Source organism: Colossoma macropomum, unplaced genomic scaffold (assembly GCF_904425465.1).
Source record: "Colossoma macropomum unplaced genomic scaffold, Colossoma_macropomum, whole genome shotgun sequence".
Lineage (NCBI taxonomy): Eukaryota > Metazoa > Chordata > Actinopteri > Characiformes > Serrasalmidae > Colossoma > Colossoma macropomum.
In genome coordinates, this window is record NW_023495319.1 from 165,571 (window position 1) to 236,577 (window position 71,007).

The 71,007-nt window shown below is 39.1% G+C and overlaps 2 protein-coding genes and 2 long non-coding RNA genes across 10 annotated transcripts; 3 read left to right on the forward strand and 1 right to left on the reverse strand.

Moving 5' to 3' along the window:
* The first annotated feature begins 2,096 nt into the window (after positions 1-2,096).
* On the forward strand, positions 2,097-10,272 carry LOC118801763 (golgin subfamily A member 6-like protein 22). Of its 3 annotated transcripts, none has more exons than XM_036562125.1 (3): positions 2,097-2,256; positions 8,334-8,466; positions 9,003-10,272. In XM_036562125.1, the coding sequence occupies exon 3, from the start codon at positions 9,077-9,079 to the stop codon at positions 9,857-9,859; it is 783 nt and encodes a 260-aa protein (XP_036418018.1). In that variant the 5' UTR covers positions 2,097-2,256; positions 8,334-8,466; positions 9,003-9,076; the 3' UTR covers positions 9,860-10,272. The 3 variants fall into 3 exon arrangements, with proteins under 3 accessions (XP_036418018.1, XP_036418020.1, XP_036418021.1); XM_036562127.1 differs by having other exon boundaries at positions 8,334-8,391; XM_036562128.1 differs by lacking the exons at positions 2,097-2,256; positions 8,334-8,466 and adding an exon at positions 8,665-8,885.
* Positions 10,273-15,253: 4,981 nt separating this feature from the next.
* Positions 15,254-34,861, reverse strand: LOC118801767 (calpain-1 catalytic subunit-like). 2 transcript variants are annotated; one of them, XM_036562130.1, is made up of 14 exons: positions 34,746-34,861; positions 29,686-29,925; positions 27,506-27,575; positions 27,300-27,418; positions 26,215-26,348; positions 24,978-25,152; positions 24,711-24,785; positions 23,875-23,963; positions 21,288-21,362; positions 19,990-20,147; positions 19,245-19,408; positions 17,412-17,423; positions 16,979-17,210; positions 15,254-15,679 (listed from the first exon to the last, which is right to left on the reverse strand). In XM_036562130.1, exons 2-13 carry the CDS (start codon positions 29,902-29,904, stop codon positions 17,013-17,015), a joined length of 1,488 nt encoding a protein of 495 aa, XP_036418023.1. In that variant the 5' UTR covers positions 29,905-29,925; positions 34,746-34,861; the 3' UTR covers positions 15,254-15,679; positions 16,979-17,012. The 2 variants fall into 2 exon arrangements, with proteins under 2 accessions (XP_036418023.1, XP_036418024.1); XM_036562131.1 differs by having other exon boundaries at positions 29,686-29,922; positions 34,746-34,858.
* An 8,939-nt stretch (positions 34,862-43,800) lies between these two features.
* On the forward strand, positions 43,801-49,692 carry LOC118801764. The gene is made up of 4 exons (XR_005006572.1): positions 43,801-43,983; positions 46,981-47,399; positions 47,675-47,761; positions 48,784-49,692. It is a non-coding gene; the product is annotated as an uncharacterized LOC118801764 (long non-coding RNA).
* A 6,176-nt stretch (positions 49,693-55,868) lies between these two features.
* Positions 55,869-64,321, forward strand: LOC118801768. 4 transcript variants are annotated; one of them, XR_005006574.1, is made up of 5 exons: positions 55,869-56,181; positions 60,648-60,842; positions 61,483-61,990; positions 62,116-62,199; positions 63,480-64,321. It is a non-coding gene; the product is annotated as an uncharacterized LOC118801768 (long non-coding RNA). The 4 variants fall into 4 exon arrangements; XR_005006575.1 differs by having other exon boundaries at positions 55,870-56,094; positions 61,487-61,990; XR_005006576.1 differs by having other exon boundaries at positions 55,870-56,094; positions 60,648-60,779.
* Positions 64,322-71,007: the final 6,686 nt, after the last annotated feature.

Consider the following 71,007-nt stretch of genomic DNA (forward strand, 5'->3'; position numbering starts at 1 on the left):
GATTCTGTAAAGAACCATTTTCTTTAGTAAAGACCCCTCAACACTCTGTAGCAGTAATGCAGACCAATCAGCACTCAGTAGCTTAAATGTTAACCAATCAGCACTCAGTGACAGTAATGCTACCTAATCAACACAGAGTAGCAGTAATGCTAACCAATCAGTCCTCAGTAGCAGTAATGCTAACCAATCAGCACTCAGTAGCAGTAATGCTAACCAATCAGCACTCAGTAGCAGTAATACTAACCATTCAGCACTCAGTAGCAGTAATGCTAACCAATCAGCACTTAGTAGCATAAATGCTAAGCAATCAGCACTCAGTAGCTGTAATGCTAACCAATCAGCACGCAGTAGTGGTAATGCTAACCAGTCAACGTTCAGTAGCAGTAATGCCAACCAATCAGTGCTCAGTATCAGTAATGTTAACCAACCAGCACTCAGCCTTCTTTTCTCCTGACTTTGCACCTCCTGGTTTTTGTTATTATCTTCTTCAGATGTTCTTGATTGGCTAAATCAGATGCTTCAGTGTTAGTGAAGGAGTGAAGGTGGTGATTATGTGCGGGTTGAACCTAACCTCTGCAGTTAGGTAGATCTCCAGGAGGTTGAACCTAACTGCAGTTAAGTAGATCTCCAGGAGGTTGAACCTAACCTCTGCAGTTAGGTAGATCTCCAGGAGGTTGAACCCAACCTCTGCAGTTAGGTAGATCTCCAGGAAGTTGAACCTAACTGCAGTTATGTAGATCTCCAGGAGGTTGAACCTAACTGCAGTTAATTAGATCTCCAGGAGGTTGAACCTAACCTCTGCAGTTAATTAGATCTCCAGGAGGTTGAACCTAACCTATGCAGTTAATTAGATCTCCAGGAGGTTGAAACTAACCTCTGCAGTTAAGTAGATCTCCAGGAGGTTGAACCTAACCTCTGCAGTTAAGTAGATCTCCAGGAGGTTGAACCTAACTGCAGTTATGTAGATCTCCAGGAGGTTGAACCTAACCTCTGCAGTGAGGTAGATCTCCAGGAGGTTGAACCTAACCTCTGCAGTTAAGTAGATCTCCAGGAGGTTGAACCTAACCTCTGCAGTTAATTAGATCTCCAGGAGGTTGAACCTAACCTCTGCAGTGAGGTAGATCTCCAGGAGGTTGAACTTAACCTCTGCAGTTAAGTAGATCTCCAGGAGGTTGAACCTAACCTCTGCAGTTAAGTAGAGCTCCAGGAAGTTGAACCTAACCTCTGTAGTGAAGTAGATCTCCAGGAGGTTGAACCTAACCTCTGCAGTGAGGTAGATCTCCAGGAGGTTGAACCTAACCTCTGCAGTGAGGTAGATCTCCAGGAGGTTGAACTTAACCTCTGCAGTGAGGTAGATCTCCAGGAGGTTGAACTTAACCTCTGCAGTTAAGTAGATCTCCAGAAAGTTGAACCTAATGTCTGCAGTTAAGTAGATCTCCAGGAGGTTGAAACTAACCTCTGCAGTTAAGTAGAGCTCCAGGAAGTTGAACCTAACTGCAGTTAGGTAGATCTCTAGGATGAAGGCTGGTGTGCTCTGGACTATAAGTTTTGTTTTGGTATTTAGGTGGCCATTGAGTCCATGTGAAGGATAGTTTTAGTGTAGAGCTAAAGGACTGTTTTGGACAGTTATCATGCTTTAAAACATCTTGCAACTTGACAAAGTTTATGATGCACAAGGTTCCTGGAGCAGAATATCAGAAAAACATCACATTTCCATCAGCATTACTGAATGGAAAACATGAATTGAAAATTATGTTTCCATGTCTGCTTCTGTACTCATGTGGAGGTCTAAAGGGAGGAACTTCTACTTTAACTCAAGTAGATGATTTGTGTACTTCGTCCACCACTGTAACTCTGAATGGCTTCACTAGAGGTGGGTAGTTCAGGTCCAGAGAGTAAAATTCCTTCAACTGCCTGACTTCTCTGGTTAGCTTAAACCAGCAGCAGAAATGTGCAGTTGTAAAATAAAATCCTGGAGAAGATTTTTTACTGTCTGGGCCTGAATGACCCACCTTTGCACTTCACTCACGTCTAGTCAGAGCAGGAAGGAGGGATTTCCGAGTAAACGAAACTGAACTTGCTTCTGAATCGAGGAAATATCTTCCAAGGCATCCAAGTGTGCTGCAGTCGTCCTATAAAAGGCAGCATTGTTTAGAGTTGTATTTGTAGTTGTATTTGAAAGTGTCAGTGTCTTTTTTCAGCAAGTTTCATCTTGAAGCACTGGATCGAGCCACAAGGGAGGAGGAGAACAGAAAGGTAAAAATGAAGGACTGCATGTGCTGTACTCACAACAAGGCATGACACAGTGGGGGCTGATAGCGTGTGGAGGTGGGGATGAGAAATCTTTAACTTTCAGGTACTGCTTCTTAGACTGTAAGACCACAGATACCTATCTCAGCTTCACTGCAAGGTAACATTTCTGAAAGTGCTTATGGCCAAAACAAAAACATTTCTATACATCTTCTGCTCCTGCAACACTGCTGAAGAGGGAAACTGTACAAAATCACTTGCAAGTGTGATACATTTGAAAGCTTCAGTCAATCAATCAATCAATCGGTCCCACTTTATATTAAGTGTCTCTAATAACCGTATCGTTACAAATGAATACCATGTGCAACACTGTAACTACTGATGATTTAGTAATGTTACAGATGGATTACAGAAGTACAGCCTATGTAATTACACAAGTGTATCTTCTACACAGGAACTGACTAGTGTAGTGTTAAAGTTACACTTTAAAATAAGTGGACGGTTCCTGTGTAGTTATTATGTAGGTACTGTGTAATAACGGAGTGGTAATATAGACATTGCTTTGGAGGTAATGCAACACATTTAATTAATGTCATAAATGTTAAGTTTTAATATAAGGGGTCATCTGCTGTTCTGTCACATTACAGAATGGTTTAAAGCTGAAACTGGTTACAGTGCCACAGCACTAGCAACATAAACACTCGCTAAATGTTAGGAAAGCTGGCAGATACAGTGTAAGTAATGCCTCAATGTCCGTTATTAGATGCTTCCTTTTACTGCTGGGAAAAAAAATGCTGTTCCAGTCTGATTACAAATGTAATTACATTTATGTTATTACCCTTGTGTAATTATATGAGGCAAAAATGAAGTTGATACACATGTAATTACATAAGGTGCAGTTCTGTAATCCATCTGTAACAGTGACAAAATTAGTAGTTACATTGTTGTTGCATATGTTGTTCACATGTAACTACACAGTTATTAGAGACACTTAATATAAAGTGGGACCAATCAATCAACCCTTACTTTGACTTGGAAGTACATTGAGCAAGTTAAACAGGGATTGAAGAAAGTTAAAATAACATTTGTTAACTAAAACAAATCAAAATCTCATTTATATTATCAAGAAAATTAAAAATATCAGCTCAAATAAGAAAACAGGCATAAAATAGCAAAACAAATATGTAGTGAAAACAAGTTAAAAGTAAATAAAACAATCAAATAACATAATAAGCAATAAGAAAAGTAAATCTCTTAGGATTACAATATTTAATAAAACACTGAATTAAATGGAACTGGAAAAGAGTCAACACCAAATAAAAGGCTTGCATTAAAAGAGTAAAAATAAAATAAAATAAAATAAAATAGAGCAGAAAGGAACGAACATCAAATAAAAGTGTCAGGCTGAGTGGAGCTGGTCAGAGATTAAAAGTTTAATATGGACAGTGACACCAGTGGGCGGAGCTTTACAGGGTCCTGTAGTGAACTCCAGTTCACTCATGCTCTGTGGCTAATAACAGAAAACTGACAGGTAATCCAGTCATTTGAGTGGGTCTCATAAATACACTCTTCAAAATGAGGGTTCTTTAAGAGCTCTTTGGTAAAGAAAGTGGTTCTATATTGAACCATGAACACTCCAAGAACCCTTTCCATGATTAAAGGGTTCTTTTCACCGTGAAAGCTCCTTCAGATTGATGGAGAATGTGCTGTAGATGATTCTATATAGAACCTTTTTGAAAATGGGTTCGGCTATTGTTACGATGCCAAGCTTGTTACAGTAGAAGAACCCGTTTTTGGTACTATATAGAACCCTTTTCAAAAAGTTTCTATATAGAATGATCTATAGCACATTCTCCAAACATTCTGCCGCTATTCTGAAGAACCCTTCACAATGCAAAGAACCCTTTATTCATGCAGCAGCTACTTTGGGTGTTCATGGTTCGATATAGAACCAATTTCTTTACTAAATAACGTTTGAAGAACCCTCATTTTTAAGAATGTACCATTTGATATAATATGGCATGTGGCTGGGGAGGGCCCTGTAGATAAAAACAAACCAATGTTTCCCACCGCACGACTAGAGAGGACCAAAAAGCTTAAAACTTAATTTTAAATCAAAACTTAAATTTAAAATCTGATTGAGTGCGTTTACACTCAATAATCTGATCATAATCAGATTTCTACAGTTATCTGATTATTCAAATGTTCACGTAAACAGCACACTCCGATTTCTTAGATCGGAGTAAAGTCTAGAAATCTGATTAAGAAATCTGATAAAGAGGCTGGATTTTAGCTCAGTAATCAGATTTCTCAGTGCTGTAAACTCTTACTCTGATTTCTTTCGCATTTCTCAGTCTGAGCATGTGTGAAAACAGATGGTGGGACCGGAAATAAGTGAGCAGACATGAAATGAAGGATTTAAATATTCTTCATCTTGTAGATGATGTACGTTCATATTTTCAGGTAAAGTGGTGCGATGTTTTTAAAAAAAAAGTTGTGGCATGAAGTTCGAGTTTTATGTTACGTTTACATCTCGTCTTCTTCTGTGAGTTTATTGGCTGGTTGTAAGCAGAAATCTGATTACTGTCTGACTCATGTTGACCTGGAGTTTCCCCATTATCTGATTACTCAAGTGCATGTTATTAAGTTATCGGATTATTATGGTCATGTAAACACACTCAATGTTTACTCCCCATTGCGTGATATTTCTCTGTGCTGCCCTGTCAACCACATCAGGTTATCCTGGATTACCCAGGAGTGTGATCCTACTAATTAAGAATCAGTGGAGTAACTACTGGGGCCCATTCTGCAGGGGGGCTGCAGCAACAGGACTCCCTATTATCTTTATTTGGCCCCTCATGTCTTTTCTTTATATTTACATACCTCACCAGTTGGCTTCTATCCACACTACAGACAGCCCTGATATCTATTTTTCTCACTTATTCATAATGCATCTCATCCATGGAACAGGCCCTTCACAACCTCCAGCATAACATATTCACTATTCAGTGTTTTAAAATAATAAATAATCGAATTTAGGTTTGCATTTAGGTTAATGTTAGATGCTAGTGGGTGAAGTTGCATTCACTGAGAGCATTCTTTCTTTGAGAGGTAGAAATAACGAGTAAACAGATATCCATGGGATGCGTGAAACTATTGTAAAATATAACCACCATTCCTCTCAGAGTTGGAGTTTACTTGGGAGGGCCACATGCCAAAAACAAATGGGTAAGGTTAAGTATATCTGGATCATTACAATAATCCAGATATATTTATCTTCAAAGTCAGAACTGAAACACATTTGGGACTTCAGACTAAATCCTTTTGCTTTGAGTGACTCTAAACATTAATTATGTTTATTTTATCAAAACTAATGACTGAACATTCCTTTTTGTCACTACCAAAAAATCATTACTCTACCTAAACTTTACCAAATGTGTCAGTAGTGACTGTTTTTGTGACCATTTTAGCTAATTTAGAGCTCAAAAACTCAGCAAACACAGCTCTGAACAGCTGTTCACACAGAAAATCATCATATTCTACATTAAAACACTAAAAAGTGCTGAACTGCAGAAAATATGACGATTCTTAATGTTCCACACTGATTTTCAGACTTTGGGACTCATTTACTTCAAAACAATGGGATCTAACTGCTCACCATGTGGCCATGAGGGACAGGGATGCAGCCTCACTTCCTGCTCTAAAATGCAGGGGTGTGGCTAAAATAAGCCCCGCCTACATACTTAAACTCTTTATGTTTCTGTAGTGATGAAAATGTGGGACAGCAATTTTTTGAACAAGTTTTTTTTTTGTTTAAAAATTAAAATTGAGATAAATCAAAATATTTAAAAAAATGTAAGTATTATTTTGACAGTGTAAATTTAGAGGTTATGGTTTAGGACAGACACCTCCCAATAGCAGCACTGCTGTGTCTGATCCACTCAGACCAGCACAACACACACTAACACACCACCACCACGTCAGTGTCACTGCAGTGCTGAGAATGATCCACCACCCAAATAGTACCTGCTCTCTGAGGGTCCATGGGGGTCCTGACCACTGAAGAACAGTGCTTCAGGCAATACTGAATGATGCAACAAAAAAAAAATCTGTTGATGTCATGGACGTTTAGCTTACTATTAATAGACCCAAGTGGCTATATATGGAAACAAAAAAGTAATTCAGGCTGCCTTGAGCCCTAAATATTACAGTGCCATAACAGTAATTGTGCACTGAAATGAGCAGAAGTGTTTTCTGTAGAGGATGTGACCAGGGGCACTCAAACTGTTAAATACAACTGTGTGGGGACCTCCAGGTAACACTTTCTATGGGTCACGTTGTAAGCATCTATAAACACATTCATAACATGTTATAATGCATTCATAAGCATCACAAACATGGCTATAAATATTTATAAAAGTGCATTACACGTTATAGCCATTTATTATGCATTATGAATTGTTAACATAATGCATTATAAGTACTGTTCATAACAAATTATAAGAGCTCAGTATTTGTCCGCTCTAAGTAAAGTGAAGCGTACTGTACTAAAGCCTCCTCCAGTGTTCAGAGTGAGGCTTCCAGTTGAAGTATTTACTGAAGGATTTACTGAAACACTAAAACATTCACAGTAAAGCTCATTACAGGCTTCAAATGTCAGAGTTTAAACTAGAGCTGCATCAGTGTTTTACCCAATGTGGGAAAGGTAATGTACACCACCGTTAGCTTGGCGCTAACTTAACACTGCATATCAAAGAGAACGCTAGCAGAGATTAGCATTACTGTACTGTAGTATAGTGATGATACAGAGTGAAGGGTTCTAGTGCTTGACATTAGAACCAGTGAGGGAACAAATTACAGTGACAGTACTCTACTATCTCACCTCTCCCTCTCCAGGCCTTCACTCCACAGTGACTTCACACTCATTGTGATGTCAGAGGGGGTCAGGGGAGGGGCTGATGGGTACCTAGTTTACTGTGATGTAGTGTTGTGTTTAAAGTGAGACGCTGGATAAGAAAAGCTCACTGTAGCAGTGATTCTAGGCTGGACAGCCAGTTTGGAGCGTCTGAATATTCAGGACTGAAGCCCTGAAGATGCAGCTCTAATAATGATGAAATAAAATACTGGAAATCTCAGGGTGTAAATAAACTTTGAATTTGTCTTTACTTTATGCTCTCCAAGCTGGGACTGACTTCTTTGGCACTGATAATGTATAATAAATGTGGCTATAAAGTGTAATTCAGTGTAATTCATTTTATAAATATTTATAACCATGTTTATAATGCCTTATGAATACATTATAATGTTATAAATGTGTTTATAGATGCTTACAAGCGTGACATTCATAGAAAGTGTTGCCATACTTTTTTATCACTGTTTAAATCAGAGGTGGCAAACCACAGTCCTGTAGGGTCTGTGGCCAGTGCAGTTTGGTGATTTTCCTCTTGTTAACATACTACTGAACTTGGCAAACAGCTGCTGTGTTGAATCGGATGTGTTTGAGTAGGAAAACCACCAAACTGTGCAGGACTGGAGTTCTGCATCCTTGATTTAAATGGTGTTTAAAGTGATTGTTTATGTTTCTCTAAACAAAAGGACTTAAAGTAAACCTCTGTCCAAAGCTGATATGTTTAAATTTCATTCTACAGGCCCCCTAGTGGCCATTCTGCTGGCTCGGTTAACAGATGAACTAGGACTCTGTTGCCTCTCTGTGTGTTGTGACTCTGTGTTGAGCTGCTAGTGAGCAATGAGGGGGGAAGGGGAGGGGTGAGAACCCCCTGCTGTGAAAAACTATTAACACCTCTTCACAAAGACAGCTGTGCTGAGATAAAACAGATACCTCCAGCTTTCTTCATATCAGTCATGTCAAATGTTGCTCACCTACAAAGACGAAAATCCAGTTCACTTGTAGATATATATCTTTATATACTTGTGGATTAAATATGTTTCATGAACAAAAGGAAAAAAAGTATTGCATAGCTCAGCTAATGCAAAACAGGTGGATACTGATATGATTAAGAAATCGTTGTGCATCCCTACTTACGTTATTTTCTTTTCTCACTGTTTTCTTCTCTTTGATGTAGGAAAGGAGAAAGACAACACACCTCCTTTATTGATTTGCTGGCGATACAACATTGCCAGGTACTGCCAACCTGTGCCACCTCATCAAACCTGGACCTCACACCAACAAGGTCGGAGTGTCTAATAGAGTGGACAGTGAGTGGACACTGTTAAAAACTCCAGCAGCACTGCTGTGTCTGATCTACTCATACCAGCACAACACACACTAACACACCACCACCACGTCAGTGTTACTGCAGTGCTGAGAATGACCCACCACCCAAATAGTACCTGCTCTGTGAGGGTCCATGCGGGGTCCTGACCACTGAAGAACAGGGTAAAAGGGGGCTAACAAAGTATCAGAGAAACAGATGGACTACAGTCTGTAACTGTAGAACTACAAAGTGAAACTATCTGGTCAGTGGAGCTGATAAAATGGACACTGACTGTAGACACAAGGAGATGGACTTAATCAAGTGGCCGTATGTTTCTGTTTTGCGCCCAAACTGATTTGTACACAGTGTGCCTATTATAGCTAGGCCTTATCAGGTTTATAGGCTTATAGGCTTTATCAGGTGAGACTATAGGATTGAACAAGAATATTTAAAGTAATACTGGTGTAGTTTTTAAATCTTGCACTGGAAGTATAACTTATTTTTAGTCCTGTTATTTTTCTCTCTGATTGTTTACAGAGGCTGTAGATTGACTCAGTGTGGATTCTTCCTGAAGAGAAGGTGCAGAAAAATCCCAAACTAAAGGACAAGAGATGGAGAACATGATGGAAAGCCTGAGACAAAGACTGCAAGACAGGGATCGAGAGATGGAGAGAATACGGCAAGAGGAGAACGAGAGCCTGATGGAGATCATGAGGGAGGAGCTAGAACAGAGGGAAGATGAGATAGACAGAAAGAGACAAAAGTTAGAAAAGAGAGATGAAGAGATAGAAAAAATGAGACAAGAACTAGAGGAAGGAGATGAGGAGATGGACAGAATGAGGCAGAAACTCGAGAAGAGGGACAGAGTGATTGAGAGAATGAAACAAGAACTAGAAGAGAAAGATGAAAAGATAGAACAGAAGGATGAAGAGATGGAGAGAATAAGGCAGGAGCTTGATCAGAAGATAGAGAGAAAGAGACATAAACTAGGAGAGAAAGATGAGGAGAGAGAGAAAATGAGGCGAGAACTAAAAGAGAAAGATGAAGAGATAGAAGAGAAGGGTGAAGAAATGGAGAGAATAAGGCAGGAGCTTGAGGCAAAGATAGAGAGAAAGAGACAGAAACTAGAAGAGAAAGATGAAGAGAGAGAGAGAAAGAGACAGAAACTAGAAGAGAAAGATGAAGAGATAAAGAGAATGAGGCGAGAACTGGAAGAGAAAGATGAAGAGATAGAAGAGAGAGGTTATCAAATGGAGAGAATAAGGCAGGAGCTAGAGTACGAGAGAGACAGACAGAAACAGAAACTGCAGTGGCAAGAGGAAGAGATAGAGAGAATGAGACAAAAACTAGAGGAGAAAGAAGAAGAGTTATTCAGAATTAGGTATCTTCTCTGAATCAGTGGTCACCAGCCCTGGTCCAGGAGACCTTCTTCATTTGGATCGGATGCATCAGATGATTGTCTGGATCAGATGCGGTGGTGTTAGATAAGGCAGGGCAGCTTTGGATGTAGGTTGGAACTAAACTCTGCAGGACAGTGGATCTCTGGGGTTCTGCTTCAGAAAGCAGGATTTATGGCTTAGCCAGCTAACTTTTAGCTTACTTTAATGCATTCCTGGATTTTTAAGATTAAGAGAACTTTATTTTTATATCTCAAAGTATTTTTGAGATATAAACAGCTCTATTGATTTAAACAAACAATAATGTTGTGGGTCCAGCAGACCACTGAGTAACAAACACATCAACACAAAGGGCCGCACCGTTGTCAGTCTGTGAACAAAGTTTACAGATACATAACATTAATGCAAGTTTGGGCGACTGCTTTACATATCAGTAGTAACTAAAATGTATAAGTAACAATTAGTTATCATATTTCAGAGCCTGACTGTCTTTAAGTCAGACACTGTGATTTCTAAAGCTCTTTTACTCGCACCAACTTTACATTACTAACAGTTACATTCCTAATAAGCAATGTGAGGATGGACACCCCTGATTTTCTGAGTGAAAATAAGTTAAAACATGTTCTACTGAGAACACACTTAAGTAAGATAAACAGTTCGCTAATTTTAGTGCACAATTTCTATTTGTTTGCTGAGTTTCACATATTGGGAAAAATGAAATATAAAATGTGCCATAACTGGGTGCTGTTCACTCGGTACTGAGGGTTTGTCCAGAAACTTTTGCCCAGCCTGAGATATCCTGACATTTCATCCACTGCAGTAATTATAATAATAATTTAAACCAAGTTTGTCTCACAGTTAGAGATGCACAGATATGAGAAATGTGGGCCAATGTCATTATCCAATATTTTTAAAGGGAGAGCAATGCAAACTCAATACAACTCCTCTTTATACTTCTCTTTTGCACAGACTTTTCAACCCAGAAAGGAGACAGATGGCAACATGCCCACCTTTACTGTATATATGAAAAACAAAATTTTTATAAAAAAATTATACATATACATAACTGGCATAATACACAATTTGTTCATCTTTAAATACTAATATGTTCCTTTTTTAAAACAAAAATTAAAAAAATCAAATAATTTTCAAGTAATGAGAAAAGCAAAAACTACTGATGACACCAGTAAACATACTGCTTAGTAACTGCAACATGACAAGAATTACTGGGATGGGCTTCTTTACAATAATGTTCCATAAGTGTTAAATCATTATGTTTGATTTCCTAAATAAACAAAACATTAAACTAATTCTAAATCAAACCTAAACAATAACGTCAGTGCTCTCTCAAAGTGGCTCATGACTGACTCGTCATTTACTGCTGGCTGAATCCATTCTACTGCTAATGTTGCTTCTAGGCAACGAGCATGTTTGAGCAGTTTCTCATGACAAAGATGTGTTAAGTCTGCCCTGCAGTTACTCAGGCAGCCCACTAGATGGGGTCCCTGCACACCTTGTACTCACCACCAGAGGTCAGTTTGCCCAGAGCACTAACTGTATTGCATAGTTACTGATCATCCTCACCTGTGGACTGTTCAGACTCATCCTGTCTGTTTATACTGGGTGTTTTCCCAGTAAAGCTGTGAAGTCTTACCTGTTCCTGTGTGAAGTTCTGAGTCTTCTGTTCTCCTGTTTTGGCTCTGCTTGCCTTATGATTCACAATTTAGCCTAAAGGCTTTTGTTACTGATGCCCATGTTGGACTGAATTCTTGTTTTTTTGACTCTTCGCCTGTGAACATGATTCTGGTCTTTGCTCTGTGGCTTTTACTAGTTTTCACCCCAATAAATCTGCAAAAAGAACCTACCGATTCCTGTCACCCTCAAAGATACTGAATGTTAATAAAGAAATAACTTCACACTCCAACAGATCGGAATCATTTAATCATATTTCTGATGGAGGTAAAACGATGAAAATTGCTTTTCTGAAGAAAATTGCACGAGTGCAGAAACATGCGCCATCCAGAAGCTGCACCATGCATCATAACTGAGTTAAACATGCCCACCAAGAGATATAGTGACCATTTTATCGGGGCTTTCTTTAGCTTCAATGGGATATGAGAGCAGAAGACCCACCAGAGTGCCTCTGTTAACACCACAACACTGGACACGGCAACTCGTGGGCTCGTGAGGTTGCTAACTGGACCCTAGAAGTCAAGTCAAGTCAAGTCAAATTTATTTATATAGCACCTTTTACAACAGATGTTGTCACAAAGCAGCTTTACAAAGAATCCGGGTCCACGCCCCCAGTGAGCAAGCCTCAGCGACAGTGGCAAGGAAAAACTCCCTCAACAGGAGGAAGAAACCTCGAGAGGAACCAGACTTAAAAGGGGAACCCATCCTCCTCTGGTCGACACCGGATAACAGCACAGACACAAAACAGTATAAGTGGATACAGTTTAACACCACTGTGCAGTGCGCCGGCCGCATCTCAGGTCAGACCCTCTTAGGACAGGCAGCCGCTCAGCTCAGGGAAAGAGAGGGGGAGGGGGACGGGGGGGAAGGGGGGGAGGATACTTAGTTCAGCACCAACATTCCCAGATTACCGTCGGACAGATCTGCGCCTTAATCTAACAGGAAAACAAATTAACCAAAAGCTCGACTAAACAGGTAAGTTTTTAGCCTTGACTTAAAGATGGAGGCTGTGTCTGAGTCCCGAACACAGACTGGTAGGCTTTCCAAAGCTGGGGGGCTTTGTATGAAAAGGCTCCTCCCCCTGACGCAACTTTATTTATTCTGGGTACTAATAATGAGCAGCACCTTGTGATCTAAGTGGGCGTGTCGGTTGATAGTAGGAAATAAGGTCACTGAGGTACTGAGGATCAAGGCCATTCAGAGCTTTATACGTCAGCAGGAAGAATTTTGTACTCATGCGGAATTTAACTGGCAACCAATGTAAGGTACACAAAATTGGGCTAATGTGGTCGAATTCCTGGTTTAGCTGAGAACTCTGGCTGCAGCGTTCTGGACTAACTGAAGCTTGTTAAGGTTTTGGCTGGAACAACCAGAAAGCAGAGCGTTACAGTAATCTAACCTGGACGTGATGAAGGTGTGAACTAACGTTTCTGCATCCTGTAGCGACAGTGCATTTCTTAGTTTAGCGATGTTACGCAGGTGGAGGAAAGCTGCTCTGGTAATACTGGTAATATGCTCATCGAAGGCCAGACTGGGATCAATCGCGACACCAAGACTTTTTATAGATGTGCCTGGTGCAATTGAGAAAACTATCGAGATTAAGAGTAAACGTAGGCAGATTATCCCTAGCAGCTTTTGGACCAAGAAGAAGAACTTCGGTTTTGTCCGAGTTTAGTAAAAGGAAGTTGCTTGACATCCAGTCTTTAATGTCTTTGTACACAGTCCTCTATCTTATTAAGTTCAGTTTTGTCCTCTGGTTTAGCTGAAATATACAGTTGTGTATCATCGGCATAGCAGTGGAAACTGATGCCATGTTTTCTAATGATTGTACCTAGTGGTAACATATATAAGGTAAATAATATGGGTGCTAAGACAGAGCCCTGTGGAACACCATACTTTACTCTTGTGAGAGCCGATGGTTCACCATTTACATTAACAAACTCAAAGCGATCACTAAGGTAAGATTTGAACCACGAAAGAGCTTTACCTGTCACTCCTACTAGTTTCTCAAGCCTGTCTAATAGAATGGAATGGTCTATTGTGTCAAAAGCTGCACTAAGATCAAGTAGAACCAGTAGGGATATGTTTCCTTTGTCAGCGGATAATAAAAGATCATTTACAATTTTCACTAACGCTGTTTCGGTACTATGGTGAGGCCTGAAGCCAGACTGAAATTTTTCATATATATTACTCCTATGCAGATGGGAACATAATTGTTTTGCCACGGCTTTCTCTAAAATTTTTGATAAAAAGGGAAGATTTGAAATAGGCCTATAAAGAAGACCAGTTAACCCTTTACCCCATGAAACCATGGACCCCAGTTGTCAACTAGGTACTGTGCAGGCTGGTGGTGGTTCCATACTGGTGTGGGGTGTGTTCTCATGGCATGGGTTGGGTCCACTGGTCTGCCTGAACATGTCATTGACCGTTTCACTGCTTGGTGATCATCTGCAGCCCTTCATGGACTTCATGTATCCCACAATGATGCGATATTCCAGCAGAATAATGCACCGTGCCATTGAGTCCAAGTTGTCCAGAACTGGTTTAAGGATCATTCTGGAGAGTTAAGAAGAATGGTGTGGCCTTCAAGCTCACCCCAATCAAGAGGTCCACTCACACCAGAGATCCTGCACCTACAAACACCTCAGAGCTGTGGGTGGTTCTCCATGACTTTAGGCATGTCAGTGTATGTATAATTTCACTGGGAAATGGCTTTGTTACCCCAAGGGAACACTGTGCACTGTAGGATTAACTTTTTAAGGTGTGCCAGAAGAATGCTGCTTCTTTCATAAAACCGATGTGACTATATGATCAAATACTGGAACTTTGACTGGAACCGGATCAGATGAGACAAAAGAACTGAAAAGAATCTTCCAGAAGAGCAATGATGCCCAAACATACGTCCAAATGTTCCACACAAAATGGTTGAGTGACCACAGAATAAGGCTACTGACATGGCCATTCAAGTCCGCTGACCCCATTAAGGACCTGAGGGGTGAGCTGAAGAAGGGAGTCCAAAAGAGAGAACTTAGGACCCTGGAGGTTCTGTAGAGGTTCTGTATTGAGGAGTGCTCTAGGTTCTCCAATCTCTTTAAGCATTATGGGAGGAGACTCTGTGCTGTTCAGTGAGCAAAAGGGTGCTTAACATTTTCAGTGTGAGAATATTTTTTTCAGTGTTTGCTTGACCTTTTTACTTGTCTTACCAAGAGTGCTGATAAAATGGAGCTGACTGTGTGTGTATATATATATAGTTTATCAGTATTTTCAGCTTGTTCCTGCAATTCCATGAAAAAATAACCCATTAACTTCTAGATCATATTAAATGTTGAGTTTAACCGTTTACAGAGTGAACTAAAGCTGTATAATATCTCTCTATAAATTAAATACTATATACATAATTTTAAATGTGTATGTGTTGATATGTTCCAAGATGAGGTTAATATGAAATCTTTCATATCTAATTTATTTAAGAATTATTTCAGCTAAATTACGGTTTTATCTAACATTAATACATTTCTATCAAACCTATTAATTATTAATTACTGCATGCAGTATTTGAAGCTACACCAGTTCAACTCCATTTCCGAGACTTTTTCAGCCTATAATTCCCTCTAAAGGAATAACGCTATTTCCTTCAACATCTTCGCTGACTAAGGAGAGCAGTGCCTGATTAACACATAAAGAAAATCACAGACGTGCTTCGACTCCTTCATGATTTAATCAGTTTTTAAATATGAGACAGCTGAGTGCCAACACAACATAAACAAATAATAAAACAGTAAACAATGGATGATTTCCAAAATGACTTTCATAATTCTCCAGGATCTGTATGACAGGATGTATAATCTCGTATCCTGTCTTACATAGTAAGTCAAATCACACAGCTTGAATTTTCAGCAAAAACAGCAATTTTGATTTGACTTCATTCATACCAACAAATCTGGAAGTGGACAAAAATAAAACAAAATAAATAAATAAATAAAATAACAAAACCAAAATCTACAACTGACACCATTCTTCTTGAGATAGTGATTCTTTTTTTTCTTTCATGCTACAAAATATGAAATTGTTGATAGAAGACGATTGTGGCTACAGTCGTCAGTCCATCAGTGCTCCTGTTCACTCCTGTGAAAGTTTAAAGACACATAACATTAATACAAGTTTGGGCAGCTGCCTTATATATCAGTAATAACTAAAATGTAACTGCTGACAGTGTTCCAGGGTCTGACTGTCCTGGGGTCAGAGAGTTTATAAGCTCTTTTACTTACACACTACTGTATATTTATCACTGCTGTTAGAACAAAAGTTGGATCTCCAAAATGATGACTTTACAGGAGAAGGAAAAAAACTTAGTAACTTTATTTGGACGGTCGACTGTAGATGCTTTATAAATGCTCAGTCGGTCTTTAAGTAACATTCAACTAAATATCCATTAAATGCAACTGAACTTCAAACTCAGTGTGAAAGAGTTTAGTAAATCTATGCCTAAGCCTAACCTTAACCTCAAGGCAAAACCTTTGCTTCTAACCCTAACTCTAACCATAATGTTGTCGATAATCAACTGAACATCACAGAAAGTTTGGTAATGATTTAAGTATCTGTAGAGCATCTATAGAGGACCATCCAAATAAACTGTGAAATGTCAAAAACTGAAAAAGAACAAAACTGGAGATATAGAGTTTTGTTTGTTTGTTCACAAAAGAAATAATGAATAAGTTTTTATTCCCTTTGATTGCTTTAAATGTTAAAGTTTTACAGAAAGAAGAGTCAGTATTGATCCACTCAGCAATGACAGCTTCAAAAAACATTGATGAGCTAGTTTGTGTTTAATGTGAGACCAAATATTCTCTACAGGGTTTTATATATATATATATATATATATATATATATATCGCTGCTGTTGAAAGAAAATCTTGTATCTCCATTTTTGACGTTTTTCAGTTTTTGACAATATTTTAAAATACCCGTTGTTCTTTACATTGTATGGAAATTTCATGACGAATGGACCAAAAGAAATGACCTAAAATGACTTTGAAAAAATTCTGGTTCCATTGACTTACATTAACAGTGTATTATACACACACACACACACACACACACACACACACACACACACACACATATACCACTGTCACTGTCCAAAGAAAAACAAGTATCTCCAAAACAGTAACTTTACAGGAGAGACCAAAAACACTCTCACCTTTCAATGTAAGTTCATGTAAAGAGGTTTTATTCCAAGTGATTTTAGAGCATTTCTATTGGTCCGTTCATCATGAACTTTACACGCAGCATAAAGGACAGCTGATGAGTTGAAACGACGTATATATAGAACTCCTGTTGCTGGAAACTGTGCTAGTCCAGATTTAAACCCTGTAGACAATATTTGGTCTCACACTGCGTGAACCATTGTGTCAGCACTGTTACCTGAAACTTATCCTTCCTTGATCAGGCTGGTGTTTTATTCTCTCTTTGAGTGGACGGTCAGGACGAATGAGGTGGTCTCGTTGGGTTTGTAGGTGAAGGGCACGATGAGGTATCTTCCAGGCCTTATCCTGTAGTACTCCATCACCTCCCTCGTGGTGGAGCTGCCCCGAGACTGCGCCACCAGGGCGTTAGCGGTGAAGAAAGAGGCTGGAAACACTGTCTGATCTTTCATCTACAGCAGAGAGACAGCAAGAAAGACAGGAAGGCATTAAGAGGAGAGGCCAGCAGGAGTGAGTGTCCAGAACAATCTCAGTCTACCTCAAACTTAAAACAATAGAAAGCTGAAAAAGGAGAAACTATTTAAGATAATGATCATAAACGCAGCTGGGCTGAACACTGTTATTCCTCACGGCGTGAAGGTGACTTTACGTACCTCGGGTGGGATCTGGAAGAGAAGAGAGAACAAAAATTCAGGACAACTCCAGAAAATAGACATATAGAGTAGACACACTGAACACCTACTAGCAGGACCTGTATCACTGCAGCCTTCCAAAGCCAAAAGAAGTGGCTGAAGTTTATTTTTCCAAAGGATTTTAGACTAAATATAACAGTTTGGTGGATTTTGAAGGTGGTGTGACTCATTTCACTTGTGAAGGTGTCAGCCAGTCAGAGCAGAGCTCATTTACATGCATCAGTCTTAAACGTACAGGACACAAAACAGTCTGTTTAACTCTAAAGCCCATGTGTCAAACACAGGACACAGTCCTATTTGGCCTGCAAAATTATTTTGATTTTCTGTTCTTAGTGGCATGTTTCACTACATGCAGATGCACTACAGTCCCCAGCATGCACTGCAACATAGCCTGCATTCTGATCCCCTTACCCCACCAATAAGCTATGGGCCAGCAGGTACACAAAAAGAAGACTACCTAAAATAATGTATTTTTATTTAGAATTATTTTTGAATATATATATATATTCAATGCCTATAATTAGTACTACAGAGCACTGAAAAATCCCATGCAAATCAATATCAAATCTCAATACCTGAAATAGTGATAGTCTAATCAGCATCAGACAGCCAAAAAAGCATGATTCTTCCTAAATCTAGGCTGCTGATTGGCTGTCTAAATCAATGTTTCCCAGCCTTGGTGCTGGAGGACCCCAGGCCTTACACATTTTTATGTTGTCCTGCCAAAATACACCTGTTTCAACTCATTAAGGGCTTGTTAATTAGCTGATTGGTTGGATCAGGTGTGTTGGAGCAGTAAATTGGTCTCACTGCACTGTTATTGTACTTTATGGCTGCTGTCAAAACAAAACCTTGTATGTCCATTTTTTTCATTTTTTCAGTTTTTGGCATCATTTGAAAATGCCTGTTGATCTCAAGGAATCAAGTAAATCTCAGGAAGAATGGACCAAAAGAAACGGCCCAAAATGACTTGGAAAAAAGTCTGGTTCCATTGACTTACATTAAAAGTAAAGTACGTTTTTTGTTTCTCCTGTAAAGTTACCATTTTGAAGATACAAGGCTTTCAGTAACACTTTCTATGAATGTCACCTTTGTAAGCATCTATAAACACATTCATAACATGTTATAATGCACTCATAAGGCATTATAAACATGGCTATAAATATTTATAAAAATGCATTACACGTTATAGCCATGTTTATTATGCATTATGAATTGTTAACATAATACATTATAAGCACTGTTAATAACAAATTATAAGAGCTCATAAGGTTTTCTTCCAACAGCAGCATTATGTCCTGGTAGTTTTTCACTATTCATATTTGCACAGTCTATTACTGCACTATTCATATTTGAATTGTCCTTCTGCACTTTCTGTGTAAATAATACTGTATTTTGTACTTCTGGTAAGATTTCATTGGCTCTGTACCTGAACTCTGCACAATAACAATAAAATGGAATCTAATCTAATCTAAAATACTCAAATGTGCAGGTCAGGGGGTCCTCCAGGGCCAGGGCTGGGGCTACTGGTCTAAATTACACGCCGTATGCATGTTATTAACGTCGGCGCTTATTGGCTGTGGTCAGTAAATGTACCCACTCACAGCACCTCTCTCTCATTTCTGCTTTAAGCCACGCCCACCTTTGATTTGTAATTTAAAGAAGACATCAGTGTCGTTCAGGAATCTGTCCTGAAGTCTAGGTATCAGTTTTGGTATTGAAATATTTTACCCAGCACTGATGGACCTACATGGTTAACACTGTCCAATGTGTATGAGATGTGTGGACACTAACCGCAAAAACACTGAAGCCGATGTGGAGGTGCTCAGCGAGGCTTCTGTGCCTGTTGTCAGGTTTCTGCATGAGAGACACCAGCATGTTGAGCCCCTGAGGCTGCCCCATGTCTGGCTCTATCGCCGGGATCTTCACTCGGTACTGAGGGTTTGTCCAGAAACTTTCTAGAATGGAAAAGAACCAACACAGGAATTCCTTCAATAACTGCAGATTTAGTGATGACAGTAGTAGCTACAGTTAAACTATAAACACCCTGACAGATGGTGCTTGACCGCTGTTAGAATAAAGATATTTTCTCAGCTCAAAGACTAAAATCTGTCATTTCCTCTCTTTCTGTAACTTTTTATGCTGATTGGAGGACCTGGGCCTCTCATTCAGTCATCAGCACCGCTTAAACAAGCCTGCAGTTCTCAGCTGTTTCTGGATTAGAACGGCTAACTTGCTCCACCTGCTGGTCAGAAATGGCATATTAGATTTTAAAATTTCAAATGGTAGTGGTTTTGGGGTTTTCCCTCCTTATCATTTTTTCAGTTTTTTCATCATATTTTATTTATTCCCTTTACAAGCTGGACAAAATTTGGAAACAAATCACTTCAAATCTTTTGAAAATCTACCTTTCCGTTTTATACAGTGCGTCAGAGAGAAATCTGTGTCTGACTGATTACGCTGTGGCTTTTTTACTCTGTCTGAATTGTAATTTGCTGGGAATGATTATATTATATTGAATTATATTGTATGTAAGTACGTTTGTGGTCCATGGAGCCGCCAGCTGTTCTCTCATCCCAGCATCCTTCATACCGCGCTGTGGTCCAGCTGTTTGGGGGCGAGCCATCCAGGAACGCAGGGGTGTAACAGCAGATGTCCACATTCGCAAAGCTCCTGCAGAAATCGTCCATCGACATCCTGAAAAATGAGAATCATTTCACACTTAAAGCAGTAGTGAAAAAACCTTATCCCAACTGTGATCAATCAGCCACGATATTTTTGGTGTCTGAAGTTGACTTCTTCGGTTTTATGCTGTAGCGACAAGCTAATGTAGCTAATAAGTAATACAAGCCTATGCCCCACCAATTAGCACCAAGTAGCTAACAAGTCGTAGAAGCCTAAACCCCTCTGACTAGCATCATTATGAAGCTAATGTAGCTAACCAATTTATAGAAGCCTAAGCCCCTCTAACTAGCACCAGGTCAAGAAGCTAATGTAGCTAACAAGTAATAGAAACCTATATCTCTCTGATTAGCATATGCTATGAAGCTAATGTAACCCACAAGCAATAGAAACCTACACTGCACTGATTAGCATCATGTTACGAGGCTAATGTAGCTAACATTGGTATAATGTAGTGGGTAGCACCTCTGCCTTCTATGCTGTAGACTGGGGTTCAATCCCCCACCTGGTTAATCACCCTACACTCTACCAATAAGAGTCCTTGGGCAAGACTCCTAACACTACCTTCACCTACCTGTGTAAAAATGCTCAATTTGTAAGTCGCTCTGGATAAGATCGTCTGTCAAATGCCATAAATGTAACAAAATAGAAACCTAAACCACACTGATTAGCATCAGGCTATGAGGCTAATGTAGCTTACAAATAATAGAAGCAGACACATCATGTTTAGATGGCAGAATAATGTTTGTTTTTTGTTAGCTATGTGGCTAATACGATTTTTTAGCATGCCTGCCAACAGAATTAATGTATTTTTGGTTATATTTTCACTCTCAAGCTTTACATGAATATGGAAGATTCTGATAACTGAGAGGTTTGGGTGAGAGTGTGTGCACACGCCCAACAGTACGCTGTACCAATTCAACAGTGCTACCAGTGTTAGCTACATAGTCAACATTGCTAAGCGAGATGGTTAATAAGCCAATTTGGCTACTTTTGGCAAGTACTTTTAAGAGACACACAGGAGATATTTTTGGTGTCTGAAGTTGACTTCTTCAGTTTTATGCTGTAGCGACAAGCTAATGTGGTGGTGTGCAATTTTATTTTTATTTAATTGAATGAGTAAATTAGTTAAAAGACAAACGTTTATGCACCTACCAGAATTCTCCGTCATTTTTACTGTCCAGCAACCTTGTGTGCTGCTCTGTGCTGACCATCCTCCACAGAGGAGAGCTGAAGAACAGGTTAAACACACAACGTCAGAAGAGCACACGAGCTTCGGTCCTCAACAAAAAGAACAAAAAACCCTCTCACACGTTTCAGGCCTGTAGAGTCATGTTAACTCTTAGACTTTAAATACTACCAGACAACCTGATCTCATTCCACTTACATTCATCACATCAGCTCAGCCCTTATGAAGGTTTCTCTAGATTTCATCTGCACTTTGAGTGACAAGTGTAATAAGATATGAAGGATAGGGTAACATTATTGGTCCCCAGGGTGAAACCGTCTTAGATGTAAATGACAAAGACTATTGAAAATATGTATTCACAGCACTGCACAGTAGAACAAACATCAGGATAAAGTACAAACAAAATTCTACAAAAGTTGAAGAAAAAACAGTGATTTAGTAAATTTTGTTTGACCTGTATTAAATTTTTAAAAAGTATAAAAACGCAATACCTGATGTTTTACCTCATAAAATGTAGTTTTTGTAAAAATACACTCATTTCAAATTTGAAGCCTGCAACATGTTCCAAAAAAGTTGAGAAAGGAACATGTGTACCACTGTGTCACATCACCTTTCCTTTTAAAGGCAATCAATGATCATTTGGGGACTGAAGACACAAACTAATCCAGTGTTGAAAGCAGAATTTTTGCCATTCTTCTGTTATATAAGTGTTTATCTGCACAACCGTACGAGACCTTTGTTGTTGTATTTCGCACGTTTTCAAAAGACGGCGTCTAAAAGCAGCATATGTTGCTCCAAGATGTGTTCAGTGTTAATGGTGCTTTCACAGATGTACAGGTTACCCACTAATACTGCCCCCCCCACACACACACAATGACAGACACTAGATTTTAAACTTTACACCGGTAACAATCTGGATGGTTCTTTGCTTCTCTGGCTCAGAGAACACAACGTCCATTATTTCCATAAACGATCTGAAAGGGTGACTCATCAGACCACAGTACACGTTTCCACTGATTCTCAGTCCATTTCAGATGAGCTTTAACCCAGAGAAGTCGGCGGCGTTTCTGGACTTCATTGATAAGTGACTCCCACTGTGCAGAGCGGTTTGTCAAAGTATTCCTGAGCCCATGACGATCTCCATCACAGAAACATATTGGCTTTTAATGCAGTGCTGTCTGAGGGGTCGAAGGTCATGGGTGTTCAGTTGTGGTTTTTGGCCTTTTTCGTTATGCACAGAGATTTCTCCAGATTACCTGAATCTGTTGATGACGTTATGCACCATAGAAGGTGAAATACCTAAAATCAGCTCACTGAGGAACAATATTCTTAAACTGTTGGAGTTTTTTGCTCATGCATTTTTGGCAAAGTGGCCTCAACCCATCCTCACTCATAAAGGACTTGGCCTGTCCTGGATGCCCTCTTTATACACAAGCATAATTACAACACCTGTTTTTTTTAACCTTTCACAATATTCCTAGTCTTCGATTTCCTCCCCAAATTTTTCGGAACGTGTTACAGTCAACAGTTTCAGACTGAGCCTATAATTACAAAAAAACAATGAAGTTGACAACATTGAATCTCTTGTGTTTGTCCTGTTTTTATTTAAATACAGATCGGTGGATCTACTAATCACTGCTTTCTGTTTTTATCTGAATTTTACATAATGTCCCGATTTTTTTTAGAATTGAGGTTTGTACATATTCTATAATACAAATATTAATATCTCCCCTTCTTGTTTTCTGAGTTTAGAAGATTACCTGATATAAATTTGATCAATTAAAATGCTGAATACATTCTTTTATAGAATTGTTCTCCTTTAACTGTAAGAGTCCGTACTTGGCACTATGCCTCAGTTCCTAAAAATACATCATTTGGATTTTGGTTTTATAGTAGTTAGTAAATAATTCATAATAGATAGTGAATAATTATAGTACATACTGAGTAATTAATAGTATTTAATGAAGCATTAATTGAAGACTCTGAATAATTAATATTAGATATTGAATAATTCATAGCAATTAATGAATAATTTGTAGTAGATACTGAATAATTTATATTATATATTGAATAATTTATATTAGATAGTGAATAATTCATAGTAGATACTGAATAATTTGCATTAAATGCTGAAAAATGTAAAACATTTTCATAGTATTTAGTTTACATATCATTCATCTAGTAAAACTTGAGATTTATGACTGAATTAAAAGCTTCATGTTCACGTGGTTAAAACCAAAGAAGCTCATGTTGAGAACACATTGTTCATGTGGAGAGGTGTGAGTTGTTTCAGCATGTCATGTTGTTCTGATCTTTCACAATGCAGATGAACCACTAATGGAACTCCCTGAGTTTCCTCGTTTGGTGTTTATGTTACGTAAACGTCAGGCTGTTGAAAGGCTGCTGAAGAAACATGAGTAATGACAAAGCACTCACATTCATTTCAGTGCCATTAGGCATGATGAAAGACTGCATGACAGCAGGTTAAACGAGAATGTACGGTGTGGATCACAGTGATTTTTTAAACAGTTCTGATAGTAGAAAAGCTCTTACTTATCACTCCAGTCCCCCTTCCACTCTCTGTGTCCCCACGGGTTGAGGAGTCTCACCAGCTTCACTGATTGACCATCTTCGGTCTTCACCTGTGAAGCATACACAGTTTTTTTAACTGCAGGAGTCGTAACTGAGAGCAACACTACCCCAGTTCCCTGGATTAAAGGAGTAGTTTGAAACACCAACCTTGTGCTTCCACTAACTGGCCACTTTATTAGAAACACCTACCTTTTACTTCCACTAAATGGCCACTTTATTAGAAACACCTACCTTGTGCTTCCTCTAACTGGCCACTTTATTAGAAACACCTACCTTGTGCTCCACTGACTGGCCACTTTATTAGAAACACCCACTTTGTGCTTCTTCTAACTGGCCCCTTTATTATAAACACCTACCTTGTGCTTCCACTAACTGGCCACTTTATTAGAAACACCCACGTTGTGCTTCCTCTAACTGGCCACTTTATTATAAACACCCACGTTGTGCTTCCAATAACTGGCCACTTTATTAGAAACACCTACCTTGTCCTTCCTCTAACTGGCCACTTCATTAGAAACACCAACCTTGTGCTTCCTCTAACTGGCCACTTTATTAGAAACACCCACCTTGTGCTTCCTCTAACTGGCAACTTTATTAGAAACACCCACTTTGTGCTTCCTCTAACTGGCCACTTTATCAGAAACACCTACCTTGTTTCTGATAAAGTGGCTGGGGAATTTATGGTGACAATAACAATATTTGTAGGTTATTAATCAACCAATAAATCATCCAGTCACTCAGTCAGTCAATCATTTACTCAGTCTATAAATAAAAACCAGGATCTGATATTGTGTTACCTTGGTAACTCCTGTTACGGTATAAGCGTGACCTTCCACTATGCCATTGGGCAGCTCTGTGTTAGCAGGAGTGGCCTGAAAATACAGTTAATAAGAGGAATGAGGAATAGAAATATCTGACCAGTGTACATCACCGGAACATCAGGCACTGCACTGAGATTTGAGCTTCACACAGGAATCAGTCATTTTCATTTAGCAGATCAAATCACAGATCTGGCAAAGCAGAATGTCATGTTGGACAGACAGGTGTGTGTGTTGTGTGTTTACCCCCTGTGGAGTGCCACAGCCCATGATGGACCTGTACTGCGCTGCCCGGTACATCAGTCCCCACAGCTCAGGGTGACCCTCCCTCGGGGTCAGAGTCATGTGCACCCCCCCAGTGAAGTCCGTCAGCGCCTCAGACACAAACCCTCCGTTCAAATCCGCGTACGAGCCGCACACTCTGAGTAAACACAAACAATAATCAATCACACAGAGTTTACACCACAACTCACCAACAACTGAAAATAAACAAATAAACTAATGATAAAACAGCAAATTCATAACAAAAATGAATAATAATAACAATAATACACACCCAGATACAGAAAGTGTTTTTGATTTTAGAGAGAATGGCAAGAACGAAATGTGCTTTTTAAGACTGCTCAACTGATACTGATTCTTCTGCTTATTATTATTATTATTATTATTATTATTATTATAATAGTAGTAATTAGTAATTGTTTTAGATTACTATTTAAAGTAGTAGTAGTAGTATATGATTAATATAACAACAATAATATAATAATAATGACAATAAATATAACATATGTTGTTTACAATATTGTATATTACAGTAATTACATTATTATTATTATTAGTAGTAGTAGTAGTAGTAGTAGTAGTAATTAGCATTAGTATTAGTATTAATAGTATTAGTATTACTATTTTAAGTATTAGTATTTTAAGTACTAGTAGAGGTAGTGTATGATTAATAACAACAATAACAAGAATAAAATAATATAATGCCAATAAATATATTTTTTATGTAATTTATATATTTTTTGTTAGTTGTTAATAATGTTTGTTGTTTACAATATTATATATAACAGTAATTAGTAATAACTTTAACATTATTATTGTTGTTGTTATTATCATTGTTGTTATTATTATTAGTAGTAGTAGTAGCAGCAGTAGTAATAGTAATTAGTGATTATTAGTAGTATTAGTATTAGTATTTAAGTATTAGTAGTGGTAGTGTATGATTAATATAACAACAATAACAAGAAGAAAATAATATAATGCCAATAAATATATTTTTTATGTAATTTATATATTTTTTGTTGTTTAGAATATTATATATAACAGTAATTAGTAAAAATATAACATTATTATTATTATTATTGTTGTTGTTGTTGTTGTTTTGTTGTTGTTGTTGTTGTTTTGTTATTATTATCATTATCATTATTATTATTATTATTATTCAGTTATTTATAATGATTGGAAATTAAGCATATGGACCTACTTGGCGTACGCCTTCTCCAGCAAGGCGGGCCAGAACTCATTGCGAGTCTTGCAGTGCACGAAAATGAGCTGCCCATTGATTGTCGGCAGTTTGTCGTCTATCACAACATCAATCCACCTCCCAAACCTCCAGAACTGTGAAGTGTTATCAAAATTACAGTCAGCCAATCAGATCACAGAACAGATCAGGAAACAGCAAAGGTGTGAATAACATGTCTCCTTAGTGGCTTACAAGCTAATTTAATCATGAATTAAGTAAATATTTCATTTATTTCAAGTCGCTGCTAGGCTGAGAGTGGAACTCCACCCAAAAATATGAAAAACTAGAGAAGATAGAGAGCACTGATGAGGAGCTAGAGGAAGACTGACACAAACTGTACTTCAATAGATGATCTACACTTTTAAAAAAGATGGTTCTGCAGTGGTTCTTTAGTAAAGACTATATAGAACCACAAACACTCAAGGATGCATGCTTAAATGGTTCTTTGCATGGTGAAATGGTTCTTCAGATTGATGGAGAATGTGCTGTATATGGTTCTATACAGCACAGAAAAGGGTTCTGCTATTGTGTATGGTGTCAAACTTTTCTCAGTAGAGGAACGCTTTTCGGTGCTACATAGAACCGTATCGGTGTTGTCGGAACAAAACCTCATATCTCTCCATTTTTGTCATTTTTCAGTTTTTCACATGTTTTCACAGTACCTGTTGCCTTTTACATTGTGTGTAAATTTCATGATGAACTGACCAAAAGAAACGTCTGAAAATTGCTTGGAAAAAATTCTGGTTCCATTGACTTACATTGAAAGTAAAGTAGGTTTTCTCCTTCTCCTGTAAAGTTACCATTTTGGAGATACGAGGTTTTCTTCCAACAGCAGCGATACACAACACATTTCTCCATGAACCTGAAGAACCATTTCACCATGCAAAGAACCATTCAAGCATGTAGATGGTTCTTTCAGTGTTCATGGTTCTATAAGAACCATTGTCTTCACTAAAGAACCCTAAAAGAACCGTTTTTTTAGTGTACAGCTACAGGAGAGGGGTTTCTGATAAAATGGCCGTTTACTCATGGACTGATGTACTTGCCCTGAAGTGAAAGATTCCTGCATATTCCTTTCCGAACGACTGATCTGCAGGAATGATCTGATCCATGATGTCAGCCTGAAACGTGATCGCTCCGATCGCAGACAGGAACCAGCAGTTTCCTAAAGAGAGCACCAACACAGCCCATCAGAACAGCCGGGCTCAGCGCTTTTATCACGAATTCACGCTGTGAGCAGTCTGGACCTTACCGAGCTCTCCCTGAGCGAAGTCAAACCTGGATTCTCCATCCACAACTAGGTAAGGATCTCTCACCAGTCTCTGAAAACAGGAAATGAAGAAAGATCATCTGAAGCTCGTGGGGGGATAAGAGAGGTTTCATGATGCTCTTCATGAGTAACACTGTGAACATGCAGTACATGTGAGACGCTGCACAAGTCATGCGTAGGATAAACCTATAGGGTTATAAACTGGATTGAGCAACTAAAATTGTTTCCTTGTTCCTTGTTAAGGTTTCATATGTCTGTTAAAGGATCCTGGCCAAGTGCAAACAGTCCTATACAAGCTCAAAATACCGTGACAGCAGGTCTAGAACAACAACACTGTACCAAGTCACTTTTCTGTGGCTTTGCGGAAAACGAAAACATTCTTGATATGTTTCACTGTGTGTAAGTTCTTCTTGTGTTAATTCTAATTTTACTTGGTGTTTTTTGCAAGCCAAAGCTCACTGACCGCTAAGATAAATAGTTTAAAAATATGGTCTAAAATAAAAATTTCTTTTCACTTCTATTTAAATGATATTATTTTCTATCGTCACAAACTTCTACAGAACAAAGTTCTGGTCTTCACAAATATTTATCTTCTTCTTTTCTCTTCTGTGTCATGATTACATTCTTTGTCCTGCTGTAAAGCTGGTCTCGAACTGTACCACGAGCCCTTCGAGCTTCGAGTACAGCTCGGCTTGACCTGCCATCCTTCAAGACGCGCGGAAGGCAAGCATCTAGACTGTTCTCTGTACTGGCACCCAGGTGGTGGAACGAACTCCCACTGGCTGTCCGAACAGCAGAGTCTCTCGCTGTCTTCAAACACAGACTGAAGGCCGTCTGTTTATACAGCACTTAAATGAGCACTGAGTTAAGTATTGACTGTAATGTATTGTACTGCACTTATGTATTGTATTGTATTGTATTGTATTGTATTGTATTGTAGTGTATTGTATTGTATTGTATTGTATTGTATTGTATTGTATTGAATTGCACTGCTCTGTGTTTAACTCTGTTCCTTTTTCTCTGGGTGTCAATAATGACTTTCTGATTCTAGCAGTATCTGAGCTCAGGACTGGCTTTCTCTCTCTAACCTATTGGTAACTAGCAAAGATACTTCCTCTGGACAGACAAAGCACTTTTTGTAAGTCGCTCTGGATAAGAGCGTCTGCTGAATGCTGTAAATGTAAATGTAAGCCTGGCTGAAAACTCTGCTGGACAGTATTACAGTTTAGCAGAGTTAAATGCTGCACTGCTAGTAAAAACAGTGTACACCAGCATGGCCAGTCACCAGCAAAACCAGCATGTGTTGTGTTTTGGATGCTGGTGACAAGCTAAACCAGCACCAGACCAGCATAAACCAGCTTAGAACAGCATGGCCTGGATCCTGCTCTGTGCTTTTGTTGCAGCAGGGAAAGCTAGCCCAACATGATAAATCCAATGTTTAATAAACACACCCTCTGTGCTAATAATGTGCAATGCTAACTTCTAGCATGATAAATCCAGACTTTATCAGGATTATGGGTGTGTTTATTAATGTTGAATAGCACACCATGACAAATCCACACTTTATTAGAGCAGTAGGTGTGTTTATTACTGTATACTGCTAGGTGCTAACGTGGCTGTCTCCCAACTTTATCAGGGCAGTGGGAGTGTTTATCACTGTTTAATGCTAAGCGCTGACGTAGCTGTGTCCAGACTGTATTAGGACAGTGGGTGTGTTTATTAATGTTAACACAGCATGATAAAACTTTACTAAGACAGTTTTTATTACTGTTAAATGCTAATAATAACTCCTAACTATATTAGTGGGAGCATTTAGTAGATTTAAATATGTAAAAATATTTAGATTCAAATATTAACTATTAGCGCAGCATGAAAATTCCTTATTTTATCAGGGCAGTAGGTGTGTTTGGTAGAGTTAAATGCTAACTGCTAGTAAAGCATGATAAATCTTTACTGTATTAGAGCAGTGCCTGTTAAACATGAACTGAAACCCATAAGAGTGTTTAGTGTTTAGTAGTTTTAAATGCTTTAGTAGATTTAAATAGTTTTAAAAGCATAGTTTTTAGTAGATTTAATGCTAACTGCTAGTGCAGTATGATATACCCTGACTTTATGAAGACGCTGGGTGTGTTTAGTGGACATAAATGCTAGCTGCTATCTACCGTAGGCCTTATCCACCGCACTCTAGCCATCTCCTCGTCAGTGAGCAGGCCGGGGCCGATGGCCCTCTCGTTCGGGAGGAATGTGCTGTCCAGGAATCGGGCTCTGTTGTCGTAGAAGTCCCTGTGGAGCTGGTGGTAATCCTGTCCCAGAAACTTCTCCGGGTTTGAGCGAGAGCCTACAACGCTCAATCTCCGCTCAGTCGGGACGGGAGGAGGCATCTTCACACCAGGACAGACCTGCTGAAGGAAAACAACAACAACAAAATAAACAGAAAATATCATTACAGTTATATCACACTGGGAGAAAAATGATTACCCTGCTATAACATATATAAACAGTATAGATCAGCATCGCTGATCACCAGCAAAACCAGCAAATGTTGTGTTTTGGATGCTGGTATGCTGGTCAACCAATATGACCACACTGGGTGACCAGCTAAACCAGAACCAGACCAGCTAAAAACAGCTTATTTTTCTTTTTTTTCTTATTACATTAATTAGACACTGATGGTTAATCACTAAAGGTAAATATCATTAAACTTCAACACTGTCAGCATCAGCTGTGTTACCAGTTATGGCACATTTTGTATTATATGTTTTAGTTTTTTTTCCAATATGGTAAACCTGACCAATAAATAGAAATTAAGCCTCAATAAAACTCAACTGCAAAAACAACAGGACATGTCATTTGTCCATGGTCAAATGTGACCGTTTTAGTTCTTTCATATTTATTTTGAATCCCTTTTCATCTCATTTATGTTTTATTTATTTATTTTTACTTATTTTTCATTCAAATTTAACAATATATTTCTTTACACCTTTTAACTTTTTTTATTCAACGTATGGGTTTTTTATGTTCACAACTAGTCATGTTTTCTGTACTGTAGATTATTACATTGTGTGATGTGGATGTCCTCTACACAGTCCCACAGTCTATGTTATATTTCTATGGAAATTCCTATGGAAATGTAGCGAGTCAGGCTCCAGGCTAACGCCCTGTAGACACACAGGGTGTTGTACAGGTACAGCAGTAAAGATACAGCATGTTAATGAGCTTTTACAGATAAAAAGACCGAACGCAGGCCAAGTTCTTGGTGTCATGTTTCTCTCACTTACAGTTGTATGGAAAAGTCTGAGCACCCCCAGGTCAAATTCCATGACCTTGTTGTTGTAAAAATAGTTCCTCTACAGAGACACACTTAAATGTGAGATTTCTCTACAAATATAGGGCAAAATATTTTCTTGAGTTTAACATGTTCAAAAAAATTGTGCCACATTTTATGTTTTATTTTTTATCAGTGTGTTAAATTCAGTAAATAAGCACTAACTGTGTATTAAACTGTGCAAAATTGTGTGTCTGTAGAGGACGTTTTCACTTATTTACACCCAGAAAATCAACACAAACATGGAATTTGACCAGGGGAGCACAAACTTTAGCACAGGACTGTACATACAGGCTGTTAACGCTGGCACATCAGAGTAAATGTATAGTTTTATATACACTAAAGAAGGCTGTGAGCTCAGCAACAGTGTAACAGTCCTTTATTTGATTAAAAAGTACGTTGCAAAGGTCATAATAACAACCCTGATACAAATGGATAGAGATAAAAAAACGGTATAATGGAATTCTTTGACCAAATCAGTCATTGGTTTGTCAGTTGCATCTTTTCTGACCAGCTGTTACTGACCTTTGACCTTCTGTCACCTCCTAACTGTTCTCCTTCAGATTGCAGGGCTCTTTTTACCTGCATTGTGTGAACGTGTTCTGTTTTTGTACTTTTGGCTGTTGTTTTTTATTTTTTATACAACATTCCACTGACTGATGCTGTGATATTTTGTACACACAAACAAACAAACAAACAAACAAACAAATTATTATTATTAGCAGTAGTACTAGTAGGGGGAGTAGTAGTGATGGTGTTAGTAATAATAATAAAACAATAATAATAATAATAAGAAGAAGTAGTATTACTTTTATCATAGTAGTAGTACTTTTGTAGCAGAAGTAGTAGTAGCAGTACTTTTATAGCAGTAGTAGTATTAGTACTAGTAGTAGTAATACTTCTATAGAAGTAGTAGTAGTATTAGTACCAGTAGTAGTATTACTTTTATAGCAGTAGTAGTAGTAGTAATACTTCTATAGAAGTAGTAGTAGTGGTGGTAGAATAATAATACTGGTGGTGCTGATATTATCATTAGTAGTAGTAGTAATAATAACAGTGGTGGTGTTATTATTATTATTATTATTAGTGGTAAAAATAATAATGGTAGTGCTGATGTTATCATTAGCAGTAGTAATAATAATAATAGTGGTGATGGTGATTTTATTATTATTAGTATTAATAACCATTTAAACATGCAAATCCTTCTTTGAGTTTTTATGGTGTTATTGAAGTTATCATTATTATTATTAGTAATAATAAGAATAGTGGTGGTGATAATATTAATCCCAGGTGTGTTTACTGCTCTACTTTCAGGTTGTGACATAATCTGAACTGTGTACATTCCTGATGGCTGTGTAATAAGTATTTAATAACTGTGTGAAACAGAGGGATTAATTAAGTCTGTTCTGGTTTGGCCATGTTGTGGGTTCCTCTCTCAGACACAATGCACAATAACACACGCCTGTTCCAGACTGTGGTTTTCAGCCGGGCTGTCTGAGCCTGCTCACCTGCTGGATTACACACACTAACTCCATCATTATGGGTTCATATTCAGCACTATTATTCACTACAGCGGTGGAGGGAGATAACAGATTAACAGTGCTGGAGTTCTGAGCCTCAAACACGCTGTTTCTGACAGACAAGTGTAGAGATGACCCACACCTGTGATTCAGCGTTGCTCTAAAGTCACTGAAACACATAACAGCAGTACAGAATATGCTCCATGATGAGTCTATGGGTCCAGTCAGATATGCACATATATATTTAAAACACTACACCGGTTTGATTTTAAATTATTTTGGTCTGTTTAAATTGTTGATTTAGGCTCTGATTTACAGCTGTAACCAGAGATCAGGGCCGCTAAAGTTTCAGTCCTATATATAGTCCTGCTATCTCCTGCATCTCTATGCAACAGTGTTTATAAGTATTGTCTCTCTTAAACAAACGAACAGGTACTCAGAGGTGAGTTACACTGACTCAACTCACCTGCAGGTACTTGTTGATGGATTTGTTTCTCTTTTTTTTGAGTGTTTTTAGATAATAACACATTTACTTCTACTCAACTATGAGTGAGTAATACACACTTCTGCTGTATTATGTACAATATATAAACATATATTAAAAACATTTTTTATGTTTTTCAGTTTTTGACATTATTTAAAAGTTGTTGTCCTTTATATTGTGTGTAAATCTAATGATGAATGGACCAAAAGAAACGGCATAAAATGACTTGGAAAAAATTCTGGTTCCATTGACTTACATTAAAAGTATAGTATGTTTTTTCCTTCACCTGTAACGTTACCATTTCGGAGATACGAGGTTTTGTACCGACAATAGCGATATGCATATTTAAATGGTTCTCTGCATGGTGAAATAGTTCTTCAGATTGATGGAGAATGTGCTGTATGTGGTTCTAAATAGCACCAAAAAGGGTTCCGCTATTAAGACAGGCTTGACGTCATACCAGTAAAATTTAGAAATCTTTTTAAAAAAATGGTCCTACATAGAACCATATACAACATTTTTTCCATTAATCTGAAGAATGCTTTCATGATGCAAAGAAGGCTACTTTGAGTGTTTATGGTTCTAAATAGAGCCATTGTCTTTAAAGAACCCTCTTTTTTAGGAGAGTACAGCTGTCTCAGTCGTTTTAGAATCTTCTACAGCTCTGTTGATCATTCATATCTAACGTTTCTTCATTTTTATTTACAGCTTCATACTGGTTATACCAAACCCCTGAAATTGTTCATGATGAGCATATTAGAATAATTTTATACAGTTATTTAAAACCAAGTTGGTTTTGTTTTATTGAAAATAGTGGTTCCGTAATTCTCTTTTCTGGGTTCAGCTCCTGTTCTGCTTCACTGTTAATCACTCCTCTCACTCTGGAGCTTTAGCACCTTATTTTAGAGCCAAACGAACTTCAGTTCCTTATTTTCAAAGCCAAACAAACAAACTTCAGTTCCTGTATGAATGCATATTTCGCCAGCTTCTTATTTGAATGTTCTGCACCTTAAAGGGGAAATCCACCATTTTTCAAAATTTCCGAATAAAGTGTTTGAGATGCAAACAGAGTCATTCAGAGTGGTTCGATGAGAAATTATTCATTGCAGAGAAACTTATTGACTCAGATTTCTTTACAGTGGTGGTGATAGGAACCAGACCGCCAGTGAACCTACATGTGTCTTCTGAGTTTATATGGAATGTTGGTGATGGTAAAATTGTGGAAAAAATCTGAAATAATAAGTTTTCTTTGGGGACTATTTTGCCCTAGCACACCCTCTATGTGTCCCTCCACCATGAATGAATTAAAAATAAATTGATTAAAATACATTTTAGGCCACAAATTTATTACAAAACTTTCATAAAACAGTGTCTCAGTCATCAGGCAGTGAATTCATAACCATTTCATGTAGGAACTTTCTGTGAGGGAGCTTTTAGAGGTGGACGTCTGGTTCCTATCACCACGACTGTGAACAGTTCTGACTCTGTAAGTTTATCTAGAACAGAGCGTTTCACACCAAACCACTCTGAACCGCTCTGATTACATCTTAACCATGTAATTATTTAGGATTTTTGAAAAATTGGTGGAGTTCCCCTTTAAGTGGTGCAGCTGTTACATGCTGGTGTTTCAGCCAATTTCAACTATTTAGTTTCAGCCTCATAGTTCCTACACTGACAGATGCTGGATGTTCTAGGAAGTTCCCCTGCAGTTCTATATGTTCCTCAGTAGCTGCTACTTTTCTACTCCTGTAAAGGTAGTTTTATTGCAGTTGTTACTCCACTGCTGTGACGATACTCTAACTGGAGGACGGGTTTAGGACGCTCTACCTGTAAATAGCGTCTGATGGGTTATCTGTGTCTCTGGTCTGAGTGAATGAGGTGTGGCCCTCTTACCTGAGAGAGAAGCGGAGTGTGAAGGTATTAAAGCTGAGGAGCTCTGCTGCTGCTGCTGTAGCTGAACGGTGACCCAGGTGTTCTCGTGCTCTGTTGGCGTCTGTTGTAGCGTGACAAGTGCTGACAGGTAATCTAGGTAATCCTGAACGCTCTGAACTTTTCACTAGGTCCCTCAGGGTGTTTCCTGGTGGAGGAGGAGCTTAGAAACTGCCTGGAGGTAAACAACGTCATGTGTTTAAGAACACACTCTTACTACATACTGATCCAACCTGCTGGATTTCCCAGAAACACGGATATAACAGCACTTTCAAAGAATCAGTGGCCTTTTCAATGTCTGTTATACCTTCTCTTCTTTAAAATCTGATCATTTAAGATGGTCGATCCAACAATTAACCCCTCACCAAGCCGTGCGCCCGTCCCAAAGTTTTATTACACACTTCTATAACCTAAGATTAGCTCCATTAATTTGTCCCCCCCCAGTCCCTATAAATACTGAATAATAAGCCTTTATGTGAAGTAAACCTGGAATGTTAAGGGGTTAATAGTTCGTACTTTGTTGAGGAAAGTGCTTTGTTATTACCCTACGCTTAACCTTTTAAAAAGGCTCATCTAAAGGTGTATCTATTCCATCTGTCTGGCTACACAGTACAGTGCAAAACCAGAGCCCACACTTCATTAATAATCAGAGATAAGATCAGATAATCTACTCACAGAAGGTAGGAGGAGATTCCAAAACTGGAGTTAAAAACTTAACAGATACAGAGAAAATGAGACTCCTAACAACCATCTGAAAGACCTGGTCGACCCCAAAACTGCCCCCATCAGATAAACAGCACTTAAAGCTTTCATCTCTGAGAGAGAGGAGGAAATCAAGCTGCTTCAGATCTGAAAACATTCATATGGAAAGAAAAGATATAGATATGCATTTTTATATATTTTAAGTATGTTTCAAACACATTGCAGTCGATGCTGAATCACATTCCAAACACAAACGTATTTCAGAATAAATTACAATATTAACCAAATATATCGCTGCTGTCGGAACAAAACCTCGTATCTCCAAAATGGTAACTTTACAGGAAAAGGAAAAAACATACCGTACTTTTAATGTAAGTCAATGGAACCAGACTTTTTTCTAAGTCATTCTGCTCGTTTCTTTTGGTCCATTCATCATGAAATTTACACACAATGTAAAGGAGAACAGGCAAGTCAAAAACTGAAAAATGACAAAAATGGAGATATGAGGTTTTGGTCCAACAGCAGAGATATTTTAAAATGCATTTATTTTTTAAAATGTATGGGGAAATATTACACATAGAAATGTCTGATACATAAATAACTGTATGTAAATGTGTTTATCAAATCCATTTGAAAATGTATGAAAATATCCAGAATCCTGTCTGATGCTCTTCACTGTCTGATACCTTTAGAAATGAGTTTGTGTTCCAGTATCTTCATTTTAAATCTGATCTAATGATCCTTTAACAGGACAGAAGCGAGTGTTGTGAGTATTGATACTCTGTGAAAATGCAGTTATGATCTGATATCTTGTTTATGTGAAATACATTGTGTGTGAGAGTCTGACTGCAGACGTACATGGTTAATGTAAAGTACTGTTTAGTTACATCTGTAACCTTCATTACACACAACTCAACACATAGCATAATTATGTGACTCCATTATCATCAAAAATATCAAAAATATGTTTGATAAATACATCTGGAAAATACTTTTAAAATGCATTTTAAAATATATTTAACAAATGCCGCCATTGGTTTGTCAGGCTCCACGGCCACCAGGGGGGCCCCTAGTAACTTTTAGGTAAGTTTTTAGTTACCATCAGCACTAAGATGCTGGATCAAGGGGTTAAAAGTCACTGTTTGGTGAGCAATACTCAGTAATTCTCATTCATTTTTATGCAATTTACAGTACTAGTGGTACTCATTGTTATTAGTTAGCCTCTAATGTTACCGCACATCAGCACCTGGTTTGCTAATGACTCATAACTTAGGAATGTTTGTTTTAGACTATATATAAAATTTAGATGTATAAATATTTGGATTATTATAAAACTGATCCTTATATACACAATAGTTCAGCAAATCATTTCCATAATAATTGTTCTATTTGATCTTAGCTCTTCTTTGATTTTGGTATAATTTGATTTTGGTCATAATATTGGATGGGAAAAATAACACATATCAACAGTTCAGACTCATTTTGTAAATAATTTTTGCTATATTTCACATTTTTCTAGTATAGATATTTTTATTTGTATTAATTTTTATATTTTATTATGTCTTTTTAATGGTTTCTTACCATATTACATTTAATTTTATTTTATTTTTTCACTAGTTGCTTATTATTTTACATTTTATTTTGGCTTTTTTTTTTACTAGTTTAATATGTTCTTACGGTTTAACTTTTTATTTCAGTGTTTATTACTCTTTTCAGTGCTAGGTTTTCTGTTCTAATGCTTGGCTCCACTGCAAATGAGGATCACCCTCGATGCACTCCGAGCTCAGATAAAAGTTGATTGATAAAATAAATTAGATTGAAAATAAATAAATGTGTTATGACAGCATTCAGTCAAATAGACAGACACAAATAGTCCACATCAAATGAGGCCTCAGAGGGAAAAGATTCTCTCTGCTTTTATTTAAAAACCGCTTACAAAATATTGGTCTTGTTGGGGGGGCCACCGAAAAAGACCAGCATAGGGCCTCCAAAACACTAGAGTTGGCCTTAAGTAATCCCAGTACAGTGTGAGGGAAGTAACTGGTCATTTGTAATGGATTACTTTCTGAGTTATGTTGTGTTAAAAACATGTTGTTTGTGACAGGTTTTGAAAGTGCAGCACGTGCTGTGATGGCGTTTCTGATCAGACTGTGTAAGAAAGCAGTTTAATCCTTTCCTCTACACATCATTACAGAGTCACTTCAGGAAGGATCAAGCTTTCTAACAGTGTTTGAGTGTGTGTGGGCGAGGTGTGCGTGGGGGGGGGTGCACTAACAGGTTTGACAGCATGCCAGGATTACTGTATACAGGACTGGATAACAGAATCTTCCTGATGTTTTCACTCACACCGTCACACAGAGCTGAATTAGGAGTGAATAAAGGACATGACAGCTGCAGATGGTATACGGGTATATATGGTATAAAGAGGGGTATCAGTGTAGAAGGGTATCAGTATAAAGGGGTATCAGTATAAAGGGGTATCAGTATAGAGGGGTTTCAGTATAAAAGGGTATCAGTGTAGAAGGGTATCAGTATAAAGGGGTATCAGTATAGAGGGGTTTCAGTATAAAAGGGTATCACTGTAGAGGGGTAACAGTATAGAGGTTATCAGTATAAAGGGGTATCAGTATAAAGGGGTATCAGTATAAAGGGGTTTCAGTATAAAAGGGTATCAGTGTAGAGGGGTATCAGTATAAAGGGGTTTCAGTATAAAAGGGTATCAGTATAAAGGGGTATCAGTATAAAGGGGTATCAGTATAAAGGGGTTTCAGTATAAAGGGGTTTCAGTATAAAAGGGTATCAGTGTAGAGGGGTATCAGTATAAAGGGGTATCAGTATAAAGGGGTATCAGTATAAAGGGGTTTCAGTATAAAGGGGTTTCAGTATAAAAGGGTATCAGTATAAAGGGGTTTCAGTATAAAGGGGTTTCAGTATAAAAGGGTATCAGTGTAGAGGGGTATCAGTATAAAGGGGTATCAGTATAAAGGGGTTTCAGTATAAAGGGGTTTCAGTATAAAAGGGTATCAGTATAAAGGGGTTTCAGTATAAAGGGGTTTCAGTATAAAAGGGTATCAGTGTAGAGGGGTATCAGTATAAAGGGGTATCAGTATAAAGGGGTTTCAGTATAAAGGGGTTTCAGTATAAAAGGGTATCAGTGTAGAGGGGTATCAGTATAAAGGGGTATCAGTATAAAGGGGTTTCAGTATAAAAGGGTATCAGTGTAGAGGGGTATCAGTATAAAGGGGTATCAGTATAAAGGGGTTTCAGTATAAAGGGGTTTCAGTATAAAAGGGTATCAGTATAAAGGGGTATCAGTATAAAGGGGTTTCAGTATAAAAGGGTATCAGTGTAGAAGGGTATCAGTATAAAGAGGTATCAGTATAGAGGGGTTTCAGTATAAAAGGGTATCACTGTAGAGGGGTAACAGTATAGAGGTTATCAGTATAGAGGGTATCAGTATAAAGGGGTATCAGTATAAAGGGGTTTCAGTATAAAAGGGTATCAGTGTAGAGGGGTATCAGTATAAAGGGGTTTCAGTATAAAAGGGTATCAGTGTAGAGGGGTATCAGTATAAAGGGGTATCAGTATAAAGGGGTATCAGTATAAAGGGGTTTCAGTATAAAAGGGTATCAGTGTAGAGGGGTATCAGTATAAAGGGGTATCAGTATAAAGGGGTATCAGTATAAAGGGGTTTCAGTATAAAAGGGTATCAGTGTAGAGGGGTATCAGTATAAAGGGGTTTCAGTATAAAAGGGTATCAGTGTAGAGGGGTATCAGTATAAAGGGGTATCAGTATAAAGGGGTATCAGTATAAAGGGGTTTCAGTATAAAAGGGTATCAGTGTAGAGGGGTATCAGTATAAAGGGGTATCAGTATAAAGGGGTATCAGTATAAAGGGGTTTCAGTATAAAAGGGTATCAGTGTAGAGGGGTATCAGTATAAAGGGGTATCAGTATAAAGGGGTTTCAGTATAAAAGGGTATCAGTGTAGAGGGGTATCAGTATAAAGGGGTATCAGTATAAAGGGGTTTCAGTATAAAGGGGTTTCAGTATAAAAGGGTATCAGTATAAAGGGGTATCAGTATAAAGGGGTATCAGTATAAAGGGGTTTCAGTATAAAGGGGTATCAGTATAAAGGGGTTTCAGTATAAAGGGGTTTCAGTATAAAAGGGGTATCAGTGTAGAAGGGTATCAGTATAAAGGGGTATCAGTATAAAGGGGTATCAGTATAAAGGGGTTTCAGTATAAAAGGGTATCAGTGTAGAGGGGTATCAGTATAAAAGGGTATCAGTGTAGAGGGGTATCAGTATAAAGGGGTTTCAGTATAAAGGGGTATCAGTATAAAAGGGTATCAGTGTAGAGGGGTATCAGTATAAAAGGGTATCAGTGTAGAGGGGTATCAGTATAAAGGGGTATCAGTATAAAGGGGTTTCAGTATAAAGGGGTATCAGTATAAAAGGGTATCAGTGTAGAGGGGTATCAGTATAAAAGGGTATCAGTGTAGAGGGGTATCAGTGTAAAGGGGTATCAGTATAAAGGGGTTTCAGTATAAAAGGGTATCAGTGTAGAGGGGTATCAGTATAAAAGGGTATCAGTGTAGAGGGGTATCAGTATAAAGGGGTATCAGTATAAAGGGGTTTCAGTATAAAGGGGTATCAGTATAAAAGGGTATCAGTGTAGAGGGGTATCAGTATAAAAGGGTATCAGTGTAGAGGGGTATCAGTATAAAGGGGTATCAGTATAAAGGGGTTTCAGTATAAAAGGGTATCAGTGTAGAGGGGTATCAGTATAAAGGGGTATCAGTATAGAGGGTATTAATATAGAGGGGTATCAGTGTGGGGCTGATATGATCAGAAAAAGCTGGATGTGATATGTGAGGTAGTTAAAGAATAAAACGTGATTGGTTCCGTTAACAGGTCTATCCTGAAACAGCACTGTGTGATGTTGTAACCGTGTAGTGTTTCCTGTAGGGTTACCAGTGTGATTCAGTAGTTTCAGCATCAGGGCCAATTTTTCCGTCATCATTCTGAAGGGAAATTGCACTTGTTTTCCAGATTTCCTCATAATTGACTGGCTATGACGTAAATAAAGTCATTCCACGCGGTTTACTGTGAAACGCTCTGTTGCAGAGAAATGCACTGAGTCAGAACTGTTCACAGTGGTGGTGATAGGAACCAGACGTCCACCTCTAAAAGCTCCCTCACAGAAAGTTACTACATGAAATGGTGATGAATTCACTGCCTGATGACTGAGACGCTGTTTAATGATGAAACTTTGAGATAAAGTTTTGGCCTAAACTGTATTTGTTTTAAACTGGAGGGTGCTGTGAGGCAAAAGAAATTATTATTATTATTTTACATATCACTATTTTCCATCATCAACATTCCATATAAACTCAGAAGACTCGTGTAGGTTCACTGGTGGTTCTGGATAGTAAATAAAATGTCTATATCTGTGTTGTAGTCATGGCGACCCCTGGTTCCTATCACCACCACTGTAAAGACATCTGAACCATTTCACACCAAACCACTCTGAATCACTCTGAATATGTGTCACACACTGAATTATGGGGAATTTTGAAAATAACTGCTGGAATTCCCATGTAAGTGAAGTGACATGTTTTGAAGTACAGAAGCAAACTTCAGAGACCCAGTGTTGGGAAAAATACTTTGAAAAAGTAGTGGTGGCTGTGTATGCAGTGATGTGTTCCATGTCAATACATAAAAAGTAACATATTCAGAATACAAATATATTAGAGTACATGGGGAAAACTGAAAGCTGTAATTTTGATTTAATTCACACTGGTTACTGGTTGGCAGTTTCATCACGTAATTCTTTTGTTAATATGTTACATGAAAAAATGAATACCAAAATGATTATAAAATTCTCAAAATTAATTTGTCTCTCATTGTCTGCTTCACTCCACTGCTGCGTCCATAATGCTACTGACTTTTCATGGCCTAAGCCAACACTCTGCCATTTCCCATTTACAAAATCTTGCTAATTTGACTATAAAGTGAGCAGCTGTTTCAGTTAATTACATGTATGTAACTTGCTGCAAAATGCATGCACAAAGGTACAACACTAAACCTAAGCTAATCACTTGTGAACAAGTCCACTACTAAGGGGCCCTTTTGATTCATCCCTCAAAGAAGTTTACTAACACTGAGATTAATAACTGATCATCACATTGATTTATCAGTCTACTCAGGCTTTAGCAGAGCTCAGTAACACAGATTAATAACTGATCATCACATTGATTTATCAGTCTACTCAGGCTTTAGCAGAGCTCAGTAACACTGAGATTAATAACTGATCATCACATTGATTTATCAGTCTACTCAGGCTTTAGCAGAGCTCAGTAACACTGAGATTAATAACTGATCATCACATTGATTTATCAGTCCACTCAGGCTTTAGCAGAGCTCAGTAACACTGAGATCAATAACTGATCACATTGATTTATCAGTCCACTCAGGCTTTAGCAGAGCTCAGTAACGCTGAGATTAATAACCGATCACATTGATTTATCAGTCTACTCAGGCTTTAGCAGAGCTCAGTAACACAGATTAATAACTGATCACATTGATTTATCAGTCTACTCAGGCTTTAGCAGAGCTCAGTAACGCTGAGATTAATAACTGATCATCACATTGATTTATCAGTCTACTCAGGCTTTAGCAGAGCTCAGTAACGCTGAGATTAATAACTGATCATCACATTGATTTATCGGTCTACTCAGGCTTTAGCAGAGCTCAGTAACGCTGAGATTAATAACTGATCATCACATTGATTTATCGGTCTACTCAGGCTTTAGCAGAGCTCAGTAACGCTGAGATTAATAACTGATCATCACATTGATTTATCGGTCTACTCAGGCTTTAGCAGAGCTCAGTAACGCTGAGATTAATAACCGATCACATTGATTTATCAGTCTACTCAGGCTTTAGCAGAGCTCAGTAACACTGAGATTAATAACTGATCATCACATTGATTTATCAGTCTACTCAGGCTTTAGCAGAGCTCAGTAACGCTGAGATTAATAACCGATCACATTGATTTATCAGTCTACTCAGGCTTTAGCAGAGCTCAGTAACGCTGAGATTAATAACTGATCATCACATTGATTTATCAGTCTACTCAGGCTTTAGCAGAGCTCAGTGACACTGAGATTAATAACTGATCACATTGATTTATCAGTCTACTCAGGCTGATTTTAAAAAAGTGTTTCTTTTAAAGATTTATTTTTATATATCATACATTTTTTTTTAATTAGCAGGAAAGTATTCTAAAAGTATTCTCCTAAAAAAGTATGTATTCTGTATTCTGAAGGCTGCCTTTATAAAATGTAACTTGGACGAACACAGTTATTTAATTTCTGTATTCTGAATACCTGTATTCTGTTACATCCCAACCCTGCAGATACCAAACCTGTCAAGACTGAAAGATTACATTTGGAGTGAGTAAGAAAAACTATTTATCAGGTTTCTGTCAGACTTTATCAGTGATTTCAAATATGTCTTTAAACAGTAATTTGACCTTCAGTTCACAGTATCTTGGTCTCTCCTAATTCAGAGAGAGAGAAGTCTTGTCTTGTATGGCTGGAAATAACTGCCTGGCGGTGTTGCAAAGATGGCTGCTAACTTTGGTAGTGGTCAGCAACCCTGCTGTTGTAAATGTATTTACATTTAGAAGTTTAATTCTAGTCCAAACACTACTAATACACTCTCATTCTCACCCATGAATTCCTTAGATCAACACCAGAGGTCACTGTCTTCCAAACAGACAGTGTTAATGCTGCAAGTCTGCACATTTTCAGCATCTGCTTTTGTTTTATACTGACTGTCCACTTTGTCAGAAACTCCTCTCCAGTGAGTGGAAACACAAGGCAGGTGTTTCTAATAAAGTGGCCAGTTAGTGGAAGTACAAAGTAGGTGTTTCTAATAAAGTGGCCAGGTAAGTGGAAGTACAAAGTAGGTGTTTCTAATAAAGTGGCACCTTGGTGTATATCATTAAAGGTACAATCAACCAGCCAGCAGTTGATTATGCACTGATTAGATAAAAAAAATCATAAACTAAACAATCTGGCTAAATACAAATGTAACACATTGAGAGCAAAGTAATCACATCAGACCTCACTGAGTCTTGACTTGTAGTATTGTTTACTGTTCTGCATCTGTCACATCACCAGGAAACCTGACTCGAAAAGCCTAGTTGATTTTACCGGCTTTCTCATAGCAGATAAACGTGAGATACTGTGAGCTTCTGTCTGTTTCCTGAGCCCCTCCTTCACCTGCCTGAACAGGAAGAAGAGATTCCAGAGGGGATGAAAGTGAAAGTGCTTCTGAACAGAGAAAATCTGCATGCGTTTCTTCTGCAGCCGCCCTATACAAGGCTAAACTTTTTGAATGAGATTGCATTTGTAGTTGTATTTGATGTTTTCAATGTGTTTTGTCTTCAATCTGCTGGATCAGCCCACCAAGCGTCAAGGAGGAAGACAGGTAAACTGTAGGAATGCACTGCATGCACTGTCCTCACAACACGGCATAAAACATGGGGGTTGATTTTGTGCAGAAGTGGGGGGACAACAGGTTTGGGGGCAATTAAATCTGTAACTTTCAGCTAACAACACAGTGCTCTTTAGACATACCTCTGAAGTGTCACATTCTCGCACTGCGGTCAGATCTCGTGGTCTTTTTAAAAGAGTATTAGTGAATGTACACTCCTGTGCAAAAAAAAAAAAATGGGCCAAGCCCAAATGGCAAAACATTATGCTTTTAATGGTCTTAACAACAAATCATTAATCAGTAAATTGGTAAGAATTAAAGAAATAGCTGCAGTGAGTCAGTGTGGAGAGTTTTCCCTTTGATTTCTTTAAGTGTTGTAGTTTAGTGTTTAAACCTGCAGACAGTCTTTTACAGACAGAAGAGTCAGTATTGATCCACTCAGCACTGACGGCTTCACACAGCTGAAAAACACTGCTGAGCTAGTTTGTGTTTACGGTGAGACTCCGAGCAGACCAAACCCATCAGTACACACCATTGGTATGTTGGTTACGGGAGTGTATGTATAGTATAGAGTTGGCCATTGTATGCTGGGGGACATCTTGTGGTCATATCCTTGTTCTACATCAGGGGAGTTCAGCAATAGAACAGAAGGGCTTATCACTAGTAACATCACAGCTGTGATTAGCATGTGGTTCGGCCCTAGACTGAACTGCCCGCTCAGTACGACACTACACTGACCTGTGTACCAGAGTAAGTTTTGACTTCTTGAGATGTTCAGGTATGTAGCACATATACTATAAGATAACACGTAACATTGCTATGGTGAAAATGTGAGACCCTGCCAGTCTGCAGTGACAGCAGAGGAGGGTAAAGTTCAGCTCCTCACTGCTGGGCTTTAGTTACATTTAGGGCATCATATGATCTTCAAAGAGGGGGGCAATTATTTATTATCACCCACCCCTAATTCTTCAGTGATATGAAGCTGAAGTCAGATATTCACCAGATTCTTGTTCACATTTTCCCGTTCCACCTTAAATGGAGCAGCAGTTACATTCTGCCGCTTCAGGCGTCAGAACTGCTGGACTATTTAAGGTGGAACATGAGATTAAGGAGACATCAGCATTCTACACTCTCAGAAATGAATGTATGAAACTGTCACTTGGGGAGTACCCCTCAGGGAAAAACGCAGCACCTTTAGTCAGGGAACATAACTGAACCATAATCCACTGAAATGATATGTTCTAAGCTGTACTGACTCCACACACCCCGTCTCGTCTCCAGGCTTTTATTTTACTGTTCTGTTTAAAACATTCGGTTATGAAAAGGTACAAATACGAACTTTTCACCTGGAAACACTTATTTAAGGTTCACAATCAGACCTTAAAACCACTGTTGGAGCTTTGAGGGAACATTTACACTGTTTGTACCTTGATGAACGAGAAATGTACCTGAACAGAACCTTTATTACTAACAGTGTGATTTTTTCAAGCTTGTTATAAAGGAAAGAAACAAAATACACTGAAACGACATTAAACTAAGATAAAACTATGGTTATCATAACTTTTAACAGAGAAAATTCTCACATTTGTGGGTTTCTTTGGTCTCTTGCACAGCATCTTGCCGGTTTGTATTTTTTTCTCATAACAATCTGAAAAACCTCTATTTGGAAGTTCATGTAGCTCTAACACTTCGCCCTACCCCTCTATCTCAACAAGAATCAGGACACCCTACCCCTAGATGTGAATACGGAAAACAGATGACTAAGGGCTAAATGGTAGGGGTGAGGGGCCTTAGTCTATCTCCGGTAGCTGCTCAGTTTAGGTTACAGGCTCCATAGTCAACTACACCCAGCATGAGTTCACTGTTAACCAGCATATTGATGGCATAGTATAATGTAGCTAACATTTTTGATAGAGACAGCCTTTTATAATGTATGTTTTATATGTGCTTTTCAGTAATCAGTGAGGACAGAGATGCAAAAGAGACAAGCAGAGAGAGAGAGAGAGAGAGAGTGAGAGATAGGTCAATTGAAATTAATTTAAAACTATCACTTGGTGTAGTGTAGGTTTCAGCATGTATTTTCAGCTGAAAATGAAAATATAAATAAGCAGTTAAATGATTACATAAATAAACTTAAACAGAGAACCTGGAGTCAAATCAATTTCTAGAAGAGTAATAGCAAGCAGTTTATAGAAGAATAAAGGGATGGGGAAAGAACAAATGAAAGGGAAAGGTGTATAACAGTTATGGATGCATAAAAAGGAGCGATTATTATGGTTTGTGTAATACTTATATTTGACAAATATTTTATTCACAATGAGATGTAGGTCACATTTCTGCAAAATTGACCTCACTAAAATTCTGATCCTAGTTATTGCATAGATTCAGGATAACCTGTGTGTTTCTGTTGCTTTTATACCAATCTTCTGCGAAATAAATGATTGCTGGCATTGCTATGCCAGGTTCAGCTCACTTCTCTTCAATACTTGCCACATTAACCTGGATGTCCCATTTATTGCAAATAATAGGAATAGTGAAACTACTGATGGCTTAAATGGGACTTTTGAGAGATCAAAGTAAATAAACAATTGATTCAGAAAAAGTTTTGATCTTTCGAAGCATTCGAATCAGCACCCATCTGATGATGCTCAGTGCAATGCTGGTTTTTAGACCACAGAAAAAGCACGTTTTTTCATAATAGTGTTAAGAAGCAAACTGACAACAGACATTCAGCCTCTTGTCTATATTATATGGTTATTATAAACATAAACAGAACAGGAAGGTAATTTTATCATTTTAAATAAACACAAATCATCTTTATTGAGAAACATGTTCTGTTTCACTGTCCTATGTTAATAATCTGCAAGCTAATAATGAAATATTATTATTATTTTTTATTATTATCATTGTTAAACATAAGCCAGCAGCAACATTTAACATCTAAATATTTCTACATTCTAATATCTACTTTATTCTTACAAACTGAACTAGGTTAAACTGACCTGTCTAAGAAGACCTATCTCAGAGGAATCAAACGAAGAGTGGAAAAAGAGGAGAAAATGGAGGAGAGGGAAAAAATCTTAGAAGAAAGAGAAAAGCTTCTGAATCAGAAAGAAATTCATTTACAAGAAAGAGAAAAACATCTGGATGGGAGAGAGACTCGTTTATGAGAGAGAGAGCAGCGTTTGGATAGGGAGAGAGACCCTGTTTGGAAGAAAGAGTAAAGCACCTGGATGGGAGAGAGCGACAAAGAGACCCAAGAGAGCATTTGTGGGAAAGGCTACGCGGAAGAGAAATGGATCTGAATTTGAGAGAAAGAGACCTGGAAATGAGACTTAGAGATCGAAAACTAATGGAAAGTAGTGTGATAGGAAAACAATCGCCGACAGAAGGAAAACCCACTGAACACAGTGAGTGAAGTTATAGCCTTTTCACCTGGAAGTTCCAGGACAGGTGAACCGGTTGATAGTCACTTTCTGAGCTGTGGAACCCTTTAGAATGAATGTTCTTCTGTGAACATTGTGAAATGTGAATATCAGCTGTTTCACCTCCTACAGCCTTAGAAACACCTTCTTCTGTGAAACGCTCTGATTCTCTACGAACTTTAGGTGCTATTCAGGCATTTACATTTATTACTGAAGTACATTTATATTTCTCTAATTACTGTGATGTTGTAATTTTACAGAGTCTGACACTTTTCCCCCAGAAGAAAGTTTTCCATTTACCTTCCCCAGCATGAAAAGAAGAGGAAGCACTGATCATCCCCCAGCCTGTAAGTCACTAGTCTGTCAGATTGTGAGTCACTGGTCATTATTCAATTGTCTTGATTTAACGATGTTACCATTAACTTAAAGGGGAATACCACTGACGTTTTAAAATCTCTGCATAATTAAATGTTTAAGATGTAAACAGTCATTCAGAGCGATCTGATGCGACATACTCTGAATGAACCTCTCTGCCTCTGATTCCCTGACTCTTCAAGCCCTGTGCTAACATTCAACAACCATGGGCTCCTCTAAGCAGCTGAGGATGTGAACATGAAGCAGACTGATGCCTACAACGAAGGAGAAGAGTATAAAAAGAACTGCTCATATTCAAAAGGCAAAGCAAAACCCCCACATGACAGCAATGACCTGCAGGAAGGTTCTGCATAGAAGAGTCACCAGAAAAAAACCTTACTTCATCACATAAGTCAGCGTTGAAGGTGTGCAAAACAAATACTGTGGAGTGATGAAGTAAAAATGGATCTCTGGCTACAATCACCAGAAGTATGTTTGGAGGAAAAAAGGAGCAGCATCGGATTGAAAAAAACACCATGCCAACTAAGCATGGATGTGGATCTGCAATGCTTTGGGGTTGTTTGACAGCCAGTGGCTCAGGAAAAGCTGCACGGATAGATGGAAGAAAAGATTCCACTAAATATCAGGACATTCTGGAATGTGATGACAACAGTAGATAATTCACTCACATCCTCAGAAGACGCTCCTTCACCAAGTTTAGACCGAGTTCTCTTTGAATTCTCTTTCAATTATCAGATTCATCTGCTTGGGGAAGAAGTCTGAAACACAACCCACGTTACAAAATGTGCTTCCACATGTTGTGTGCAATTACACATTTCCACCAGAGAGGTCTCCAAATCCCCAAATCCTACATAGTTTGGCTTTAATTGGTGTTATATTATCTGAGCAATGCTGTCTAGAGCTACTCGTATGATTGAAATGCATACAACTGCACTGAAACTGTGGAACCGTACTGCTTGTTCCATGTAGTAACTAAGTTTTTCTTTGCCTGCAGTTGGAGAAGAAAAAAGCCCACCGAATCCTGAGAAACCTGCGACTGAACCTGAAACTGCTGCCCAGTGTGGAAGTTCAGTCTAGAGATACTGGAGATGACACCAGGAATCATGTTGGAAGCTTTTAACACAACTGTAGTTTTTCCTTTTTCCACATCATTTTTTTATTTACATTTTTTTTTATTTAATCTAGCAGAAACTAAATATTAGTCCCACGTAACGAGTCTCAAAAGATTACAAAGGAACACATGCACCCTTTAGTTCTGCTGGACACCACCATCCCAGCAAATTTAATAATACATTTTTGAAAATTACCCTTAAAAAATAAAAAAGAAAGACCATTTCAGATTCAGCCTTTGACAAACTGAGCTACAACAGCTTTGCTATCAGACAAACAAGTTGGCATATATGGATTTTGGTTCCACAAATGTCGACTTTTTGCCCCGTTTTGTCAGCCTATGTGTAGGATCAGTGGTTGTGATTATGTTTGTGTGTGGTTTTGGATGCAACTTTGAGAAATCAGTGTGTGAGATCTGATCAAACTAAGCAACTAAGATTTCAGGTGTCCGAAATTCATCTGATCGTCCAGCTGCTCAGTTGGAGCCTGTTTGGGAAGTTAATTGCTTCCCTTCTCACACTGCACTTCAGGCAACTACCAATGAAGCTGAAATGCAGCCCCTTTATGAAATTCAGTCAGTTATGACCAAATTGGGCTGAAAATCACAGTGTCTGCCTGATGTAAGATTACGTAACATATAATGTGTGGACTAAGCTCTTACCAATACGAACACAGCTGCCCAGTCTAATAGATTTCCAAGCCTGTAATTTGATTATATTAGTCCTACATCCAGCCTATAGGGACACAAACAGAATTCACCATTTTATTATTTTCTAACCTGTTTAGAAACATTATGGTCATGTGCAGTTTTTTCTCTGAGCCCTAATTAAAACACACCATATGAAGGGCTGCTTACTGAATAAATGATACTGTATACATATTATATTCAGGTCTGTTCATTTCAGAATATTACAGATTGCTCTTAAATGGAAATTTATGCAATTTGTTGGGTTTTAAATGTCTTTTTTGTCCAGCATATGTCGTCAGTGTGCCATGTTTTGAAACAGTGATTTGTTTTCTGGTGTCTTTGGTTCAACTGATTCAGAGTTTCACAAAGCCTCCTCTCTTTGTTTCTTTGCGATGGCTTCTTTTCAAATACTCTCAACTGGCTCTCCTATAGAGCTGAACAGTGACCACTCACTTTTTCAGTGGCTCCAGTTTATTTTCTCCATGGACGTTTTATAAAATCCTTATATGAAGAATTTTAAGCACCCAAACCAGGCCACTGTGCATTTAGATGAATCACATTAACATTATCAACATCTTTTCAGAGCAAAAAAGGTTTTTAAAAACACACACAAAAAAAATACATTTCTCACTACTGTTTTTCTCTATATATTTGTTATTGTTGTTTACATTATAGTGTGTATATATATATATATGTATATATATATATATATATCACATATAATATTATGCACATACAGCATTTGCTTTTGGCTTCTCTGGTTTTGTGGGTTGTGATAGCTGCCTATAAGCTACTCACCACTACAGAAGCATATCAGCAGCAAACTTAGAATGAAAATGTAATATGTAAAATGTATGTCTTATGTTTGAATTTAAATTTCGGGCTCAAAATGAAAATGTTGGGCACAAAATGAAAATTTTGGGCTCAAAATGAAAATATTGCCATGCAGATCTACCTGCTGTTTAAAACCAATATGCTTTTATCTCTGGTTGAAGTATACATGAACTGGACAAATGTTGTAATATAACATTTTGAACAATATACAAGAAACGACCATCAGGATTCACATGTATTGTCTAGCTAGCTTAGCTTTCTGCTGCTAGCAGTGTGTAGGGCTGTATTAAGCTTAATGTCACCACAGAACATCAAAAATATTGAGTAAACACAGATTTGTTGACTCATATAAAGACTATGACATATTTGTTGCCTATATATGTCAATATGAAAAGAAAGGAGCGATTGAAAGAAGCTCACTCTTTCACCAGCATGGAAAAGAAAAAAGCACAAGACTGATGTTGCACTGCTACTATAGCCTCTGAACACAGAGCCTACACAACCACTTCAATCCAACCGCATTTTCATTTTCCTGTCATTGACATGATGTTTATTTTTGTGTCTAAGCCCATTATTTTCCCAATGATAATTAAGTGGACTATCAAAAAAAGGTATTTCAGTTATATAAAATTCTAAATAAAATAGTTAGGCAGGATTTTATGTGTAAAAAAAAAATCAAAAATAAAAACCATGTTGGAAAATAAGGCAACATTAAAAGTGCTCAAGTCACTGAAACACTTTTACGCAAGTTCTTACTTCCTCAATGTCAGGTGGCACAACCAAAACAAAGCACTTTTATTTTGACATGCTTTTACGAAAGAGGGGCCAGGGCACTGTATCATAAAGAAGACCCCAAGTGACCTTCAGGGTGCAAAGCCAAGGTCACAGATTTAGTAAAATGTGACGTTTGAGTCGGAACAGTTGAGTTTACTATGTCCATGAAATGTGGAATTATTATAATATGTTATAATAATGATAGTAATTATATATATTATTATATTCCCCAAGTGACACATTATTATATAATTATATTATATTATATAATTATAAGTATACAATAATATTATATAATTATATAATAATTATTATTATATGATGTTTATTTATTTTAAAAAATGTAAGAATAAGTAGCATTTTCTTTTAGATTTTATGAAGTATATACACTATATTGCCAAAAGTATTCGCTCGTCTGCCTTCACACGTATATGAACTTGAGTGACATCCCATTCTTAATCCATAGGGTTTAATATGATGTTGGCCCACCCTTTGCAGCTATAACAGCTTCAACTCTTCTGGGAAGGCTTTCCACAAGGTTTAGGAGTGTTTATGGGAGTTTTTGGTCATTCTTCCAGAAGCGCATTTGTGCAGTCAGACGCTGATGTTGGACGAGAAGGCCTGGCTCGCAGTCTCCGCTCTAATTTATCCCAAAGGTGTTCTATTGGGTTGAGGTCAGGACTCTGTGCAGGCCAGTCAAGTTCTTCTACACCAAACTCGCTCATCCATGTCTTTATGGAGCTGCTTTGTGCACTGGTGCGCAGTCATGTTGGAACAGGAAGGGGCCAAACTCCCCAAACTGTTCCCACAAGGTTGGGAGCATGAAATTGTCCAAAATCTCTTGGTGCTGAAGCATTAAGAGCTCCTTTCACTGGAACTAAGGGGCCGAGCCCACCTCCTGAAAAACACCCCCACACCATAATCCCCCCTGCACCAAACTTTACACTCGGCACAATGCAGTCAGACAAGTACTGTTCTCCTGGCAACCGCCAAACCCAGACTCGTCCATCGGATTGCCAGACGGAGAAGCGTGATTGGTCACTCCAGAGAACACGTCTCCACTGCTCTAGAGTCCAGTGACGGTGCTTTACACCACTGCATTCGACGCTTTGCATTGTGCTTGGTGATGTAAGGCTTGGATGCAGCTGCTCAGCCATGGAAACCCATTCCATGAAGCTCTCTATGCTGTTCTTGAGCTAATCTGAAGGCCACATGAAGTTTGGAGGTCTGTAGCGATTGACTCTGCAGAAAGTTGGTGACCTCTGCACACTATGTGCCTCAGCATCCGCTGACCCCGCTCCGTCATTTTACGTGGCCGACCACTTCGTGGCTGAGCTGCTGTCGTTCCCAATCGCTTCCACTTTGTTATGATACCACTGACAGCTGACTGTGGAATATTTAGTAGTGAGAAAATTTCACGACTGGACTTGTTGCACAGGTGGCGTCCTATCACGGTACCACGCTGGAGTTCACTGAGCTCCTGAGAGCGACTCATTCTTTCACTAATGTTTGTAGAAGCAGTCTGCAGGCCTAGGTGCTTGGTTTTATACACCTGTGGCCATGGAAGGGATTGGAACACCTGAATTCAATGATTTGGATGGGTGAGTGAATACTTTTGGCAATATAGTGCATTTGTTCTTTACACTGACAATATCCACAGCATGCTCAGAAATGTCTACAGAGATGTAATTTATAATAATAACAGTAACCTATCATCATATTGCCTATCCCTACACTGAATTTAGTTATTTGCTACTGGAATTAGAGCACTGTGGCTAAATTACAGCTGTATTTTGTTTTAGCTGGTCTTTATGCTAAAAGTCAGCAGCAGGCTGAATGATCTGTGACGCATAAAAAGTAATGAACTCTATAGAGCTGCCTGTTCTGTCAACCAGTACCAGATTCACAGTGACTCTGAATGTCATGCTTGAACCTCTCAATGCTGACTTAGCTTCTTATTCAAATTTCTGCTCCATCTTAAATAGTGCAGCAGTTACATGTTAGCGTCCATCCAGGTGTCTGAACGTAGCTGCTACCTCATTTAAGGTGGAATAGGAAATAAGAATCAAAAGCTAACTTCAGCTTCTTCTAATCACTCTCCACTGTACCAGTCTCGGCTACAGTCAGTAAACCAGGTGTGGCCGCTGGTTTAACCCTTAAATAAGTACAGATGAACACTAGGATGTAACATTTATAGTTTGTCTGAGCGTTTTTGTGCTTATATATGGAAGCTCACAGTAACTGGCCCAAAGCTGGGAATTCTACCGACTCTTTCAATTACCCACTTTGGAACTGACTATTATGGATTATTTAATCAAAAATCTAATTCATGCACTTTTCCCCACTTATGCCAAATGTCTCGGAGTCGGGGCTAGCCGCCCTGAGGGAACTTCAGTACTCTAAACGGTCTCAGAGTCAGGGCTAGTGGCTCTGAGGGAACTTCAGTACTCTAAATGGTCTCAGAGTCGGGGCTAGCCGCTCTGAGGAGCCGTCAGGTGGATAAAACAGAGAGTAAAAATTAGTTAGTAGTTAACATACTTTTTCATTTTCTTTCTCTCTCTTTCTCTCTTTCTGTCTCTCTCTCTCTTTCTGCAGTAGCAAGAAAAAGTTCGGTACTTTCTCATTTATTAAAGGCATATGGACCTTTTTCTATATGCCTTTCCAAAACATTTGACATTACAGCCTCAAACGCAACAGTAATTTACCTTTATTAACCATAGTTCGGTTCAGACTGTTCTGTTTGTATTTACTGCCTCTTAAAACGAGCTGCTTCTATTGGATGTATGACTGGATGGCTGCCTGGGTGTGTCTTCCACCCAGGAGGACAGCCAGAGCCGGTTTATGAGAAGCCTGGCCATTTCCTATTCCCTCTGTTATAACATAAACAGGACTGCTAAACAGCAGAGGGCGCCTGCGAGTGAGTCCTCAATGAATGGGAGTAGAATGGAGCCCAACGGCTAAAAACGGAAAGTTCAAATAGTTTCTAATCACCCAGAACTTTCCTTTAAAGGAGGTGGATGAATTTCACTAAAAAGCAAAGAAATCACACCTGTATGTTTCCTTTTTCTACAGCAAACGGGTTTGGGGCAGCATAAGGCGGGCATTACTGCTAGAGAGTGATGATTGATTGGCGAGCGGAGCAGCTCATTGGCTGTTCGCGCTCACTGATGTCATGAACGTACATGAGGTGCTGTTTCAAACTCCTATAGCTCGAGTTTAAAAGCTCTTACAAATATAACAGCAGTGTTAAATGTTTTATGCTGCTCTGTGTTCAGGAAATTATTGTATTCTTTTACTCTAAAAATGTTTAAGTATTTATAAACTATGATTTTGCTCAGATGCTCCATATCAGCCCATTCATTTTGGACTCACTCGGGAGCGCCCTCTAGCGTTTGAGAAAACCGGAAGATTTTGCAGAGTGGAAATTCTCCTCTCTACAAGTTCTCTGCTACAGCCAATGTTAATGTTTGGAGACATTCTGATTTGGTCTATTACCTGTTAGCTACATTAGCCTTGCAGCTCCACTGCTAAAACTTAAAACGCAAACTTCAGACACCAAACATGTCTTGTCTGAATGGCTGCATTTGAAGTGAGGAAGGAGAGCTACATAAATTTGCTGAATTTTACTGAACTCTTGCTTTAGCATGATTTAACATAGTGGTCAGCAACCTTGCTGTGGTACATGTGTCTAGATGTTAGTTCCAGTCTAAACACTACTAATACTTTCCAATTCTCATCTGTGAGTTCCTAAGATCTCCACTAGAGGTCACTGTCTCCCAGGCAGTGTTCATGGTGCACAATTGTCCATTTTCAATGACTGCCTTTGTTATACCCTCCCTGTCCACTTTATCAGACTCTCAACCTAGCAGTGACACTGACGTGTGTGAAAACTCTGTGACTGATACACTCGCACAAGCAGGTGCGTGTTCATAGGTGTTTCTAATTAAGTGGCCAGCGAGTAGAAGCACAAGGAGGGCGTTTCTAAATAAGTGGCCAGCGAGTGGAAGCGCTAGGAGGGCGTTTCTAATAAAGTGGCCAGCGAGTGGAAGCGCAAGGAGGGCGTTTCTAATAAAGTGGCCAGCGAGTGGAAGCGCAAGGAGGGCGTTTCTAATAAAGTGGCCAGCGAGTGGAAACGCAAGGAGGGCGTTTCTAATAAAGTGGCCAGCGAGTGGAAGCGCAAGGAGGGCGTTTCTAATAAAGTGGCCAGCGAGTGGAAGCGCAAGGTGGGCGTTCCTAATAAAGTGGCCAGCGAGTGGAAGCGCAAGGTGGGCGTTTCTAATAAAGTGGCCAGCGAGTGGAAGCGCAAGGTGGGCGTTTCTAATAAAGTGGCCAGCGAGTGGAAGCGCAAGGTGGGCGTTTCTAATAAAGTGGCCAGCGAGTGGAAGCACAAGGTGGGTGTTTCTAATATAGTGGCCAGACAGCAGTTGACTATGCATTGAATAGATTAAAAAAATATATAAACTAGACAATCTGGCTGAATCAGATGTAATGGAGTGTATTACATCTGATAAAGTAATCATACCCGACCTTATTGAGTCTCTGTAAGTACTTTTTTACTGTTCTGCATCAAACATATCAACAGGAAATCTCGCTCAGCCCAGCAGACTTTACAGACATTACTGTGAGAGAAAGAAGAGCTGCTGTGAGCTGCTGCCCGTTTCCTGAGCCCCTCCTTCAGCTGCTTCGCCAGGGCGGAGAGATTCCAGAGGGAACGAAACCGAAAGTGCGTCTGAACGGGGAGCAGTTTCAGGCGTTGTTTCTGCCGCCATCATAGGAAAAGCTCAACTTTTTACAGCGCGGTGGTTTTGTAGTTGTATTCGATGCTTTCAGTGTTTTTCTTCAGCAAGTTTCTCTCCGATCTGCTGGATCAGCCCGTCAAACTGCTGAAGAAGAAGAAAGGTAAATGGAGGATGAATGCACTGCAGTCACAACACGGAGCAACACAGGGGGCTGATTTTGTTCAGAAGTGGGGGGGCAGAGCTGAGGGTGAGTGAGGTAGTTAAACCTGCCATTTTCAGCTTCACCTTTCAAATCTCACACATTACAGAGAATTTCTGGCTGAAAACTGATCTTAAGGGCGTATTAGTAAATATACGTGAAATCCGGTGGCCACTGAATGCTGTGCAACGAGGGACATCTTGTGGTCATATGCTGGTACTACATCAGTGGGTTTTTAGAACCATAGTTATCACAAATAACATCACAGCCGTGATGCTACAATAAGTCCCGACCCCCAGTGCTCCACTGCTTTTATACAACCTGCTGCTGGAAAAAACACAGCATAGCCAGCAAAACCAGCATATAATATGTTTTAGATGCAGGTATGCTGGACAACGAGCATCACCATGATGGCTAAACCAGCTAAACCAGCGCCAGATGGCATAATCCAGTTTAGACTTGCAGCAGGGCAGTTGTGCAAAATAAATAATAAAACATTGTATCCAGTTTGCTTTGATATTGGCGATTACTGCAGCTACAAAAAGTATTAGCCCTCTATGTTACAGACAGAGCCTTAAACATGCTGCATTATCAGGTTTAGCACTATTTTTCATGATGGTGTTTAGAAACATTCTGACATCAGATATTCAGCCTCCATGTCTTTATTGTATATGCATGTATGGTTATTATATTAATATATATGGTAAGAAATGTTGTTTAATTAAAGCTACATTTCTCCATTAAACTAAACATCCATAAGATTTTGTTAATATGTTTTTGTATTTACTAGGCTGTTGTAAGTTGTGAGGAGAGCGCTTATGCAGCTGAGATTAGGAGTAAAACCAATGATAAAACTTTGTTTTTCTTCTTCCTATTATCATTATTATTATTAACACAGTGCAGTCTGGCACATCAGTTCTCCCTAAACACAAAATAAATAAAAATAGGGAGATAGCTTTGCATCTCTTTTAAAAATTGTGAGTATGTGGGAAATCCGATGATGTTGTGTTGATGACAGTCACAGATCTGAGAACAGAGAGGATTTTCTGGCTCTCCATTAGGTGGATTTTAGTGTGTTCAAAACATCTTCATCCCAGATCAGCAGCTCACACTTCTCCCCAGGAATGCAGGAAAAACACCCCAAGCGTTTAGAAACAGTGTGAAACCTCGTTAATGCTGGTCACGTGATTTTTCATTCTGATATGGACTCAAAACAATGTATCAAAAAGCCGCGCTTCAGTGAATCAAATCAGTTTAGAATCTGACGTAAAATGTTCCCCAACCAGACTGTGCCGCTGAAACTAACTGGTATAAGACAGACATTATAGATACAATCCATTCTCTGTGCAGTTCCTCACATTCTCCCACAGATGGTCTCTTGCTACCCACAAGGTTTTCCCTACCAGATGATCTTACTCCTGCTGACTGAGGAGACTGTAAAATCTCACACATTCAGTTATCTGATCTTGAGTTGCTTTATACTGTAAGACTATCGCTGGCTGCAATATTTCTTTGTGTCTTAGTCCCACAGTTTGCTGCTGAACAGAGATTAAAAACAGTGCAAGTGTTCCAGAGTGAAGACCTCATTTTAAAATGTGATTGACCACTTAATGTTTGCTCTCTGTTGACTCCCTGTGCTGCTCTATGAACCACATTAGACATGATATGAATTACGGGGTAGGCAGGGTGTGGTTCAACCTCACCCAAAGGAGGCAGAGGCAATAGGTTAGGGTAGGGGGCTCTTATAGCAGAGTTTATTATTTTGTTATTCTTTCCTTACTGGGCTTCCTAAGAAAACGGATCCTCACAGCACCAACACAGAGAGCTCATATCACCCCGTTACACACTGCACTGACCGCCTGGATCTGTTAGAGAGAGTTTAAAGCTCTGCTGCTGGTTTTTAAAGCTCTAAATGACCTTAAAGCTCCTGACCGTCTGTTTATGATCTCAGATCTGCAGATTCTGAACACCTTCAGTAAAACACAGAAAACGTGGAGAGACTCTTTCAGTTATTCTGCTTCTAAACTGTGGAGCTCAGTTCAGCTTTTATTAGACAGTCGAGCTCAGAGCTCACTTTTAATAAACATCTGAAAACGCAGCTCTTTAACTCAGCGCTTCAGTAAAACTCTACGACTCTTTGGTGTTTATATTTAATCTGATCTGTTATTGACTTATATGATTTTAATTCAATACTCATAGTTTCTTCTGTTACTATTAAGCTTTATCACCTGTCTGTAAAACACTCTGAGCTGCCACCAGTGTGAAAAGTGCTCCATAAATGAAGATATGATTATTATTATTATTATTATTATAAATGACAGTAAATCATTTTTAAAATTGACACTAAAACATCTAAGAAAGACACTGTAATACAAATTCAGAGACCCCTACAGTGGACTAAAGCAGTTTATAATTGTTGTAGTTCATAGTTCATACACTGTCTTGGGATTGACTCTCTTATTACCATTGAAGTACATATAGCAAAAAAGGGTAAATTAAAGCAAATCTTTTCAAGTAAATTGGATGAAAAGTGATGCAGTTCCTGGCTGTGACTGTGATAGCAGGGAGTGACCTGGGGAGGTGCTGCTGCTGCACTAAATGCAGCGCTGCCTCTGCTCTGCTACCAGATTTACTAGTGTAGCCTGAAAAGTGGATGCCCATTCACCCAATCCTATCAGACACCACCAGTGCTAGAAGAGAGTCTCTGGGTTTACTCACGCTGCAGGGTGGCAGCTGAAGACAGGATTTTGTCTAAAAGCTCACAAAATAAACGTTAGGCCTTATTTAGTCCATAATATACACTGTCAGAAATAAAGGTTCTGTTCAGGTACATTTCTCGTTCATCAAGGTACAAACAGTGTAAATGTTCCCTCAAAGCTCCAACAGTGGTTTTAAGGTCCAGTTGTGAGCCTTAAATAAGTGTTTCCAGGTGAAAAGTTCGTATTTGTACCTTTTCATAACCGAAACAGAACAGTAAAATAAAAGCCTGGAGCCGAGACGGGGTGTGTGGAGTCAGTACAGCTTAGAACATATCATTCAGTGGATTATGGTTCAGTTATGTTCCCTGACTAAAGGTACTGAGATGGACCCTTGAGGGTTCCACCACAGTGACAAGTTTACTGCCTTTATTTCTGAGAGTGTAGAGAATGAAGGTTCATTACAGATTTGAAGGAGGTTATGGAGGTCAGTGATCAAGATGAAAGCGAGTGTGAGAAATTCGGCAAGGAGAGTCAGGAGAGTGGAGCTTTGGCGTTGACTGGAGTTCATTTCCACATACAGAGTCTGGGTACAGCGTGGTCGATCAGTCAGTCAGCAGGATCAGGAGTCTAGTCTAACATTTTGGAAGGACCTTATATACATTGAACAACTAAGGAGGGAAGGAGGAGCAAAAGGACTTTGAGGAGGGGTTATAGATGGGGGATATTAATAGCGATGTAGGGGGCAGAGATAAGGGGGTGATTGTTATCACCTTAAGGCCGTGAGACGAAGGGTCATTTAAATACAAACAAAGGAGGGAGGGGGCAAGGTGAGAGTGTGACAGTTATCACTACTCTGCAAGCAAAAGACCATTTGCTAAAACTCTACAATAAACAAGCTTAAGATTATAAGAAAATAACAATACAAGAGAATAACATGTTGAGAGAATTACATCAGAAAGGAAAATAACATGGTGACAATATTTTCTCTCACGAGGCACAATTGATTACGTTTTCAATTAAAATGAACGCTGAATTTAATTACATTGATATATGTCATGATGAAGTTCAGTTGTCTAGCCTATTACACATGCTTACAGAGCAAAATTCACTGCTTCTTACTGCACCAATGAGACTGAACTGATCTATAGTTTGTGTATTTGAATAATATATTTAGAACCTGTAGCTGATCTAAGAGAGGAGACAGCGCTGCTGACCTTTAGTGTCTTTGCTTCATTTGTGTCTGTTGTAAGTGGATGAATAGAGTGTTTAAGTCATATTATGTCTGTGTTTAATACAGAGAGACAGATCTGCTGATAGATTTTCTGGCTGGTCCTGCTCTAAAAGTTAATGATCAACAGGACCCCCATCCATAAACCTCTAGTGATGGCTAGGGCTGCAACAAACAACTAATTTGATAGTCGAATAATCGATCGATTACTGAAACGAATAATCAATTATTCGGATTATGAATCACTACATTACCAAATAACTTTTATGTAGCTGTTAGCTTTTAAATTTTGTTTTATGTATTTGCTAACTAACAGTGAAGACAATAAAGGTGAATACCATTCAAGAATTCACTGTACTCATTAACTTTCCTGCTAATACAAAAGATAAAAAAAACCCCAATATATTTTTCCAACTAAGAATGTACAAACCAAGAATGTGCAAAGTAGCAGCAAGAAAATATAACAAAACTAAATCAAGTAAATAAAAAACATTCTAAATTTAAATGTTAAATGTAAACTGTGCAGTCTGTGCTCTGTGCTCTGCTGTCTGTCTAAACTCTGCTGAAACTAAATTTTACAATCACAGGTCTTTATTGAAACGGAGGGAAGTCAGCATCTCTCTGTGCTCTTGGGAGTGTGTCGCTCTCCTCTCAGAGCAGACATTCCCCACTGCAGAGGAGATGCGCTCCGATGGAGCAGAGGGGAAATCTTCTTCACAGTAAGCCGCCGTGTTTCCTCTTCGGACGCTCCCGCATGGAGGATGTGCTCCCTGCCAGCTGAGGTCGGCTTTACAAACAGCACAACTGACCACCTTTTTTCGGAGTTTAGCACTTTTGAGGATTTTGTTCTTCGGGTAGCCATTGCATTGTTGACTCTCCAGTGAGTGGCAATGTTAAAACGTTCCTAGTGAACGCGAGAAAGACATATAATGACGTCACCAACTAATCGACTACTAAATTAGTTGCCAACTAATTTGGTCGTCGATTTTAGTCGATTAAGTCGAATAATCGTCGCACCCCTAGTAATGACACTGATTACTGAGTAGCTTATAGAACTGCAGTGGGACTTTTTAGTTCATGCAGCGTCTATCAGGATCTGAAGCTTATCTCTGTTCTTGGATCTTTTTGGTTTAAAATAAAATGCTAAAGCTCCAAAGTCAGATGAGTGATCAACAGTAAAGTTTTGTGATAATCATTCCTCTTTTTTCTGCTTAATTGTTAATGCTATGTGTGAAATATGCTAAAACTAAGCATGCCTGTGTTTGTTTTGTCCAGTTCAAGCAGGCTTCTCTTTACCTGATGTGCTAAAATTGGTTAATGGAAAACAATGCCATGAAAACTGATAGAGAGGCTGCTCAGACCTAATTGCCACATTCATACATTAACCATTTCTACATTCTAATATCTATTATATTTTTGCAGACAGGCCTAGGTTAACCTCACCTGTCCAAGAAGACCTATCTCAGAGGAATCAAAAGAAGAATGGAAAAAGAGGAGAGAATGGAGGAGAGAGAAAAAATCTTAGAAGAAAGAGAAAGGCATCTGAATCAGAAAGAAATTCATTTTCTAGAAAAAGAAAAACATCTGGATGGGAGAGAGACTCGTTTATTAGAGAGAGAAAAGCATCTGGATGGGAGAGAGACCCGTTTGGAAGAAAGAGAAAAGCGCTTGGACGAAAGAGATATTCGTTTGGATGAGAGAGAAAAGCGCCTGCAAAGAAGAGAGAGACAGACAGACCCAAGAAAGTACCGCTTGTATGGGGGAAGTACGTGGGAGTACATACATGACAGAGAACATGATCTGGATTCGAGAGAGGATGCACTGCAAGTGAGAGAAAGAGAGCTGGAAAGGAGACTAAGAGATCTAAAACTAACAGAAAGTAGTGTGAAGGGAAAGCAACCACCGACAGAAGAAAAACTCATTTCACATGGTAAGTGATGATATATCCTTTTCAGCTTAGGTGCTATTCAATGATTTACATTTTTTACTGAAATAGCTTTATTATTGAAGTAGATTCTTTGATTTTTCTGTTTCTGTGATATTGTAATTTTACAGGGTCTTTGCCGTCCCCAATAACAAGTTATCCATATATCTTCCCCCTCAAAAAACGAAGAGGAAGCATTGGAGAACCTCCAAACTGTAAGTCATTATCCTGTCAGGTTGTCAGTCATTGTTCATTATTCAATTGTCTTGATTTAACACTGTTACAAAGAACTTAAAGGGGAATACCACTGGCTTTTTAAAATTTCTGCATAATTAAATGTTTAAGATGTAAACAGTCATTCAGAGTGATCTGATGTGACATACTCTGAATGGACCTCTCTGCCTCTGATTCCCTGACTCTTCAAGCCCTGTGCTAACATTCAACAACCATGGGCTCCTCTAAGCAGCTGAGGATGTGAAAATGAAGCAAACTGATACCTACTAAAAAGGAGAAGAGTATAAAAAGAACTGCTCATATTCAAAAGGCAAAGCAAAACCCCCACATGACAGCAAAGGACCTGCAGGAAGGTTTAGCTGACACGAGAGGTGGTGCACTGTGCAGCACTGCTTGTGCTAACATAATCTGCATGGAAGAGTCATCAGAAGGAAACCTTACTTCATCACATAAGTCAGTGTTGGAGGTGTGCAAAACAAATACTGTTTTTGTTCAGTTTGTTTGTTTATTTTTGGAGAAAAACAGGAGCAGCGTCTGATAAAAAAAATATCTGTAATGCTTTGGGGTTGTGTGGAAGCCAGTGGCTCAAGAAACACTGCAAGGGTGGAGGGAAGAATTAATTGAACTAAATATCAGGACATTCTAGAGGCAAATGTGACCCACACAGTAAAGAAGCTGAAGCTGGAAAGAGGCTTCTACAACAGGATAATGACCCAACACAGACCTCAAAGTCCACCATGAACTACTTCAAGAAATGCAAGTTGAAGCTTCTGGAAGCCTCCTGACTTGAATATCTGTTTTTTCGTGGGAGTTTTTCAGAACATGATCTTCATGTATTAACGTCACACACAGGCTCAAAAAGAAGGTCCGCCTCAGATTATCTCAAAATCAACATCATACTGATTAAGATATGATGACAGTAGTAGATAATTCACTCACATCCTCAGAGACGCTCCTTCACCAAGTTCAGAGTTCTCTTTAAATTCTCTTTCAATCATTGGATTTACCCACTCGGAGAAGGGGGCGAAGCACAACCCATGTTACACAACGTTCCACCGCACATTGTGTACAATAACACGTTTCTACCAGAGGGGGCTCCAACATAGTCTTACATAGTTCAGCTTTAATTGGTCTCATATTATCTGAGCCATGCTGTGTAGAGCTACTCATATGAATGAAATGCATTGAACTGCACTGAAACTGTGGAACTGTGTGGCTTGTTGAAGGTCCATGTAGTAACTAAGTTTTTCTTTGCCTGCAGTGGGAGAAGAAAAAAGCCCACCAAATCCAGAGAAACCTGCAACTGAACCTGACCCTGTTGCCCAGAGCTGAGTTCAGTCTAGAGACACTAGAGATGACACCAGGAATCACGTTGGAAGCCTTTAACACAATTGCAGTTTTCCGGTTTTCCACATCATGTTTTTAGTTACAGTTTATCTAGCAGAGACAGAGCTAAAGATTTGTCCCACATAACGAGTCTCATAAAATTACAAAGGAACATATGCACTCTTTAGTTCTGAGCGTGTGTTTGTGTGTCTAACAAAATTGTATAAGACAGGAAAATAGATAAATGGAAGAAAAACTGTGACAGTTGTGTTGCAGTGGGCAGAAAACAGATGAAACACATGATAAGACACACAAGCGCTAACGTTATTCTATTTAGCTGAATGGCCAAGTCAGGAATGTTTCAGTCAGGTTTTTATTAAAAAGACAAGGAACAGCCCAGAATAAAAGCAACTATTCAAGTACAAAATAAGTTTATTTAAGTATCTAAAAGTATTTTATTTAATTAAGAAAATGTAATTAGGCCATGATATATCTTTTTGGCTATACTAGCCACTACTACAATGGTGTACACGTTCTATGTAAATATGTATGTGTCTAAGAGTGTGTGTTAGGGTGTTCTAGGTAGATTCTCAAATAATAAAAGTATGTAAGGTAGATCCCTATGATGGACTGGCGACCTGTCAAGGGTGTATCCTGCCTTCTGCCCGATGACAGCTGGGATAGGCTCCAGCTCCCCCGCGACCCAGAAGGAGAAGCGGCTTAGAAGATGTGTGTGTGTGTACTGTTCATCTCCATAAAGGCCTTCATGGTGTTGTAGCTCTGAGACTCATTAATTACGTTATTATTTAAACATAAAATTAATTACTGCAGTAAGGTGGACTTAGCAGGGATGCTTTTAGTAACTCTGCACTGTACATTGTTTATGCTTCAGGGTTTCTGAAGTGGGTCTTAATAAATAAAAGGAAATAATTAGCCTAATCAGCCTGGAAGCTGTTCATCATTTCTGTTTTATCAACCTTAAAGGTCAGTAATCTTTACACCAGCCTTGTAGGCATGCACACTACATTGCCAAAAGTATTCAGTCACCCATCCAAATCATTGAATTCTGGTGTTCCAGTCACTTCCATGGCCACAGGTGTATAAAACCAAGCACCTAGGCCTGCAGACTGCTTCTACAGACATTAGTGAAAGAATGAGTCGCTCTCAGGAGCTCAGAGAATTCCAGCGTGGTACCGTGATAGGATGCCACCTGGGCAACAAGTCCAGTCGTGAAATTTCCTCACTACTAAATATTCCACAGTCAGCTGTCAGTGGTGTTACAGCAAAGTGGAAGGGCTTGGGAATGACAGCAACTCCAAACTTCATGTGGCCTTCAGATCAGCTCAAGAACAGCGTAGAGAGCTTCATGGAATGGGTTTCCATGGCCGAGCAGCTGCATCCAAGCCTTACATCACCAAGCGCAATGCAAAGCGTCAAATGCAGTGGTGTAATGCGCCGCCACTGGAGCAGTGGAGACGTGTTCTCTGGAGTGACCAATCACGCTTCTCCGTCTGGCAATCCGATGGACAAGTCTGGGTTTGGCGGTTGCCAGGAGACGGTACTTGTCTGACTGCATTGTGCCAAGTGTAAAGTTTGGTGGAGGGGGATTATGGTGTGGGGGTGTTTTCCAGGAGTTGGGCTCGGACCCTTAGTTCCAGTGAAAGGAACTCTTAATGCTTCAGCACCAAGAGATTTTGGACAAGTTCATGCTCCCAACTGAGTGGGAACAGTTCGGGGAGTTTGGCCCCTTCCTGTTCCAACATGACTGCGCACCAGTGCACAAAGCAAGGTCCATAAAGACATGGATGAGCGAGTTTGGTGTAGAAGAACTTGACTGGCCTGCACAGAGTCCTGACCTCAACCCGACAGAACACCTTTGGGATGAATTAGAGCCGAGAGACTGTGAGCCAGGCCTTCTCGTCCAACATCAGCGTCTGACCTCACAAATGCGCTTCTGGAAGAATGGTCAAAAATTCCCATAAACACTCCTAAACCTTGTGGAAAGCCTTCCCAGAAGAGTTGAAGCTGTTATAGCTGCAAAGGGTGGGCCGACATCATATTAAACCCTATGGATTAAGAATGGGATGTCACTCAAGTTCATATGCGTGTGAAGGCAGATGAGCGAATACTTGTGGAAATATAGTGTATGTAATGTTAAAGTTAATGTTAATGCTTGTAATTCCTATCCTATTGACCCATTTTGGATGTAGTCTGCACTTTAAGCTTGTATTCGGTATATAAATTCAACTCCAATATGCTGTGGTAGACAGCTACAATACCAACAACTTATTCAATGATCAACTATTTAACTATTTAACTGCCAGGGATGTAATCAAGATGGTTACTGAGTAATCGTGGATTTGGTGATTATTGGGCCTGAGGCAAAAAAAAAAACAGGAATGAGGCTCCCTGGATGCACTTTGTTCAATTAGTTGAGACTCTGGCATCCTGATTGGCACAACATCCTAACAAGTGAAATCTAGTTGATATATCTACTATTTGTTATTTTGAGATTGTTGTAGGACTATTTAACTCATTTCTAGACATTTTTACCTCACTTGAATCACTAATGAATAAGATCTGGTAACTGGGGAGAGCAAAACAAACCATTGTTTGGTCACATTTGTCTCTCTGTTTGGCTGCAGCAAATTCAGTTATGTTTATTTTCATATAATTTTAAGTTATTTTTAAGTTTGATGTGATGTAAGCCATGCTGTTTACACCCGTTGATATGAATGAGATGCAGTACGACTGTGGACCTATTTTGCCTGATGAAGACTCATGCAGTGACTGACGTTTTTGTTTCATCTGCCTGTAATGGGAGAAGAAGAAAGCCCAGAGAAACCTGCAGCTGAAACTGAAGCTGCTGCTAAGAGCTGAGATCAGTCTAGAGATCCTGGCGATGACACAGACAGCCTGTCCAGGAAGCATTCATCCAAATTTGAAATTTTCCTCTTTTTTTAAGTTTGTCCGACATCACTGAGGCTTATAGCTTTATACTTTCACTCAGGACGACTGGTTTTATTTACAACCTGAATACATAATTTCTTTACACAGCCAGAACCAGTTACACAGTCATTTGCAAAGGTTTGTGCATCTCCAGCCAAATTCCATGTTGATTTTCTAGTGAAAATGAGTTACACATCCTCTACAGAGAACAAACTTCTGAATATTTTAATACATGGTTACTGTTTATTTGTTGAATTTAACATATTTGCCTGCACAATTGTAATGGCACATTATATTTTTGGCAGTTTTATGTTCAATTACATTTAATCTGTGTTAATTAGTATGTCAAACTCACTAAATATGTGCACTTGTATGAGACAAATGGTAACAGGTGCTAAACCGAGGCTGCCCAACTTGCGGTGAGGGCCACTGGTTTAACCCCTTAAATTACCACAGATACACACTAGGATGTAACTTTTATAGTCTTTTTGAGCAGAAATTCTCCTGTTTCTCCTAATTACCCACTCTGGCATTATATATTAAAACATACTAAAGTGTATTATTTTATCAAAAATCAAATCTACCCACTTTTGCCCACTCATCCCATGTTTGTTGTCTGTTGGCTTCCACTGCTTGTTAGCTACATTAGCCTTGCAGCTCCAGTGCTGAAACTAAAGAAGCTGAACTTCAGACTCTGAATATTTCTTGTTTTCATGACTACCTTTGGAGTGAACTAATTTTCTGAATTCTTGCTTTAGCATGATTTAGCGTAGTGTTCAGCAACCCTGCTGTTGGAAATCTATCTAATTTTAAAAGTTCCAGTCCAAACACTACTAATATGCCCCCATTCTCTGAATTCCTACGATCTCCACTAGAGGTCACTGTCTCCCAAGCAGCTCTTATCTGGATGTTTTTGGGAGGTGGAACCCTCTCAACCTAGCCGTGACACTGACGTGTAAAAACCCCAGAAACACTGCTGTGTCTGACAAACTCATATCAGCAGGTATGTATTGACAGGTGTTTCTAATAAAGTGGCCAGTGAGTGGAAATACAAGGTAGGTGTTTCTAGTAAAGTGGGCAGTGAGTGGAAATACAAGGTAGGTGTTTCTAGTAAAGTGGGCAGTGAGTGGCAGCACAAAGTGTTTCTAATAAAGTTGCCCGTTAGTGGAAGTACAAGGTAGTAGGTGTTTCTAATAAAGTGGAAGCACACTGAGTGGAAGCAGTGAGTGGAAGCACAAAGTGTTTCTAATAAAGTGGCCAATTAGTGGAAATACAAGGTAGTAGGTGTTTCTAATAAAGTGGCCAGTCAGTGGAAGTACAAGGTAGGTGTTTCTAATAAAGTGGCACCTTGGTGTATATCATTAAAGGTACAATCAACCAGCCAGCAGTTAATTATGCACTGATTAGATTAAAAAATCATAAACTAAACAATCTGGCTAAATAAAAATGTAGCACATTGAGAGCAAAGTAATCACACCTGACCTCACTGAGTCTTGACTTGTAGTATTGTTTACTGCTCTGCATCTGTCACATCACCAGGAAACCTGACTCGAAAAGCCTAGTTGATTTTACTGGCTTTCTCATAGCAGATAAATGTGTGATACTGTGAGCTTCTGTCTGTTTCCTGAGCCCCTCCTTCACCTGCCTGAACAGGAAGGAGAGATTCCAGAGGGGATGTAAGTGAAAGTGCTTCTGAACGGAGAAAATCTGCATGCGTTTCTTCTGCAGCCGCCCTATAAAGGCTAAACTTTTCTGAATGAGATTGCATTTGTAGTTGTATTTAATGTTTTCAATGTGTTTTGTCTTCAATCTGCTGGATCAGCCCACCAAGCGTCAAGGAGGAAGACAGGTAACACTGTAGGAATGCACTGCATGCACTGTCCTCACAACACGGCATAAAACATGGGGGTTGATTTTGTGCAGAAGTGGGGGGACAACAGGTGTGGGGGCAATTAAATCTGTAACTTTCAGCTAACAGTGCTCTTTAGACATTCCTCTGAAGTGTCACATTCTCGCACTGCGGCCAGATCTCGTGGTCTTTTTAAAAGAGTATTAGTGAATGTACACTCCTGTGCAAAAAAAAAAGGAAAAAAGTGGGTCAAAATGGCAAAACATTAAACTTCTAACGGTCTAAGCAACAAATCATTGATGAAGCACTGACGGCTGAAAAACTCTCACACGCTAGTTTGTATTTAATGTGAGACTCTGAGCAGGCCATAACCATCAGTACACACATTATTGGTATGTTGGGCTTGGCCCTGTTTTGCACGGGAGTCACTAATTAATGACTAATCAATGACATTCTATGAAAAGACTGGTTTACCAAGAGAAACACTGGAGTATTTTCACCTAAAATTAGTTGATAAAGTAAGAGTCGTTATAAAAACTATAATAGGACATCAGAGTCATAATTAATCTTTTAGTACTTTTACTCTCGATACTTAAGTACATTTGAAGGCAAATACTTTTGTACTTTCCATCTTAAATAGTGCTGCAGTTACACATTAGCGTCCATCCAGGTGTCTGAACGTAGCTGCTACCTCATTTAAGGTGGAATAGGAAATAAGAATAAAAAGCTTCAGCTTCTTCTAATCACTCTCCACTGTACAAGACTCGGTCACAGTGGAGAGTGATTAGAAGAAGCTGAAGTCACCACTTGAGGTGGGGCCGCTGGTTTAACCCGTAAATAACTACAGATGTTGGAGTCGGGGCTAGCCGCTCTGAGGGGAACTCTATCAGTCTAAACAGTCTCAGAGTCGGGGCTAGCCGCTCTGAGGGGAACTCTATCAGTCTAAACGGTCTCAGAGTCGGGGCTAGCCGCTCTGAGGGAACTTTATCACTCTAAACGGTCTCGGAGTCGGGGCTAGCCGCTCTGAGGGGAACTTTATCACTCTAAACGGTCTCAGAGTCGGGGCTAGCCGCTCTGAGGGGAACTTTATCGCTCTAAACGGTCTCAGAGTCGGGGCTAGCCGCTCTGAGGGGAACTTTATCGCTCTAAACGGTCTCAGAGTCGGGGCTAGCCGCTCTGAGGGGAACTTTATCGCTCTAAACGGTCTCAGAGTCGGGGCTAGCCGCTCTGAGGGGAACTTTATCGCTCTAAACGGTCTCAGAGTCGGGGCTAGCCGCTCTGAGGGGAACTTTATCGCTCTAAACGGTCTCAGAGTCGGGGCTAGCCGCTCTGAGGGGAACTTTATCGCTCTAAACGGTCTCGGAGTCGGGGCTAGCCGCTCTGAGGGGAACTTTATCGCTCTAAACGGTCTCGGAGTCGGGGCTAGCCGCTCTGAGGGGAACTTCATTGCTCTAATCTGGATGGCTGACTGGGTGTGTTTTCCTTCTCATAATGTTTAGAGACATTCTGATTTGGTCTATTACCTGTTAGCTACATTAGCCTTGCAGCTCCACTGCTAAAACTTAAAACGCAAACTTCAGACACCAAACATGTCTTGTCTGAATGGCTGCATTTGAAGTGAGGAAGGAGAGCTACATAAATTTGCTGAATTTTACTGAACTCTTGCTTTAGCATGATTTAACATAGTGATCAGCAACCTTGCTGTGGCACATGTGTCTAGATGTTAGTTCCAGTCCAAACATTACAAATACTGTCCCATTTTCATCCGTGAGTTCCTAAGATCTCCACTAGAGGTCACTGTCTCCCAGGCAGTGTTCATGGTGCATTACTGTCCATTTTCAGTGACTGCCTTTGTTATACCCTCCCTGTCCACTTTATCAGACTATCAACCTAGCAGTGACACTGACGTGTGTAAAAACTCCTGCAACACCGCTGTGACTGATACACTCGCACAAGCAGGTTTGTGTTCATAGGTGTTTCTAAAACAATGTATGAACACATACAGTGGCCAGTGAGTGGAAGTACAAGGTGGGTGTTTCTAATAAAGTGGCTAGTGAGTGGAAGTACAAGGTGGGTGTTTCTAATAAAGTGGCCAGTGAGTGGAAGTACAAGGTAGGTGTTTCTAATAAAGTGGCCAGTGAGTGGAAGTACAAGGTGGGTGTTTCTAATAAAGTGGCCAGTGAGTGGAAGTACAAGGTTGGTGTTTCTAATAAAGTGGCCAGCGAGTGGAAGCACAAGGTGGGCGTTTTTAATAAAGTGGCCAGTGAGTGGAAGCACAAGATGGGTGTTTCTAATAAAGTGGCCAGTGAGTGGAAGCACAAGGTGGGTGTTTCTAATAAAGTGGCCAGTGAGTGGAAGCACAAGGTGGGTGTTTCTAATAAAGTGGCCAGTGAGTGGAAGCACAAGGTGGGTGTTTCTAATAAAGTGGCCAGTGAGTGGAAGCACAAGGTGGGTGTTTCTAATAAAGTGGCCAGTGAGTGGAAGCACAAGGTGGGTGTTTCTAATAAAGTGTAATCCATGGGGAGGAATGCATCAAACATATCAACAGGAAATCTCACTCAGAAAGCCCAGGACACGTTACAGACATTACTGTAACAGAAAGAAGTGTTATTGTGAGCTGCTGCCCGTTTCCTGAGCCTCTCCTTCAGCTGCTTCGCCAGGGCGG

Excerpts from the sequence above, each read along its gene's own strand:
- LOC118801767 (XM_036562130.1), bottom strand. The coding sequence starts at position 29,904 with ATGCCTCCTCCCGTCCCGACTGAGCGGAGATTGAGCGTTGTAGGCTCT. Across the intron at positions 24,786-24,977 it reads GCTGTGGCACTCCACAGGGG|GCCACTCCTGCTAACACAGA; the intron begins GTAAACACACAA and ends CTGTATTTTCAG. Across the intron at positions 20,148-21,287 it reads AAAAATGACGGAGAATTCTG|GATGTCGATGGACGATTTCT; the intron begins GTAGGTGCATAA and ends CTCATTTTTCAG.
- LOC118801763 (XM_036562125.1), top strand. The coding sequence starts at position 9,077 with ATGGAGAACATGATGGAAAGCCTGAGACAAAGACTGCAAGACAGGGAT.